Raw genomic sequence first — 72,089 nt, 5'->3', positions numbered from 1 at the left:
CGCCAGGAACTCCGAAGAGCCATCTGGGTCCGTCTCATTTTGAGACGAGCAAGAGGAAGAGCCAGCACACACGAGGCCATGAGGCCCAGAAGCCTCTGGAAGCACCAGGCGGACATGCTCTCCGACTGCGTAAACATCTGACACGTGGCCAACAGATCCGCCATTCTGTCCCGGTCAGATACACTCGGAAGTCTATCATGTTCCAACGAAAACCCAGGAAAGTCAGGTCCTGTGAGACCGTCATGGAGGATTTCCGCCAGTTCACCGACAGCCCAAGATGGAACAGGAGCTGAAGGAGAGACTGGAGGTTGCCCGCCGCTGCCAACGGGCAAGTGCTGCGTAGGAGCCAGTCGTCCAAATAGGGATACACATGGATACCCTGGAGATGAAGATGGGCCGCGATCACCGACATCATCTCCGTGAAGACACGCAGCGCCGAACTGAGGCCAAAAGGAAGCACCCGAAACTGGAAGTGCTCCTCTCCCAAAGTGAAACGGAGGTATCTCCTGTGTGCGTTCCAAATCAGGATATGCATGTACGCATCCTGAAGATCCACCACGCTGAGCCAATCGCCCGCCTGCAACGAGGAGCAAATATGGCCGGGCGTGATCATCTTGAATTTCTCTTGGGGTAAGGAAAGATTGACCTGGGAAAGGTCTAGGATGGTGCGCAGGCCAGCCTGGTTGGGTTTGGGCACTGTAAACAGCCGGGAGTAGAAGCCCTCCCCTCGCTCCCCAAGGGGAACGGGTTCCACAGCTCTGAGGAGCAGATGTTTCTGAACCTCGGCATTGAGGGAGGGTGAGCCCGACAGCTGAAAAGGAGGGTTGAGGGGTGGGGTAGGGGGTAAAGGTAAGCGGAAGCCCGCTCGAGCGATTGACAAGACCCATCTGTCTTCCGTGATGGTCTTCCACGCCTCCCAATGAGATGAAATGCTTCCTCCCACTGGGGTCTCGTGCGAGCGCGGAAAACCCTCAATTTGGCAGGTTTATCGGTGGCGGTGCCACCTGAACCTGATGAGGAGGCTGAGGAGCGGGAGAAATACCACGTACGCTGTTGTCTACAGCGGTTATTCCACACAGGAGTATCCACTCTGCGATTTTTTCAGTCGAGGAAGCCCCTAAAACCAGAGGAAGGTCGACCTTGTGACAACGGCCTTTCAGTCTTGAAGGGAGGCTTAACCAGAACAGACAATGATTTGGCCGTCTGAGTGCTGTCTTTGGTTTTGGTGAGCTCTACATCGGTAGAAGAGTGAAAAAGCTCCTTACCATCAAATGGAAGGTCAAGGACCTTGTCTTGCACCTCCTTTTGAGAACTTAGTGGCATGCAGCCATGCTTGCCGCGAGGTATCAACCCCTAGCATCAGACCGCGAGCCGAGGTGTCTACGTGATGAGCCGCAGCCTCCAGGAGATCCTGGGCCAAGACCCTGGCATCGGAAAGGCCTCCTCTGAAATCCTCCAGCTTCTCGACCGGAATATGCTCCTCAAACTCCGACAGACCTCTCCACATCCGCATGTTAGCTCCCGCCAAAATCAATTCTGCATTGGCCTGCCTGAGCTGCAAGGCCGAATTGGCAAAGATTTTCCTCCCTAGGGAGTCCAGGAGCTTGTCCTCCTTTCCCAAGACCTGAGTCGCCATCGCAGAGGAGGAAGCTGCAGGTCTGGATTGCAACGTGGCCACAGCCACCACTGTGGAGGAGGGAGGCGGACAAGACGACAAGGCTACTTCTTCCGAGGAATGTAGCCTGTACCTTGCGTCAATCTTTTTATTTTCAAAAAGTCCTGAGTGTGGCTTTTCCCAAACTCTTCGGACCTCGGCCAGAACATCCTTCTGCAAGAACAGGCCGGTACGCTCCAAAGGAGACAAGGTGAACGCCCCAGAAAGCACACCCTCCTGCGGGGCAGGTGCCTCGGGCACCGGAACATCCAAGAAGCTCATCATGTCCAGTACCCGGTCATGGAAAGCTCTGGTAGAGCGGGGCAGGTCCTCGTTGTCCTGATTGCCTTGAGGGTCATCTGACAGGTCCGGCTCTTGTTGAGCCGAGTCAGGTACTGCCTTGTCCACTGGGGACAATGGTGGCACAGGCGGAAGCGCAGGGGGAGGCACCACGGGCAAGGGAGGCGCGGGTGGAACCACCGACGGAACGGGTTGAGCCTGAGGCGCGGGTGGACAAATCTCCTTGAAAAGCCCCTTGAAATATTCCCTCATGGGGTCGGTGCACATAAGCGCTTGAAATATACCGAAAAAGGCGTCCTCAGGAGATTGTTTCGGAACTCTCACGAGGTGGACAAATCCAGGGACGCAACGGGGAAGGGTGCCACACAGGCCCCTCCGCCGACATATCCACATAAATCAAGGGAGCCGCCACCGCGGGCAACGAAACATTGTGCGGAAGAGGCATCCGGGCGTTCCAATCATAAACTGGCCGGTAAGGATGCGCACAAGGGACCTTAGGTTCACCCGAAGGACCGAACCCTACACCAGGGGCGGATGGCGTAGTTGTAGGGGTAGTACCTAAAATGGCCACCGTGGTCGTGGCGGGAACGGGTGCCCTTTTGTCCTCATCTGAGGGGAACTGCGGCACGTGAGGAAGTGAGGCAGGGGTCTCCGTCGATGGATCAGGGGTCTTAATTTTAGCCTTAACGTAAGGAACCTCGGCAGAGCCGGTACTATGAGGCCTGGAATGTTTCTGCGACATACCAACTGCCAACTGAGCCTTCGAAGGAAGAGCCTCGCCACTGCCGGTAAAAGAAGAAACTTTCTTCTTTGCCCCCTCAACAGATCTGGTGTTACCACAAGAGCGGGAACGGTGCGCTGTCACCGACAGGGCCTTGCCCGGCCCCTCAGAGCTGTTGGTAGCCTTAGCCTCTTTACTAGGGACCTCGGACCTAGGCCCGGTAGAAGCCTTATCGGCACGGGTCTCGAACATGTGTTCGGTAACCTCAAGCCCAGCCAAGACCTCGGGCGTACCCCGGTTTTGTTTTTGAGGGAAGCCGAAAGAACGGCCTCAGAGCAAGCTCCGGTACCCCACGACTCAGTAGAACTGGGTCTACACACAGCCCCCACAGGAGGGGCCTCGGAGTGTACTCCGGTGATCACAGGCCCCTTACGGAGACCCTCGGAGAAAACTGCGGTAGAATTATTAGGCCCGACAGGCACCTCAGGGCGAACCCCGGTAACAGAGCGATCAACGCCCCTCCCGGCTCGAGAGGAACCCGGGAAGGTATCCCCCGGCCGGGGTGCTCTGAAAATCAAAGAATTTACCGGGCGTTTTTTCTTCTCGTCGATGAACGCCTGAAAATGCGAAGGAGGAGTCCGTCCGAACACCTCCTCCCACCGCTCCAACCCACGTTGAAGAGCCCGGACCGAAAGGGAGTCACAGTAAAAACAGGAGTCCCAACGGTGTTCCGGACCCAAACACTCTAAACAAAGAGGATGGGGATCCGCCCTTGCATAGCGACGGTGACACAATGAACAGTCTGGAAAATCTAATTTAAAAAAAAAAACAGACTAGTAAACGAACCCTAGCGAGAGACTGAGAGGGAAAAACGGAAGAGAATCTTCCGAGGATGCAAGTGCGCCCGGCCCCGATCGTGCAGAGAAAAGGACTGATGGGCGATGCGCGGGGCGGAGCCAAGGTGGGCGGCGTTACGGCCACGTGCCGGAAAGAGAGGAGGGACACATTTTTGAAAAAAAAATGTGGATGTGTTTTACAAAAGTGCTCCGGAACCGTCCCACAGGACGGCGAGATGACCCATAAGTATGGAGGAAAGGGGACGGGACGTAGGAGTACACTGGATACATGCAGCACATCTGAAACGAGTACCTTTGCCTTTGTCCTAGGACAGATGGGTAAAGGAGGGGATTGGTAATTGTGAAAGCGAATACGTTTCTTAGCATGTACACTTCTGTGACGGAGAATACACTAACCCAAATTTTAAGCAGCCAGACGTTTTACCTTCACCCATCGCCGACACACTGTTTGAGGACCACTCTGTGCCTGGGGAGTCCAGACACAATCTTCGACCACGGAAATAGCTAGGGAAGGACTTCTGGAAGGTAGGAAAGTGTGGTATTATTAGCGCTGCACCCACAAGAAACAAACTATATTCCCTCCATACTCCCCAAAGGAACCTTGAGGTAGAAGGGGGCAGGGAAAAGAAGACTCAAAGCAAGATAGGCCACCTGGTCAGGTGCCATCCACGGATGAACTTATGAAGCCTATATTAGTAAGGCTTCTTAACAACACTGAGAGACTATGCCTCTGTTTGCGGTATGCAGAAGTGATGAAATGGGAGGTTTTACCACTGAAATGAACAAGTCCAAAGGATTGTGGTCGACTAGAGAAACATATGTAATTGTAAGTATTGTGGCATGTATCTTACTTATTTGAATGCCTGTTTTATGGTTTCTGGAGAGCTCACTATTGCCCACGGTCAGATCCACTACTATGTCTCCTTTCTATGTAATATAGACACACTTGGTCCCCTTGATCTTGAACACTGAGAGGGATATTTCAATAACATCTTCATAATAATAATGAATGATACTCATGCGATACTGAACAAAACCAGCTGTTGTGTATGTTCCCACCTTTCACAACATGATGAGAAAGGGTTTTATATCTTTTCCCATTGTCTTGCTATGCATCCTTTAGAGCCATGTTTTTGGTAGATGGAATGACAGTGCCACAGGTAACTTTGATGGGACAAATATAAATACTTTTGATAAGCAGGTGCTACTACCTTTGTGATGCTTGGTGTTTGCTAACAGGAGCACTACAAACACTGCCTCTACCAAATGCACAGACAGGAATTCTAGGACGTACCAATCACTGATATTTCGAATGGCACCAGTAGGGAATAGGGAAGCGACTCCTCCAGCATACACAATTAACAATAATCCTGCCATGGTACTCTTTTGTCTGAGTAAGGAAGGTTCCAGGTACATAGATACATATGATAAATGTATAAATACTGCAGTTTTGGTGAACGAGACAAGGCCCTTGCACATTGGAGGATTAATTTATTTTGTCTGTGGGAAGCAAGCATATCATGGTTATCCAAAGATTGCAAGGGAACATGTTACTTAGGGATATTGTTATCAGGAGTTTATCTGACATCAACCTCTGAAATATCGAAACACTGTCCCAGGAGGGATATTGAAGACGATACAGCTGGCTGAATATTAGGGGATTTGTCAAAAGCGATAAATCCAGTTTGGGGCCGGCAATAAACTCCAGAGTTATTAGAAGGCTGGCACAAGTATAAGAAAGAACGATTAATGAGACAACCGATATAATATTCAATATGACATTAGAACAGAGGGATAATCAGCTGGTTGCACTTCAAAATAGGATGGTACTGGAACCAATGCTAGCTGAAAGAGAAAGGGATTGTAAAATAGTGGGGTCATCTTGCTGCATTTATGTAGCAGACTCCTCCCCTACTGTGTTTCAGGCTATTAAGAGGCTATACACATTGGAGTCCGAAATTCATGTTAACGAAGGTAACTGGGACATCGGTACTTGGGATTTGTTTACTGCATGGGGTTGGAAAATACATTCTGTCCTTGCTATGATCGCTGTCGTGATGCTCTGCTGCTGTTGCTGCACACTATGCTTACCTAATTTAGGATCTATGCTATGCCAGTGCACTTACAACCTGAATGCTTGTCCCCTGGGAATGTAACAAATGCACTAATTATGCAAGATATGGAAATTTAGAAATGCATGAATATTGATGTACATACATATGATGATGTATAAAAAATGAGTTAGCTTAGGTTAAAAGGAGAGTTTGTGAAAATTAAGCTCCTCAATTTTTTGTTTCATGCACCTACTCCAGTTTGCAATCTCCTATTTGGACATGGAAGGAATATGTTCGCTGCACAGAAATGCTGAGCCACACAGAAATGCTGTTGCAAAGAACGATGAGCTCATTGTTTATACAGCCTTGAGTCTTGAACAGCCAGGACCCAGCATGATAAGATATACAGGGGTGCCTTCCCATGTGCAACTATTTAATTGTGTGGGTCTCACAAATGCATGTACTAATAAAATATGACACAGGAGATGTTCTGTATGTACCAGGAAAGAGTTACTCTAAATAAACTGTAAGATACACCGATGCACAGTAACCCTCGCTTATGTGAAAACAAAGATAATAGAGGTAGGAATATCTTCTTTCAGTAGAACGGTCTGTTCTCTTTTTAAGGTCAGAAAGTTAGAATGTACTAGTATGAAATCACTGATGAATGTATGTTTTAACAGAAAACCTTATACGTAGCAGGAAGCTGTACATTATCTATGACATGGCACTCGCAGCAGAACTCATGTAAACGGGGGGCATAAAAGACGCGATTTCCTTTCTGTAAATTGCTCACTTCTACACGACTATTGTTGTGCAGTACCTGGGTCTGCTTGAAACGGATAAACTCTGATGTTTATACTTGCCTCCGTGTCCGATGGTCTTATCTCATTTGCAGTCACCAGATTTGGATTTCTTGTTTTTGTCCATATGCATCCCTGATGAGCTGATAATGTAACCCATGAAATCGATCTGTCCCTGATGGATGATGCACTTTTCAGCTTTTGCCTATAATTGATTTTTCACCAGGCGAGTAAGTACTTCTGGACGTGGCATATGTGTTCTTCTGGGGAGGGAGAGAAGATGAGGATGTCACCCAGATATATCCAGACCAATATCCCAATCAAGGTCAGAGAATACTGAATCCATAAACCGCTGAAAAACGGCAGGGCATTACAGAGACCAAACGGAATTACACAGTACTCATATTGTGGAATTGATTAAATGAGGAGCCTGGATTGTTATCATTATAAGAATCATAAGACTCATTGTAGAGAACGATTACCCATTATAGACTCACTGTTAGAGAATCATTAGAATCACCATTACCCAATCATTACTCTTTGCTATGGAATCATTCCATTATTGCTATCCATTATTGCATTCTGTTTAGTTCTGATAGGTACATTGCTGAAGCAGACACTATCTACATTACTACCACTTTTGTATGCATTTGCAATTTGCTTATAGATTGACATGTTATGCATTGTCTGAGAGAAATAGGCCCTGTTATATGAAGGGTTTGTTTAGTTATGTTATGACAGAAAGATTTGCTTTTAGAATTATATGTTTGCATATAGTGCTTGCCATTAGGAGAGAAACATGCTAGACACTTTAGCATTTGCAATAGAATGACACTTGCACATATTTTAAAGTGCCATGATTGTGCTTTAGAGACACAGTATATTTGCACCATGATATGCTATGTATTTATGTTTGCATTAGAAGTAGCGCTTAGATTGAGAGAGAAACATATTGTTTGCAGGAGAGCAGAAGAGAACGAATTAGGCCTGGAAATAACACACACAGGCATATTTGAAATGACATGAAGAGCCATTTAGTATGATGACACATGTATGCTTTGTAGTTATATATTTAGAGTTGTTTGACACACATGTATGTATGTTGGGTGTGCACTTAGAATGAGTTTGCATTATGTTAGCGCTTGCATTGCGAGAAGAATAGTGTAAACGTTAGAAAGCATTAGGCTGGCATTTGAATCCATTCTGAAGGAGACACATTAGAAGCGCCACTGGGCTCAGCGCGAAGATTGTTATGAATTACACTGAGTACAGGAATTTGTAAACATTTGCTTGGCAGACAGACAGATAACATGAACCCTTGTACAAGAAGGGAGCCTAATCAGCTTGAGCTCTGAGCCGCGGAGACAACACGAGGGTTGGGGCCATGAAGGGAGCGACATGGAGAGATGAGAGAGAGGTGCTTTTCACACAAGGAGTTGCTTTGAAAACGGGGACTAAGAGAGCATTTTGTAATGCAGACAGAGCCAACAGTGGAAGTGAACGGAGAAATAAGGCATTAGATGGTGTTTTTCGCACCAGACACAGATGGCCATGAAAGAAGATATGAGGTCCAATGTCACTTTGACACTCTTTGACATAGGACATGCCGTGAAAGTACACGCAAGCAGTCTGGCAGGCATGGCCTGAATATAGAATTCTGAGACAGAAAGAGACATTCTTAGAATGTAACCATAGAAATGGGTGCGTCATTGGAGACTTTAACCATAAGGGGAGAGGGGACTGTCTGGAGAGTTGCGGCTAGTTGGAGCTAGTTGCTAGTTCGAGGTAGTTGCTGAGAGTCTGATGGAGGATGCAACTAGAAACTGATGGAGTTCATTCAAGCTAGCTGCTGATGGAGTTTGGATGGAGAATGCAATCCTGAGAATGAGAGAGGGAGCAGAATCCAATGGCGTTGAGAGAGAGCTTGGCAGAACTTGGCAGAAGCAGTCGTGTGACCAGATCTTAAGGGGCCTGCCACGGCTGACTGACTGATTGCAGAGAGTAGCGGGAAGAGAGCTGGAGACAGAGAGATGCACAAGCAAATGGGAAGTATGGATCACGGCTAGACAAACTGATTGATTACATTTTGAAGGGGTAACTTTGCTGATGGGTTGGAGAGGACATGACATCTGAAGGGGAGGTGCCCGTGCCAAATGTGTGGGGATGGAATGGTGTGCCATGGAGATTGGGGGGGGGGTGCATCCCTGTTCCCCCTCAGAATTATGCCCATGATTAGAATGTGACACCATCTAGTTGTTGGTCAGACACTCACACAAACAGTTTGAGTTTGGGAAAGGGGAGATCAGACAGGGATTGTCTTAAAGAGAGTGAGTGTGAAGCATGGTGTGGATTGGTGTGGATTGAAGAGAGGTTTTGATTCTGTATGAAGGAGAGGATTGTTGGATGTTTGACGCTTGCACGATAGGCTTGTTTCTTAGACTGCATTAGAAACACACGCTTGCATTAGACTGAATGAGAGAATTAAAGGCTTGCACCATAGGCTTGCATTAGGAACTTGAAAGGCTTATAGTTATTGCATGGTAGATTTGCACCAGAAGTATAAAAGGTGCAAATTCGATCTTGGCTAGAGTTTTAGCATTGTTTGAATTATGCTTTGGTGTGCCCAAATAAATGTATTCCATTGTTATAAATGAATCGATTCATGTGTTCTTTGTGTCTTGTTATTTGTGTCTACAGTAGTAAGGTAGGAGTATGTTGGTATTGTGTCTGTATTATTTGTTCTGTACAACATGGGTATGTTCCCAGAAGTAATCTAGGAGTAACACAGTGCACAAGGGGCCTGAGACATGGAGGTTGCGGGAAGGGGGGGGGGGGGTATAGGCGCCATATACACCTTCCCAAGGGGATTGTCAAAGATTGTCTGAGACGGGAGCATACTTGCCCAGGGGGGGTGCGAGACGATGATAGGGCTATATTTTGCAGACTAACAATATGGCCCCAAAGGTGTTTTAAACGGTCTTCCATTCAACACCCTCCTTAATGCACTGCAAATGATAAGCCCCTCTGAGATCCAATTTCGTGATCACAGAAGATGAATACAAGGATTCAACTATATTCCAGTGCATTGGTAAGGGGTATCGGTCTTTTATGGTAATGTCATTCAGGAGGCGGCAGTCTATACAGGGGCGCAGAGTCCCTTCTCTCTTGAGTACTAAAAATGGGATGCCCTGGCCCCAGATTTCGATGGAGTCATGTACCATTTCTGTAAACAATCCTCCAAGTAATTGCAGAGTTCTTCTCTTGTTCCGGTACCATCAAAGAATACACCCGACCATGTGGTATTGATTTACCCAGTTGTGAACACGGTAAGGATGCAGTGATCTATTTCCAGGCTCAGCAAAAACATAAGCAACACAGGTGTATTCTTCAGGGATTCCATGCAAGGTACATTATAAGATGGAATATGGTAGTGTCATTGATGACCCGATAACGACATCTACCAAGGGCACTGAAGACAGGAATTGCAATGTTCTGTTTCTCCAATTTATGTAGGGATTGTGACCAATAAGCCAGGGTAACCCCAAAACAATGTGATACGATGGTGATAGACTGATAGAGAGCACATAATCATTACATCTGATATCATATAAATGGCAGCTCTGTCAGTCCAGCTAAGTTTTTTGTGAGGGCAATGTGTATTCACATCGAAACACGTGTGTATAGGCGCGTTATAAATATAATATCATATCATTCATGGTAGCCTGTCCCCCTGCTATGCTCCCATTCAAACAATAGGCAAGAAACCAACCTTCTTTGATATCCTTGGAGGAAGGGCAATACCTGCTCTTAGGCATGACATCTCCTCTCCTACGAACACTGCTTCAAAGAGGCACTGACATACCAAAGGCCCCTCTATTTCCTGTGGAACAAGGCACTCTGGGTATGATACAAGAAGACAAGCGACCCATTACAGCATGCTTGCTTTTGTCAAATCCTCTGCAACCTTCACCATCATCAGCACAGAAGTCTTTGACCTAGTGCTTTTTTTGCACCTCTTTCAAACAACATGACCTCAACTTGACCCAACTCGTACTTCAACCTGAACCGCCGGAAGTCATCACATGACAAATCAACACAACCAAGCAGTAGCATTGCTTTGAGCTGACTCGATGGCCAACTCAAGCTGTTTGAACTCTTTGAACTGCATTGCTTAGAACGCTGCTTGTAACCGCAGAGAGCCCTGTCTAGAAACCGACTCGCACCCTCGATCGACGCGACTTGCTGCTTTTTGAACACAGTTCAGCCGCAAGGACAGCACAGAGAAGCCAGGTTTGATGCTGTCAGATCACCCAAGATCAAGAACAACTTACTGTTGAGAGGCCTTGTGCCCGTGGCCCACTGTCTGGAAACATGGTGACTTTTAAGCCACTTTTTGCAAGTAATGCATTGTCTATTTTCTTTTACAGGTGTGGGGTTTTGCTTGTGTTGTAGTTAGCTATTTGCATTCTTAATTGTTTAAAGTATTTATATTTTTATAGAACCTCGATTGGGCATTCTTTTATTTTGATGTCTTTACACTATTACTGTTTGGGTTGCTACTATGATGTCTTCCTACCCATCATGCGAGTATAACCTGCTTCCGGCCCACGTTACTACGAAAGACGAAGGAGGTATATCCGTCGGGCTATGTTTGTTTTACCTTTATGATTGCGATCATTGATGATTTAGTTGTAATGTGGGGCTGAGTATGCAGTTTAGCCATTACACATCGCTGTACTCCTACAGGGCAGTATTCCTTTCATCACAAGAAACACTACCCAATGACAAATGCCCAATAAAAAAGGCCTTGGTCCAGAGGAAATATTTATTCTGTTGAGCCTGAACTACTCTCTGGCCTGTATCCCTTCCTTGGAAATTTGAAGGTGATCCTACTGAAGTTTCCTTCCACTGTTAGGGCCATCTCAGTAGCTTTCATTGTGAAGACTAGCCCCTGAATGTTCACACCAGAGAGAATACAACCCGCTAGGGAAGGAAGGCCCAAATCGATATTGTAAGGATAACAAGTTTTAATCTCACACACAGATGAGAGCAACAGCAAAGAACTCTGCTTCTAAGAACGTTCTGCAAAAAAAGGGTACAAGCAGAGGCTTAAGAGGAGACACACTGTCATAGTGACGCAATAAATACAGTAAAACCCACGTGGATAGTTGGTGTGCGCCCATACAGGATCCGCCTGCTCCATAAGGGATGCCAGGTCATTGGGTCTAGCCCAGTGCGTCCGTGTTCCATCACCTGGGTGCTGCAGAGATCATCTTCTCACTGACGAAGGTCAAAGATCAAATTAACTACAAGAAGTTACACAACCACACTGCGCAATTGTAAGGTATTTTTATGAGCGAATAAACTGAAGATGAATATAGCCGACATGTGTTATGACCAACTGGTTTTCTTCCAGGCTAAGAATGTTCTAAATGCCCCCTCCTAGTAGTGAGGGAGGCTGGTACTACTTATAATTGCCGCTATTGCGCCCATCAAATCTGAAAATGCTCTAATTTTCATGCCACAAATGAAGAATACCACGCTATTGGATAAATGCTTTTGAGCCTAAACTAAACACCTTGTGCACTAATTGCCATTGGCATAGAGACGCTACTTTATCATTATACTGTGCACCTGGCAGGCTTTAGGACTGGCACAAAAGAGGTTCTGGGGCACTCTGACCTCCACACACACATTTCACTTACTCCCTTCCGCGCCATCCGGCTTCAAGGAATGCACCCTCATTTTGAACTATAATTTATCCCTCTCATCACCTTGCAATAACATGCACACCAGGCGCTAGTCTATGATTGCGGTCTTGCAGGGGACATATCTTGCATATAGAAAAACATCTTTGCAACACTGTTAGAACAATGAATGAGCTTTATGGCGGTTGGGGGTGCGGGTTGTCCTCACGGGAGCCCGGGCATGGCTGGAGATTTCCCTTGTCTCGCAATTAGGGCCCAGTGCATGAACTATTTCATTCGCCGCGCAGGCCTTGTCTCCAAACTATGGTTACTAACATCTACACCGAATTCACTAACATCTATACAAAATGGCAGCCTTGCTTGCGCCTTGGGCTACACTAGGTGGGTTGATTATATTGAGGTTGGGTCATACCAATGTCCTCCCTCCCCCTGGCTCATCATAGTGTTTCGAATGCCGCTCACCTTACTCTAAAGCGCCTCGGAGTCAACCCCTTGCCAACAATTGCTGGCACCCAAACAGATACTGCTTAAGAGAGGCGTTATCAACACATAGGTGGCATCTTGATAGTATAAAGCAATTGTGTTCTTTATTGGTCACATTATATGATTTGGCTAGTTACTGATGTGGGAAGGAGGACCAAATGAATGACATCCTCTTTGTTGTGTCCTTCTAGTGGGGCCCCTGAAAAAGCATCCTGGCCCCGTAACTCCACATCAGATCACTCAAGCAGTCAGGCAGTTATCATTTCTGGCAGAGAGCACTTCTTCGTTTTTTTTGATGGCCCACCAGACTCTGCGTGTGCTCAAACCTTGACATTCTAGATTCATGATGCAGAAAGTTGCTTTGCATCCTGTGCTTCACTGTTTTATTTCATTGGGTGCTCCACTAGTTACTGTCAGCTGCCCGTCTGTAAGAATGAACCTCTACCTTGAGATAAGTTACACCAACTGATGCTCTCTGGCTTCATATAGGAATTCTACATGGAAACCTCACTGCACTAATCTTACCCATCAAACCAGGGCTACAAACTACTGTCCCCCCCGCAAATCCCCCACTTCATGTTGCAAAAGCTCTTTCTTGATTTTTAGTAAATGGACACAGGAAATAGCACTCCATAATTTAGAACCCATTTAGCTAAAGTGAAGATTTTTTATTCTCTTTAGACAATGCAATAGTTGCGCGTGTGAATGCTCATAAATTGCAGGTCACAACAGATTCAAATGCTGGAAAGGCGAGCTATGCCTTTCACCCTTCTGGCTGATAAAAGGAGTTCCATTTTGCTGGGTGATAATAACACATAAAATGTCATTTCAGTTTGTGGCGCAGTCACATCTATACACACACAGACAATATCAATACTTAAATATTTGCATTAGTACAACAAGTGCTCGTTAACATCCCTGATGGACGCGGTGTACGTGGCAGTTAATCACCGAGTTTGTCGTTTGTGCTCTCATTAATATATTAAACTGAACTACAGTATGCCTAGTGCTTTACATAGGCACCGCGCTCCCTATTTTTAATCCCCGTGTGCACACATGACGTCCTCAATTAGGACGTATTGTCATGGGACGCAGGAAACCTATAGAATTTGCTGGTCTCTGGCTGGCCAGTAAGTGCCTTAGTCACAGCAAGTCAGAGGCTCTCCCCATTGTCTCTTTCGCCTGTGAGGCTTATAAAAAGATGCTGCGGGTTTATCAAGCCTGTGAGTACCACTGCCGCCTTCGAGGGGAAAGACAGGTCCGCCCTCGCTTCCACTGGGTCCCCTGGTGAGTATTGCTTTATCTAACGAGCCTTCCAGTTCCACAGTCTTCCTGCTTACTGTTCAAGTATTGCTGACAATCTGTTTTAATTCTTTTCGACTCAACATGCAATATGACTTTTGCCATTATTTCATTGTTTTTATTTTTCTATGTAACATTTTGAAATCCAGCAATTTTTGTTTGCATAATTATTTAATCGAGAACAATATTTGTTAGAAATTCTGAGCATCTGAGCCGACTGGGCGATTTGCCGAACTCCCGTTTCCTCCCTCGATTGCTTGTGGATCGCTTGCTGCCAAATTACCACACTCCCGTGTATTGAGTGAGCCCTTCCAATCTGTTCTTCTCATCGTTTACCCGTTTGACTCGTTAAAGAGCTTCCCGAACCTGGGACCGCACTCAATAACTAACAAATAAATAAATGCACGCACTATTTAAAGAACGCTAAACAATTTCAGCACTGGCATTTGCCTTTAAAAGGACACAAATCACCTTTGACAAATGATTTCTTATAAAAAGCGATATTCTTGTTTGACAATATTTTTTTCCAAATAAAAAAACAGGTCTTGACATCAAAAGATGCCCCTATCCCACAGAGCACTGCAGGTTGTCTCATTTCTAGGCGTCTTTGTCCTGGCCTGTTACTCAACGTCTCAAGAAATTGAAAAGTAAGTAAATATATTAATATTTTTAGTAAATAACCTAGATGAGATGCAAATTAGCATTGCCTGCACTGGTTCCCATGCTGTTCACTTTTGCACTCGACAACATAGAGATTTGCATATCCATACACAAGTAACTAGTACTTCTGACCTGCGTCCATCAACACCAAAGGTTGCTGCATCTGCCTTCCCACTATCGGCCAACACACCCTGTCCTCCTTTCTTAAAGAGCCCTGCCCAGCAATGCCAGCATAATTGGCAGAGGCCTCTATTTAAGACCACTTTACATTACATTACATTAGGCTGAACAAGGAAGGGCAGCTAGCAATGTATGTAGCACAGTAGGTTTTAGGCAAGCCGCCTACATGCAAAGGCCACACATGCGTGTTCCTAAAAGTTAATGAAGTGGTGTCCTGTTGCACTAACACACTCAGCGCATGGACCTGTAGTTGTGTGTTGCATGGCTGCATGGCATGCATGAGTGTTACTGGCCCATCTCGGCACTGTGGCGTGTGGCTGAGCGTGACAAATCTCATTTGTGATAGTGCCGCACACAGCTCATACAGGGGTGGTATGTTGGTATGTCCTTCCTTTGTGGCGTGATACAGTCACACGTCAATGCATTGGCATTTCGCTGACTGCAATGCTGTTATTTTATGTTGATTTATACAGCGCACCGCTACCGCCCAGGGGCAGTCTCCAGACGCTCCGGCTGTCGTGGTGATTCTCACCATGGTGTAACTCGCACTGCAGTGTGATGTTGCTGGTTGCCATACTCGCTCTTGTGTTGGTGGCACCAATTCAATGCAGCAACGATAATGTGTGAGCTTACTGTCATAATGCTCTCCTTTTTGTTACTGACACACTCCAATGCACAGACCTATGGCAGAGCATTGTGTAGACTTCATGGCCCTACTAAGAAACCCCAGTGCATTGGCCAGTGGTTAAGTGTTGTGAAGTCTGTTTGGTTCCTGGTGTTGCATTTTCCATCACACTAACCTCCCCCCATGTTGCGATGCATGCAGGCAGATCTCATTGCTCTGATCACTGGTCTAGTTTTGTGTGATGCTCGTTTAGGGTGTCACTGGCACATCTTCGGGAGCATCCCATTTCCCGGGGCCTTCTCTGCATAATTGTGCTTGTTTTTTGTTGGGGTGTCTAAGGAATTTAGGCGATCCTAGGTTCTGTTGCCTCCAAGTCGTTACACCATCACCATGAGACAAGCACACGTTATGGCCGCCATGTATGTCTATAGAGCCAGCATCATAGAGAAGCCCCATGGAATCTGCCTGGCTGTTACGGGTGTAGAAAACAGACAGAAACTATATGATATGATAATGCATTTATACCGCACCTGTACACAAGTGTTTCTAGGCGCCACAAGACAAGGGAGGGAAGACAAGATAAACAATCTTACTAGGCCTTGTGATATTCAGATCTTGCAAGTGCGACACCGAGAGGGGGAGGGTGTGGGGGAAGTGAAAGGGTAGGAGGTAATGCGGTCAGGGTAAGTCTCTGGGTAAGTGCCACCAAAGGCAGCGCGGCTCTGGATAAGTGCAAGTTGGCAGGGGAGCTGTATAGGTTACAGATTACAGCCCCTAAGTGCACAGTAGGCCAGGCGGCAGTGCAGGGTGGATTGGTCGTAGAGGAGCCTGGTACCCAATGACACCCTGAGGGTACCAAGAACCAGTCGGCGCATAAGACAGGAAGGTTAGCAGGGGAGCGAGAGAGAGAAGGCAGAGGAGAAAAGGAGGATCTTGAGCTGCTTTCGGAACTTCTGGTGGTCCTGCTCAAGCCTGAGAGGTTCAGGGAGGCCATTCCAGAGGGAGGCACCTGCAGAGGAGAGAGATCTACCCCCCACTCTCTGTCTGGAGAAGCGTCTGACCCTTAGAGAGTTGGAGGTAGCTGAGCAAAGGGCTCAAGAAGGAAGATATTTGGGCAGAAAGAGTTGGATGTAGTGCGGGCCCCAGGCCCCAGAAAGCCTTTGAATTCAATAAGGATTCAGGTCTCTAAGGAGATGCTAGCTTCTTTTCTGGATGGAGCTGGGATAAGAGGCGGAGCAAGCGTTATGCTCTGTCCATCATCTCTGTGCCTACAATCTCCAGGTACAAGTCGAGTGCTTGCCTCTGTCTGTGAATTACCTTATGGTCATTTTACCATAGTTTCTTAGTGGAGAGACATGTAGCGGAAGGCTGAGTTTTTCAGTCTGACACATCATAGCAGTGATCTGCCCAGGATCTTAAGGGGGCTGGGCGTTTACCACTTTTGGAGGACAACCGCAGCAAATAAAACAAATCTGGACCCAAAAGGAAAGAACTTGCCTAAAAAGAGCACGGTGCTTCATCCAGATTAGGTGCCAGTAGATCACAGTACAGCAAAGCATGAATAGAATGTTCATCAATAATGATAATGATTTGTTGTTCATATAGCTCTTACACCAAGGCGCTGTACATAGAACATATTTAAATACCTTTGCCATTCCAACCGAAATTAGTACTCATTTATTGAAGTCGGAAGGATGAGTTAGTCTTGCCGGGATTCTAACCTGCGACCTGCAGATCACACATAGATCGCAGCAGTGAGCACTCAGCCCACTGAGCTATCTTACCTTAATGATTGTACACAGAATGAGCTATTATGATGCCGTCAGTATTGTTACTTTTATATGCCCCTGTGATTACTGCAACAAGCAAGCACCTTTCTTTCAGGCATACTGGCGCGGTAAATCCATTTCAGCTCACTGGTTTGTTTCAGGGGTTACAGAAATAGATTTGTTTTAAAGCTGCCTTGAAATTGTTTGGGGGGAATTTGATCATATTTGCACGCTATAGTTTGGGGGAATTCAAAATGAAGTGATATATGCAGAATACTTCCCTTATGGATGTTTTCTTGCAGTTCAATACAGAAACCTTGGATGTCTTGAGAAACAGGCTGCAGCGGCATGGTTTGCACCGAATGAAGTACCAAAGGGGGTGTTTTTAGTTTGGACTACGTGGCACTTCAGCGCCACCTCTAAGCCAAAACTATTGCATTGTGCACTACAGGTAGGAGGAAGGTGACATGTGAGGAGGAGACGCTGCTAGTGGCTGTTTGGTTATATATCCACCTTTTGACTGTCTATGACCATGCTAACCCCTATGTCCATTCCCAACCACTACCAACCCTCACTGCCCAAAACACATTCCATTGGGATCCCTTTGAGCTTCCCCTATCAAGTAAAAAATCAAGCTTTAGCCAGCCAGCGTTTTTTAAGCAGTCTGCTTAGAGTTAATGGCTTAATTGCAGCTGTAAATGGCTACTGGTGTAAACAAAATGTCTTAACCAGGTGTGCCTTCAGCCAGTTGATTTATCTTGTTCCCTTGAACTGATGCTCTATTAAAGGCATCATATGCTAAAGCCCGCAGTTTTGGCTTAAGGTATTAGAGATGCATTTTCCATGTACTGAAAGCATATGCTGAGGTAATCACTCCATCTTCCGGCTGTTGCTATCTTATGGTCAAGTAGTACCTTTAGATCATTGCCTAGCAAATGTCTATCCCATACTTACACAAAAGCCCAAACTGTTGGCTGTGCCAATGCTTCTTTAACCTTACTTTGCTGCAAGCTCAGGTCACTCTCTGGGGTGGGACACCCCTCCCATCAGGTCACTCTCTGGGGTGGGACACCCCTCCCATGATTCCATTCCAATCGGGATTTCTTTGAACCCTTGTTATTCGTGTTTATGTCGGCTGTGCTGTCACTCATGCAGCATGTAACTGCATTCCAGTATGACATGCCTCTTCAGCATGTAGCTGCATTTCAGTATGACATGCCACAAGACTGAAGGCGAGCCATCACACGTTCATCAGAATTCTATTGCGGTATTGGCGCCATCAGGTGTTCTGCCGGAGTCTCCGCTCGATTGATAGTGGTTCAGAGACCCTATTTATTGGAAAATAAGCTGCACTCTGGGTGGCCTGGCGTCACTGTGGCAGTGCTGGCACCACCAGGACAACTTGTCCTGATGGAGCCAACGATGCTGCCCGTAGACATTTGCCCTAATAGTGCCAACAAGGCACCCGGGGATGCAATATTTAGTTTGATAACAGTGCGTTGCTTTTTTGGAAATCCCGGACTCACATACCCAATAATACTGAACAAACTACTCCCCTGCTACTGCATACAGGATGGAATTACCACCGCAAGCAGTTACTGCCGGGGTAATTACTATTTAGCTACAACGTGTGTAAAAAAATAAATGAATCACCAGCTGTGAAAAATGTCCATCCATCAATTCTTAATGATCACCTGAGTTTGCGCTGTCCACACGTGACTAATTTCCACACTACAAGAGCAGGTTAGGTGGTTTCTTTTTTAAGACTAGCTCAGAAGTTTTCTTAAATTGGGCAGTCATTTCAGCTTCCATGTTATGTGTGTAGTGGAATGGTACTATCTAGACGCTGAGGATGTTGAGATCATTTTTAAAGTGCAGTGGGCCTGATTTACAAAAGCGTTTTACAATGGCACAATGCCGTAGAAAAACGCTTTGGAAATCAGGCTCAGTGTCTTCCATGGCAATATCTTCTTGGCATTGGCGAAACACATCTATTTAAGAACTCCTGGATGCTATATATCATCCAAATAAATCATTTATCAACCCAGTAGATTTGACTTTGGACATATAGACGGTAAGACATTTTGTTAAGTTCCTCTACACTTGCAACTCCAGACCTATTTTCTTGTTCTTGTAGATTTTCTATTTAAGAGAATTCTCAATGCGTTCAATTCATAACAGTAGCGAGATTGCCAAGCACCCCGTTTGCTCTTCAGCCTAATTCGTATTTTAATTTCTCTGACCAGTACCTACCATTCCTGCCACAGAAATCGGACACCTCTTACTTTATCATTACCTATGCTATAACTCAAAGTTGTAAAATACAAGGACATTCCACATTTACTAGAAACACCATCACAGAGCTGACACACAAGTAAATGTTCATGTTGTCAACCATTCACTACCATTCCAAGATGGCACCTGTGAAAGTGCTGCTTTTGTTTAGATGCAATGGGTCAATAAGGGGAAACTTTCAGTGGCATGCCTTGCTGTTTGGTGTGGATTGAGATTGAGGGCCATGGTATTTATTATGTTTCGATACAGTGGTAATCACTAAAACCTAGGGCATCCTGTCCTTGCTTTCCTCTGCTTCTCCCTCTACCTCTCTCAGGCCCCTTTTGTCCGTCTCTCGCTCTCCTCTTCCTTTTTCCTCCTTCGCTCTGACAACACCTGACAATGTCTCTAGACAAGTCCGATCTATGAAAGTGCCGTCCAAACAGCTGCTCCCCTGCTCCTCCAGAACCATCAAGGACCACATTGCCACCCTCTCTTTCCAGCCTTGGCCGATTTCTGAAATCACTCTTTCGCCACTGGAACTTTCCCCTCTCTCCTCAATCACTCCCTTGTGCAACCCCTCCTAAAAAAGCTTTCTAGCAATCCTTCATGTCTGGCCAACTATGGCCCGATCTCCACCACTCCGTTCCTGGGCAAACTGTCCATAGAAAAGCTGTCCATCTCCCATTTTAGCCCCCTTACTAAATCTGTTGTCTGCCTCCATGACCATCAGTCTGGCAGAGCAGCCAGAGCCACGGAAACTCTTCTCCTGAACACCCATGAAGATCAGCTCTCTAACCTCGACTCCAGCTCTCCCCTCTGTCCTCATCCTCCTTGACCATCATCTGCTTTTGACACGGCCAATCAAGCAACCCTGATCAACAGACTGTGTGAACCTGGGCATCACGGATCAGGCCCTGGCGTGGCTGACCTCCTTCCTCCTGGACCATCCCTCCCAGGTCCAACGTGGGTCTTTTCTCTCCACCACCTCTCTCTCCACATGTGGTGTCCCCCAGGGCTCCTTTATCCTCTCACCTTGGCTCTTCAATGTGTATCTGGCCCCTATGGCCCACCTAATCTCCACTTTTCTTCTAAATGTCAGTGTTATGCGGATGACACTTAGCTCTCTTTCAGACTTCCCTCAGCCTCCTCGCTCCCCTCGCTCATTCCTGACTGCCTATCCGTGATTCAGAATTGGTGCGCCTCCAACGATTTGTGCCTTAATGCCAGTAAGACTGAGATTCTTCTCATTGGGACCCTTGCTCCTGCTTTCCCTCTCTCACTCTGGCTTCTACCCTCGTCTTCCTCTGAGGAATAAAACCTTTGCGTCATCTTCAACTCCACCCTCTCCGTCTCTCCTCACATCACGGACCTTGCCAACAAGGTTCACTCCCAGATGCACCTCCTCAGAGGTATTCTACCTTTCCTCACTTTCCCCCAGAAGCTCACTGTCTCCAGAGCCCTGTTTTGCTCCAGGCTGGACTACTGCAACAGCCTCTTCTCAATCTACCTACCTCTACTCTATGCCCCTTCAACTATTCCAGAAAAGGACTGCAAGACTTATCCTTGGCCTCAAGCCCAAGGATTGTATCTCTCAGCCCTGAAATCTCTCCACTGGCTCCCAGTGGCTGCAATGATCAAGTTCAAGACCCTCTGCATTGTTCACAAGGCTTTCTAAACTGGGGCCACCAATACATCCAACTCGCTCTTCTGAAGTACCTTCCTTCTATAGCCCTTCGCTCAGCTAGATCCAACTCCCTCAGGGTCAGGTACTTCTCCAGGCAGAGAATGGGGGGTAGATCTCTCTCCGCTGCAGGTGCCTCCCTCTGGAACAACCTCCCTGCCCCTGTCAGACATGAGTCGGACCACCTGAAGTTCCAGAGCAGCTGAAGACCCTCCCTTTCTTCTCTGCCTTCTTTATCTCGCTCCCTTGCTATCTTACCTGTTTGCTGCACTTTCCCTCAGAGTCTCACTGGCTAAGAGGCTCCTCCACAACCAGTCTTCCTTGCAGTGCCTCCTGTCCTACCACGCACTTAGGGGCTGTAACTGTAACCCCTACAACCCCCTGCCTCCTGCACTTACCTAGAGCCGCGCTGCCCTGGCTGCACTTACTCAGAGCATACTGTCCTGATCGCACTTCTTCTTTCCTCTCCTTCCTCTTGCACTTTTATGTCGCACTACACAATCCGAATCACACAAGGCCTCGTACGATTGTTTGTCTTGTCCTCCATATGTCTTCCCTCCCTTGTCTTGTGGTGCCTAAAAACACTTGTGTAAAGCTGTGTTATAAATGCCATATCATACCATATCAGTAATAAACAACGAAAATCACAGGGACTTGGCCACCCTACCTACCTTGTATTGGCTAAAATGCACACACGCATTCTAAACTCCTCTGACAAATCTTGCATACCTTGGATTTCGGTCGCCTGTGGGCGTTCAACAACAGCGCTTTGAGGCCATACCAATGGAAATAGGTGTTATACAAATGACAAATTACTATACATACCAGTAACACTACAAACAATAAAAAAATGCATGGAGCCGCGAGAGGAAACCATCAATATACTGAACAGCTTAACAAACAATGATAACAAAACGTGTATACGCAGCGCAAAAGTGTAAACCCGTCAATGTTTCAAGCAGCATGGAATCAAAAGACGCACTTAAAAGCAACACCTGACCATTCCCTCCCCAATTTACACAGTTGTAACAGTTTCTACAAAATGATCAACATTAGCAGAACTTTCTTCATTAGGCCCTTCTGGTTCATTCTGCAAGATCTCTAGAGAGCCAAATCTCTCTGTAACCTTTCCGAAAATAAAGGGGTAAAAATGATTCTTTGAAATGTAGCCTCTTTGCTGAAATAGAACACTATCAAAGTGCCAAGGAACGTGGAGCTCGGATCCGCACAGGATCACAGAGGGCGGGATTTTCACATAGATGTTTTTCTTAACTAATTGCAGCACAACTAGTCTGTGAACAATATACATGCATATTTTGCCATATTCAATTGGGTTAATAAAGACTAAAACGTTTTAAAAAGAAAGGGCGCACCCGGCTTTTATAGATATTTTCAGTTTAGCAAGAAACCCCTGCAAAAATATACTTGAACGAAAAACATTTTTGTGGATATTTCGATGTAGCACAAAAAGGGGGTGAAAATGCAGTAATGTAAAAGATGAAACCGAGAGAAAGAGCTTTATTCCCCAAAATGGAACTGGAAAGTGAAAAAATAAAAAAAAGTAATGTTAAAATTAAGGAGTATAGAGGGGTCGTGGTGCTCTTTTGTGCCATCACATTTTATGTGTTCATGATTCATGCTAATAACAATTAAAGAAATGAAAAAGTAATTCCATGAACCTTGACAAGTTCTGTGCAGATGAAAAAGAGCACGGCCACCAGAGGGCTTGCCTGGACCCATGATATGGCTGAATGAAAGTACATTATCAAGGTGATTCTTGCATCCTTTGAGGCGAGGACAACACAAAATGAGACAGACGATTCACTCAAAAAACATGGTACTTAATATTTGTTCGAAATAAAACTACACTGCACCCGAAAACGTGATTCAAAAGCGGCCTATCTGGAGAGCGAGTCTCCCTTCTTTCATGAAAGTTCTCACTTTCTAAAGTTTTACAGAATGGAAAAAATACAGCAAGGGGGTCGTGTCTTTGAGCTAGTTCTTGTATTCGTGTTAGGTTAGCCTCAAACAGATCAAGGAACTCCTGGTGCTCTCATTGGAAGTCAATCCCAAGAGGTACACCTTAGAGTAGACTCTGTAACCTAACTGCAGCAACCACATAGCTCAATACACTTAACTGCCTTCATTACGTATCCCGTGACTTCAACGACAGTAATTACTTTGAGGTAATTTACTTCAAAGTAATTACTCCAAAAATTACTTTGAATAATATAGGTATTTGTGGGTTAAGGAGTAAAAATGGGTAGTAATGAAGGGGAAGGGCACTATAAAAAACAATCGAAGTAAAATTTCGAAGTAATTACTGTCGGTGAAATGGCATGGAACTCTTCATTACACCTGTGGTGGCTGATTGTATATTAACAAGAAGACACAAAGCAAGTGTAACTACACAACAATGCATAATGTAGTAAGAGCATAAGTCTGGTAACATGGCTGGTGTTGGGTTCTCTCCAGAGCGCATGATAAAATGCAGAGTAGAGAGCATTCATCGATCCATCCTTTCAGGATTGTTCCGAGTACTCCCCTTCCCTCACAAGGCGCAACCCTTTGGAACTATTTGCCTTTGCCCCAGAGTCTTGAGACTGACTTCAGAAGGGAGCACAATCTATCTCTTCCCTTAGGGTTTTGGCGCATACTGACTAATTTCCTTCGTGTGGTCTCTGCTCCATCCCTTGCCCTTCTCCCCTGAAGCAACAGTCAAGTAGTCTGTGCGCTATATATGTAAGAAAAAAATAAGTATTATGAAGGCAAGAATATTAACTTGGCATCAACTGTTTATGCAGACGTAAGAACAATCGGGAATGTACTGGAATTATAATTTCTTCAAGGTTCTGTTGGGACACTCATGTAGCGCAAATGCTGCACATTTACTCTTCATTTCTAGAGATTGGATAGTTGGCATTTGTATAGCCTACAGTATGCTTCTCACAGGTCTTCAGTTTCCATGTAAAAGGAGAGCTGCCACGTGGAGAATGTGGTTTGTCCTCACTAGATCACAAGTAGGGTGGAGGGGGTGGCCTGTGGGGATAGGGCTGAGAACTAAAGGCAGGCTTAGAAAATGCTGCCAAACAAGCCCCATATTACACCAAGAGAGGGAAAGCAATGAGCTCAGGAAACAAGCCTAACCACCTAACAAGCATTGGCAATAATAAGTTTTATTTTTTTACTTTTGTTTAGGCATGGGTAGGTATTTGCCAGGCATTGTCCTAATGGTACTTTATGCCTATTTAATACCTATACATAATCCAACACTTTGGCTTTGTCAATGCTGGTTTTTAATAGGACTTCAGATAAGTATACATGTATTGCTTCTAATTAAAATGACTAAAAGCCACAACCCTCTGACACTGCAACTCACCACACTATCATAACACTAGCACACTCTACGCCAACAGAACACGTTTAAGACGTGCATGCATAAACACATACCCAGACAAACCCACCTTCAATACTAGACATGTATCCACCGGCCACTCGACAACACCATTACACTTAAACAATCCATGCAAACACCCTTGAGCACTAGCCCAAGCGCATAATTTGAATACCTCCTTCCCCACAAACCCCCCTCCCCCGAAGACAGCTAGGCAAAGTCTTGCCAGACAGCACACCTGCACACAGCACCCGTGTCCCTGCGACATGCACACAAAAACAAAGCAGCAACTGCTCCATTACTCATCTCCCTCTGCTCGTACAACCTCCAAAACCAAAGCTTCCCTTGCAGGTTCTGAAGTGCCAAGAATCCAGGAAAATGCCAGATGCTGCGCTAAATAGGACCCAATAACATGCCAACTCATAATACTGCATATTTCTACCTCCAGAAATAGGTGAAGGTAAAAGAAAGGTCACCGCAACACCAGCATGTTAAATTGCTTTTGTGCTTTAATTGCCACAACTCTTCAACTTGCAGGGCAAAAGTATGTGTGTTGACCCCAAAAGGAGTGAAAATGTGGGCAACTTTAAGTCTACATTCCCTCTCCTCGATGAATAATGTACTGACGGGTAACTACTAATCCTTCCGTGAATTTTTATTTCATACTACAGTAGCGATGTGTGCTACTGGTCCACTGTGGTCCTACAAACATTTCATATCGCCAATCGGGGGTGTAATGGATTGTAAAATGTACAACTATATTGAACGAGAAATTTCCAAAATATGGCATGGAGTACTGCAACTGCACAGCGGCTCAACCTTCCTTCATATTCTTTCCTTCCTCGTCTTCAAGGACACTGTACTTGACCGGGTTTCAGCCTAACTCTTTGGCCGCCCTCCACCACATAGGACTCCAGCAGCTCTTCCCTGACATCCCTCCATGTGGATGTGGAAGTTGCTCAAGGATTAGTCCTGGGTACACTTCTCTTCACCCTACACACGTCCTCCCCTGGCAAACGCATTTGCTTCTTTGGCTTTAACTATCTTCTCTTCTTTGATGATACTAAGATATTCTTCTCCTCCTTCACACCTGCAATCTCTGAGCGCATAATGCCTATGACAAATGTCATGGCTACGTCTCACTGAATCATTTGAAGCATGAGCATGAGACATGTGGGCACCCTGCTCCATATCTGATTATTTTTCCTAACCCCTATTCCTGAGAGGATTTTTACTAGTATTAGGTGGAATCTGTTGTCAACCATAGAAATATTGCATAGGCGTCGGCTGATAATGCTAGAAAATGCATATTGCTGTTTCTTTGTTAATAAGGATGAATTGGAAATGGCAAAGAATTTGTTAAACTATTATAATTCTCCGAGTGCTATTGGTAATAAGAATTTTAGACATTTATTTGTGGGGAACAATTTTACCAACTATGAACTTTTTTGGGATCTATGTCTGAGTAGTTACCAATTTCCCTGGCTGTTTTGTTTTTTTTTCTAAGTTTGAAACTTACTAACTTGGATAAAATTTAAAAGAATTATTTTGTAATATTAACATTGGTTGAGGAAATTAAAAGAAGGATTTTAGAATTTGAATGTTAATATTCGATGTCTATGTATTTGATCGTTTTGTGATGTTTGATTTATATTTTATAATTTGTGAGAGTTAAATAAATTGTACATGTTGTATTAACCATCGTCCACTGTCTCAAGCTCAACTACACCAAGACGGTCATCTTTGTCTCTGCCTCCAACGCCAACCCCATTCTTCCTTCTCCATTCTCTTGCCCCCTTGACTTCTTCACCCCTTCATCCATAGCGTGCAATCTGAGGGTTCTTATAGACATCATTTTTAAACTCTTCCAGTTTATTGGAGCCACCACAGCAAAACTCCACCTTGTAAGCATTACGCAAATCCCCCCACACCTCACCAACCAATCAACTAAACTACTTATCTCTACCTTTGTACCCAGCAAACTGGACTACTACATGAGCCTACTTCTTAGTCTATCCTACTACGATTTTGCTCCCCTCAACAATGTCCTCAACCTTGCGACACGTACCCATTCCAACCTTCCCAGAAATGCCTCCAAATCTACCAACATCACCATTCAGGTTGCACAATTGCCCCGTCTTTTAATGGCTTCATGGTCTAGGTTCTCATAAACAGTCCGATGATGGGACTAAAACCCCAATAACACAATATGAGCTGGACTAGACATCAATCACAGTCTACTGGCAGGACTCCAGCTTCCATAACAGTCCATTGTTTGAACAAAACCCTCATACATAAACGTCCATTGGAAAGCTAATCTCCCATAGTTGTCCACTACACTCCTTTTATTGAACTAAATGCCAATCGAAGTCCACTGGCATGGCTACAGCTCCCATCCCAATCCATTGATTGAAATAAACCCCCATAGCATTCATTGGTAGGGTTACATTCCATCAACACTCCAACACAGTCTGTTTATTGAGCTAAATGCAAATAACAGTCCACGTGTGGGGTTACAGCCCTTATAACAATCTATTGATCCTTCTTAACCCCAAAACAGTCCACGGCAGGAGTCCAGCTCTCATATTTATTGTTAAACCCTAACACATAACCGTCCATTGGTAGGGCTAAACTTCTTTAACAATGCAATACAGTCCCTTGATTGAATTAAATGCATACCACAGTCCACTGGTAGGGCTCCAGCTCCCATAAGAGTCCACTGATTGTACTAAAACCCATAACATTCCACTGATGGGGTACAGCTCTCATAACAGTCCCATGATTGAACTAAACTCCATGACCACCTATTGGTAGGGCTTAACCCCCCTAACAGTCCAACACAGTCTGTTGAATGAACTAAACGCCTACAACAATCCACTGGCACCAATGCAGCTGCTCCCATAACAATACATTCCTAACATTCCAGTGCAGTCCATTGATTGAACTAAACCTCCATAACAACACACTCGGAGGGCAACTCCCCTAATATTCCACTGGTATTTTTATTTGTATTTTTATTGTATTTATAAAAACGCTTTTCGCCAAAAGCACAAATACAAGAATAATAGAAATGCTACAAAGTGAGCAATACATTCCGGATAAAAAAAATCAGAAGAGGGGCGAAAGATAACATTTAATTGTTAGAGAGAGCAGAAAGAATATAGGCTTTAAGTTTAGACTGAAAACCCAGGAAGGGAAGGAGGGGAACGAATAGAAAGAGGAAGGGAGTTCGAATGTTAGAAGAACAATGGAACAAAAGCAAGAAGACGCACGCAGAGGTTTAGGAATGGTGAGAAGAAACCGATTCTGGGAACGGAGGGGCCTGGAATGGGAATAGAATGAGATAAGCGAAGAAAGATAAAGGGGAGGGAGACCATGGATACACTTAAAGACAATAGAAAGAAACTGATGAACAAGATGAGATACGAAAGGGAAAGGAAATATAGAAAGTAAAGGAGGTGTGGCCGAGGATTGAGAAGAGAGAAAGGGAGAACAACAGAATAGTGGTAGACAGAGCGAAGGGGAAAAAGATGGGAAGCAGGAAGGCCAAAGAGGAGAACTGAATAATAATCAATATGAGAGAAGCGCAAATAGGAAGGAAGGCACAGGTGCGACCAACGTGCCAATCTGGGCAAGAGTGACTAATACCAAAAGTCTAATTCCAAAGCATATTAATCTTTTTTAAAAAGGAGGTCTTGTGTCAGTATGAGTTTCCTGAATTCAAATAGAAAACACACTTGTATTACAGGGATCAGGCCTGTAGTAGAATTTGCTGCCAGGGTGCAAAGGGAGAATGGGCGATCAGGCATGCACCGCTGCTGTGCTTTGGCTTTTTCTAGGCCACAAATTACCACCAATTATTCTTTAATTGGAGCCTGGACACGTTGTCAACTCCCCATGCCATGCTTTAAAACAGGGCCATGGTTGCCAAAGAGCAGCGTCTCATTCTCTCACTGATGGAAACATCCTACATGAACAAAATAATGGATGTTGGACAGTTTCACTGCCAGGCATTTTACACATGGAAATAAAGGAACATTGTAAAGAACTGCAGTAAGAAAATAAAAAGTGGAGCATGTTAGTTTATGTCATTAGTATTTCTACCGCACTCCGAGGTTATTTGCATGGCCTTGAGGCGGTCTGGAGGATCTTAGAATGGCGGTTGGCTGTGGTTACATAGGTGCCTGCTGTAAAGACCGGAGGGGGGGTCTGCACTTCCGCTCTCTATATGGTAGAGGGGAGGCACAGAGACCCCTGCCAAGATTCTCTATTACGGTAGCAATGGACGAGCAATCAAGGCCTAGCTTCTCGGGAGGTGATGCAAGCTGGTTCTTAAGTACAGTGTAGTCCCCGAGCACCCACGAAGGAAAGTCCACACACTGTATCGGTTAAAACACAGTCTTTATATAATTAATATTCAAGGTCATATACAGGATCACGATAACTCCCTTTGTACTCTGAAAATCAACAATGGTAAATATGTACAATTCTAAAGTGGTACCACTAACATTATTAGATCTTATTCAAGTGCATACGGTCAGGATGACACACAGATCAAAATAAAGAGGAAACCAGCAGTAGAGAGAGGAAGGAAAGCAAGATGGTTGAGTAATTGGCAGAATACTGGCCCCGTACCACTAGACACACTTCTGTGTGGAGATCCCTCCACCTGGGCAACCTGCAGAAGAAAGATACAAGCCCAGTCCATATTTTGTTCACACTAGACTTTCCAATTGTTCTGCAACCCCGAAGTACCTTGGCGTTGTAGCGTTCCTCGTCGGGGAAATCGGCAACCCTTCTTGAGTGTCCTCCCTTTCAGGCAGGAGTCACGGGTCGTCGAACGTCCGACGGAGAACAGGTCGAGCTACGACGGTGAAGTGGCTGCGTCGTTCCTAGCGGTGCTCGTTGACGGGGAAGCGTAAACGTCCTGCCAGGAAGAGGCGTGTGGGGCACCTCAGTGTCGATAGTTCTGGACCAAAAAGAGTTGAAGAACTGTGGCCCAGCAAGGGCAACAAGTCATCAGCGTCTGTGTTCTTTGCGTGGCGGGAAACCCAACGGTGGATGCTCCTCGGCACAACAACGGTCAGGCCTTCTCCAGCAGGATACAGCGGCGACGATGCGGAAGAGAGCGTCCTTGGATCAATGAAGTTCTTAGGCAACGGGAGCACGGCGGCTCCAGTCGGCGACGGTGGTCGTCGATAGTGGCGGACAACAGTCTGGGCGCTTCTCCTTGGAGTTCCGCAGCAGTCCCCATATCGGGTCGGCAGCCTGTCGAAGGTTTGTCTACCAGGGAGCTTAGGCAAAGATCAGCTGTGCACGATGGTCCCTCGTAGCTAGAGAAGAGGGCGCCTTTCTGGGTCAGTTCTTGAAGCACAGCAGCTTTCAGATTGCGAAGGAGACCAACAGCAATTTTTCTCGTCCAGCAGGGCTTCAGGATCAAGCTTCAGTTACTCCAGTTACTCGTCGTAGTGGACTTCAGCTTCTGAACACGATTCCTAGCAGTGAGAGGTCCCCAGATATACTGTTGATCTCCCATTCATTCCGGTGGGTCACACTCAAGCATCCAATCACGACTACGGGCATTGATGCAGGCAGGCAGCCAATCAGGCACACGAGGTATTCAGGCTATTCACTTCTCTCCAGACACTCACAAAACGTTGTGTATTGGGACAAGTACCGAGCCATTGAACACTCCAAGCTACTTTCATACCGGTTTCGGGCAGGGCTGTCTCAACCATTGTGTCAAACACCAGATACTAGACAGCCACAACATAGAATGTATATTCGTCGAACACTCCATTCACCCAGGTCCCACTCACAGGCGTACCCACAACATACGGTCGTTGAAAAGGCTCCAGCCAGTCTGGTCGGCACTTCCCCACACTACCATATACGGAACTTCCACCCAACAGCCAGTCAGGGGGAAGGGACAGAAGCAGGGCTTCCCGGGACTTCGAGAAGATCAAGGTAACAGGTGATGGAAGGCAAGAGGCCATGGGGGCCATTTTGTCTCCATCAGGATTCTACCGATTCCCATGGCAGGGCCTGGGCATCCCAAAATGGAGGACGCTCAGGGCACCAGTCATTTCAGCACGTAGCTGCCACCAGCCCGTACCCTGCTCTGTGGGTCACACACAGGTGCCCAAAACATACACTAGGGGCCCTGGTTGTACCCCTACCCATGGGTACCATAAGGATATCCCACAGGTCTGTTCACCAAACCAAAGGAGAGAGAGCTGCACCACCAGGAGTCCCACATGAACTCCTGCGAGGAAAACATAACAGAACATGCAATAAAAAGCAGTAAAGGACAAGGATACGGAGGCCCTATACCTCCGATGCATTTCCAGCATTACACCCACATGAATCATTCCAATCTGTAGTTGCTTGCTTATCCAGTACTGTTTTATCTTTGCATTCTGGGACTTATCTGCCCGCAAACCATCTGGCTCGCCGCTGTGAAAGTCGAATTTAGAAGTGCATTTAATACACAAAAATTGAATCTAGAGGTAGACCTAATACCATCTCTGTGTGCAGTTGAATTAGAAGTGCACCTAATGGTACCTAATAGCTTAATATCATCTCTATGCCCAGTTGAATCTAGAAGTGCACCTTATAGTACCTAATAGCCTAATAGCACCTCTATGTACAGTCGAACCTAGAAGTGCACCTAATAGTCTAATATCATCTCTGCGCAAATTGAACTTGGAAGTGTGCCAAAGTGTGAATTTAGATCTACAATTAGATAGGCCTTCTAAATTCCATGTAAAGCGTGTACCAAGCATGAGTACACCCACTCCACCAGAGTGGGTCGGAAACGTCCACAGTGGACAGCCCCCACTCCCCGATCTGCCTTCCCTCCCGTCCGCCCCTGCCCAAATTACCCCACCCCCTTTCCCATTCCCTACCATTCCCCTCTCCAAACACCAAGCCAGAGTAGCACGAGGGCAAGCCAACCACCCTAAGACCACTCCTCCCCCGAACCTCACCACCGACCAGCCAATGTTAACCATGCCCCCTACCCTCACTATCATAACAGGCACACCCCGCCCTGCAATCATCCACCCCCCGCCTTGCCCACAAACACCCGCCACCTCCTCCCCCGACCGCACCCTTTCCCCTCCCTAAAAATTGCACGCCTAGCCCTAGCAAGAACCGAAGCTGCATCCCTGTCCCCCTCTGACACTCTCACCCTCTCTCACACTCCAATCGCAACAAAGAAACTAAAGAGGAAGCGTGCCTGGTCCCCCTCAATCTCTCAGCACTCTTCGCCTCCTCTGTCTCGACCCACCACCTCATTCCCGCAATCACTTCCTTCCCACGTGGCATCACCCTTACTAAAACCCCTCTCCCTCGATTTCTCACCAACTGCAACTGAAACTCCTAACCACCCACAGCCCACCCTCAAATACCCCGAACCAAACCCGATCATCCTAACACACATAGCCACCCAATCCCGCCCAAAGCCCGCAAAATGTCCTGCTCGCCCACTATTCCCATCGAGCATCACCCACCCTACCCCTCTCCCTCCACTCTCTCTGCCACCACCCCCTTCCGCTCCAGCTCCGAGACTAACCTCGCCTGCCGATGTGAACTGCATCCTATTTAATGCCCGATCCATAGCAAAAAACAGACACTGCATCTTTGACCTCCTTCCCTCTGACAAACCAGACCTAGTTTTCATCACTGAAACTTGGTTCTCTGACGACTTCGCCCCAATCGCTAATGAAGCCTGCCCCCCTGACTACTCCCTCATCCCACTGAACCGTCCATTCAGAGGAGGGGGAGTAGCATTCATCTTCAAGTCTCTCTTCCACGCCTCAATCATCGACAACCAACCTTCCATTCCTTCCTGCGAATCTCTCCTCGTTAAACTATCCCTCTCCCCGTCGCTCTCACACAGCTTCCTAATAATCTACAAGCCCCCAGGCTACGATAGACAATTCGCAAACTACCTCTGCGACTCTATCGCCACCCTTCAACTAAACCATCCCAACCTCACCCTTCTTGGAGACTTCAACATATGGCTTGACATCCCCACCAACCCTATGACACACTCTCTGGTTGACGGATTAGACGCAATTAACCTCCAACCTCACATAAATGGCCCGACTCACTATAAAGGACACACTCTCGATGCCATCTTTAGCTCCAACACCCTAATTCATTTAAAGCCCTCCACCCCTATCATCTGGTCCGATCACTTCATTCTCTCATTCACCATTCGCTCACCCGACCCCCTTCCTGTACTCGAACCTGAACCTCCGAATCTTCGCAAATGCTGGAAAAAACTAATAATCGTCCCAGACCTAGCCAAAGCACTCCTCCAGTCTCCAACACCTACCTGCCATTTTAGCAAACAACTAACCCCTGACGCCTTTGACTCATGGCTCAACGCATCTCTGATGCGGCTCACACCCCCTTGCAAACCATCAAACCGCCGTGGCCTCTTCACCAGATGGTTCACTCCTGAATTGAAGATCACTAAACAACTATATAAATACCTAGAACGCAAATGGCAGAAAGACAAAACCCACGAGAGCAGGGCCACCTTGGTCCGACATCTCTATCAGTACAAGGCCTAAATCTGGAAAGCAAAAAAAGGCCACTACAACTCACGAATCCTAAACTGCAAAAACCCAAGCAAAGAACTCCACAAAATCATCTCCGAATTCACCAATCCAGCTTGCACCACGACCATCCCGACCCCCTCACAATCTCTGTGCAACTCCCTCTCCCTCCACTTTTACACCATGGCTCTCGAAAGAACTAATACTCTAACCACCAAACTGGCTCTCTTACATCCACCAGGCAATTCTTCGCCCGTACCGGCCAGCCCACCAGCTGCGACCACTACCCAACCAACGTTCGAATCCTTTAGTCCAATATCACCAGAGCAATTTCTCAAACTTCTATCTGGCCGCAAACCATCTGGCTCGCCGCTGGACCCTTGCCCAGCCACAACCCTCAAAGAAACCTTCGTCGCCACCTGCGCAGGAGAACACGCAAGATCCATCATAAATGGCTCCCTTTCATCTGGTACCTTTCCCGACGCATTCAAAACAGTGCATGTCAAACCACTAATTAAAAAACCCTCGCTCGACCTTCTCAAGCCCAAAAACTACAGCCCCATCTCAAACACCAGGTTCCTTGCGAAACTCATTGACCGAACTGCCTACTCCCAACTAAATGCCTTTGTCGAAGCCAACAATCTCCTAGACCCCGCCCAATCAGGTTTCAGAGCCCTCCACGGAACTGAAACCACCCTAACCTCAATCTGAGATGACCTTAAAATGATGGCAGACTCCGCGGGATGCGCCGCCTTTGACACGATCAATCACTCAATCCTCCTAGACCGCCTCCACTCCCTAGGAATTTGTGGAACCGCTCTTAAATGGATAGCTTCATTCCTCAAAGATAGGTACCAAATAACAATACTCTCCACCTATACCTTCCAAGCCCGACCAGTCGACACGCGAGTCCCACAAGGAGCATGCCTATCTGCCCTCCTGTTCAATCTCTACTTGATCACCCTCCCACCAATAATTCGCTCTCACAACCTCCTGTGCTACAACTACGCCGACGACACTCAACTAATTCTAAAACTCCTGAACTCAAAACCCAACTCCCGACCTGACCTAGCCTCCTGCCTCCGTGACATAGAACTCTGGATGACCCAAAGCCACCTGTTAAACCCCTCAAAAACGGAAATCATGGTATGTGCAACTCCGAACTTCTTCCGCACCCACTACCATGGCCATCCGCCATGGGCGACTCACTGACCCCCTCCAAATCAGTGAAAAATCTTGGATGCACCCTTGACTCTGACCTAACACTCTCACGCCAAGTCAACAACGTCTCAAAGTCCTGCCACTACCACCTTAAAATCCTTAGGCGCATCTTTCTATATCTCTCCTTTACCAACAGACTCTCCGCGGTCCAATCAATCATTATATCAAGACTGGACTACGCAAACCCCCTATACCTCGGAATCCAAGCCTACCAATTGAATGAACTACAAAGGGCACAAAACGCGGCAGCCAAATTGCTACTTACGCTAGGCCCAAGAGACCACATCTACCCAGCCCTTAAGACGCTTCACTGGCTTCCAGTAGCCCGAAGGGTGACTTTCAAAACCTTATGCATCTCGCACCAAGCACTGATTAAAACCGGACCTCAATATCTGCAAGACAAGCTAAAACCCTATCAGCCCTCACGCACCCTAAGATCAAGCTCAGCCGGCCTCCTAGTCATACCAAAGACAAACTCAGTCAGGTTAGGCGGATCATCATTCTCAGCCTTGGCCCCCACGCTATGGAACTCACTCCCACCCCACACCCGCCTAACTGAGGATTTAACGTCTTTCCGCAAACTGCTGAAAACCTGGCTCTTCCCCTAAAAACCAACCTGTACCAATCTAACCCAAACAGACTAACAACTAGAAGGACAAACAGAACTAAACGAATAAAATAGATCAAAACAGTGAAATGGCTAATATGAGTAAATCATAACCCCTAATATAAACTAGAAGGACAAACAGAACTAAATGTATAACATAAATGAAAGCAGTGAAATGGTTAATAAGAGTAAATCATACGGAAACAGTAACGAGAGTAAACTGCTGAAATGGACTGAATACATGAGGAGTGAACGAAGTGAATGGCGTAGAGGAAATAGTCTGATGAATGCGCTGAATGGAAGAATGCATGAGTGGAAGAACAGATAACTATATAGTTCAAATGAGTGTGGAAATCGAATGAATAAGTAGATAGGATGAGTATACAGAATAGATGAACATGTTGAGCGTATGAATGTGCAGAGCGGCTCGGTATGTAGAGCGGACGAGCTTAAATAGAAGAATAGATAACTATATAGTTCGAATGTGTGTGGAAACCGAATGAATAAGTAGATTGGATGAGTATATAGATTAGATGAAGATGCTGAGCGATTAAGTGTGTAGAGCGGCAGGGTGTGTAGAGCGGTTCAGCATGTAGCGCGGATGAGTGTGTAAATACAGAGAAGCGAGTAGAATGCAGGAGTACGTAAAACAGATGAATGTGCAGAAAGGATGAGCGTAAACCAGATGAGTGTGTAGATCGGATGAGTATATGGGACGGATGAGTATGTAGAGCATGTGACAGCCCCAGGCAGCGTATCCGCAGGTTTCCGCAGGAGAAGCATGTAGTGTGCTTAGTTCTGGATAGCGGATGTATACGGAAGTGCAGAGAGTATGTAGATCGCTGCAGCAAATGAATGTACAGACCGGGCGAATGATTAGAGCAGATGAGTGGATGGAGCGGACGAGTGGATGGAGGGGACGAGTGGATGGAGGGGTTGAGTGGGTGGAGGGGTTGAGTGGGTAGAGGGGACGAGTGCGTAGAGGGGACGAGTGCATAGAGGGGATGAGTGCACAGTACGTGTGAAGACAAAGCAGATGAGGGCCTGGAACGAACGAGTGCCCAGAGTGAACGGACGTGTTGCGTAGAGCGAACGAGTACGTAGAACGAACAAGCACAGATTACATCCAGTATTGATGAGTGTGTAGAATAGATGAGTACGTAGAAGTGCTGAATACATAGAACATGGGGCAGACAGGAGTCCATGCGTGGGGCAGACAGGAGTGCATGCGTGGGGCAGACAAGAGTGCATGCGTGGGGCAGAGAAGAGTGCATGCGTGGGGCAGACTCGAGTACGCAGGGCAGACTGGAACGCGCATGGCGGACCGGAGCGCGCGAGGCAGGCTGGTATGCATGAGTGCGCTGAGCGAACCAGAGTGTATGGAGCAGGTTGGGATGCATTGAGTGAATAGAGTGCACGGAACGTACTGGAGCGTGACGAATATAGTATGGCTTAGAATGTAGAGAACGATTTAAAGAGCATATAACCCATCATATCACACCACCACGCTTACTCTCTCCTTTACATCACCACTCAACTAGAACACAGAGATACTATGACACCATTCGGTATAACTGTTCTCATACCAACATCCGCCGCTCTCTCCACGTCATTCTAAGTAAACACCGCTGGTTACACCCCCCAGCCAGGGGTTCTCCTCAGGCCTAACGCAGCCACATCCGGTCTGGATAAATCCTGCCAGAACGAACACATACTCCTGATCTCTCAACCACCACACCTACCGCTAAGAAGCAGCTATGCACGAATACTGCATGAGCTGCACACATACCAGGTGCTCACACCTACCTTTGACTCCCTCTACTCTCTCTACTGATCCGAACTTCGGTTCCCAAGGGCGTTCAACCAACCAGCGCCTTCAGACCATACCAATGGTATGTTAGGCGATATAAAAATGCAAAATAACATAACATAACATAACTTGTAGTTCACTTTTCTCATTATAAAACATGTACCGCAAGTCCCAGAATGCAAAGAAAAAAAGAACTGGATAAGCACCTAGATATTGGAATGGGTCATGTGGGTAACTATGAGGTTAGTGTTGAGAGAAGGTAAAAGCAAGATAGCTTCAATGTTGTGTTGATGTACGCAGACCAGAAGTACCATGAGCTCTGAGTGTGGGTCATTTTATAGGTGTTCTGTGTCAAGAGCATAGGGGCATTTGTGTCTAAAGGGGTGACTCGTGTGTGTAGGGCTAGCAAGCATGGGGCAGGGGTGTGGTATAAAGGTTGGTTGTAGAGGTGTGGTGCAGTGTACTTGCACAGATGAGTAGTATAGTGTGTAATGTACCTTTGCCCAGAGTATGCATGGCAGGGTGTGCTAACACGAATACGGAGGAAAGGGAAAGAAGTCTCACTGCACTGAGAGGTAATAATTGATTATACAACAAAAAGATGTATAAGCAGAGGGATATTAGGATATGTCTCTACCGTTGGGCCCCACCACTTTTTCAAATGTTCTTGCCTCTCGGCCAGGGGTTTAAGTGGGCCGGGGCTAGCCGAAGCAGTGTCCTGGTAGGCTTTAAAACATGTTCCCAAGCCGGGGCTCTACCGGGCTCCAACCCCTCATCCCCGCACTTTTGAATTCCCCGCCTCCCCTCCCAGACTAGTCTATGACCCTAGAGACACCAAACACCTCAGGCAGCCCTGAGCTGCATTTATTTGTTTATTTGTTTATTTATTGTGCATTTATACAGCAAGAAATTGTGTTTCAAAGCACCCACAGGGCAAAGGGTGGGAACATGGGACACAGGCAATAGAATACAATAATGATCAGGACAGAGGTGGTCCTACTAGGCCTTGTGAGCATCTGTATTGCTCTCCCCAGAATGCACGGAAAAAAACATAAATCACCAGTGCAATTATAGAGCCAATACTTTCAATGCAGAAAGACGCAATAACTCGCAACCACACACTCTTAGAAGATAATCAGCACTTATACGGCTATTTATTCAAAGTTTAAAAGCAACCAGTAATAACATAGAAATAACTCACAGCAGTAACATAAACATAAATCACAGAAGAAGCAAAGAATTCAAAAGGAAATACATCACCGTGAGCGTAACTGGATTCCTCATCTCGCCCAGAAGCGGCTGGAAGACCCCGGAAACAGCCAGGCCGAGAGCACCACAGCTCACAGGAGTGCCGGACGTAAGCGTCCTCCTCCGGCTGAAGTCTCACCTGACCACCTCTGGGTTTCCGCATATATACACACTCCGAAAAGGGGTGGCAGTTCTCGAACCTTCTGGAAATGGCACTTGCGCAGTTGATGAGCAGCCGTCGGTTGCCAGCTGGGTCAATCGACAGCCACCCTCAAGGAGCAGAGTGCCTCCCTCCTCTAAAAACACGCTCCACAGAGAACAGTAACAAACCATAACAAAGTTAGCTTTCCCAGCAGAAATGTCCTTGACCGCATATCAGGTTTGGAAAGCATGTTTTCCTCAGCACCGTGAATCTAACACTCAGCAAAATGTGTGCAGCTTTTCACTGCGGCATGAAGTAAATATCCATCATGGCTCCGAGCGCTCCCAGAATGCACTGCGCACCAGCGCCATTTTAGTTTAAGCATAACAGCATCTGGATAGTGCAAGTGCATAGAGAGGGGGTGGGGGTGGATAAGTGCTAAGGAGATACCCGGGGGGGTAGGTAAGGGCTAGGGAGTAGGTAAATTGCTAGGGAGAGGTCACATAGTAAAGAATGGTCATCTGCCAATACAAAGTGCAGTCCTTTGAGAGAACAGAGGCCAGTGGGTGCTCAAGGGAAAGTGCTAGGAACGGAGGGTCTGCAGGCGATTGGGAGGACAGTCATGACCCAGGAGGACACAAAGGCCAAGGCCACCCCTCGCGAGTGAGGGGTTTAGCACGGTAGAGGGAGGAGGAAGGAGGAGGTGAAGCGGAAAGTCTTAAGGTGCTTCCTGAATTTGAGGAGATCCAGCTCAAGATGGAGAGGGTGGGGAAGGGTGTTCCAGAGGAGAGAGACACCCAAGGAAAGAGATTGGCCTCCAGCTCGCTGCTTAGAGAAGCGTTTGACACACAGAGAGTTGGAGCCAAATGGAACGTAAGGATCTGGAGGGAGAGTATTTGGTGAGAGCAGAATGTAGATTGCGTGGTCCCTGGCCTCAGACAGTCTTATGGATGATGCAGGTGGATTTGAATTTGATCCTTGCAGCAACCGGGGAGCCAGTGGAGATATATTAGGGCTGAGAGATACCGTTGCTGGGCTTGAGGCCAAGGATAAGTCTTGCAACCCTATTCTGGATAAGCTGGAGGGGGCGGAGAGAGGAAGAGGGTAGATTAAAGAAGAGTCTGTTGAAGTAGTCCAGCCTAGAGAGTACCAAGGCTTTAGACACATTGAATTTCTGGGGAAAGATGAGGACAGGAAGGATGCCTCTGAGGAGGTGGAGTTGGATATGGGCCTTCTTGGCAAGGTCCGTGTTGTGAGGGAGGGAAGAAAGAGGAGTCAAAGATGACTCAGAGGTTTCTGTTTTCAGAAGAAGGAGGTGGGGGAGCCCATAGAAGGTAGCAAGAGAGAAGGGAGGCAGGTGGGAGCTGGAATCCCGATAGGAAGGATCTCAGTCTTGCTGGCATTCAGGCCGAGGTCGTTAAAAGCACACCAGGACTGGATAGCAGAAAGGCAGTCAGGAATGGTAGAGGAAGTAGCAAGAGGGTCAGAGGGAAGTTTGAAGAGTTGGGTGTCATCTGCATAACACTGGAAGGGGAAGCAAGTAGAAATAAGGTCGAGCGAGATAGACGTTAAAAAGCCAGGGTGATAGGTTGGAGCCCTGGGGGATGCCACAGGTAGAGATAGAAGTGGGGGAGAAGAAAGAGCCCAAGATCACCTGGGAGGGACGACCGGTGAGGAAGGAGATCAGCGAGTCCAGTTCCTGCTCCGAGATACCAAGGGATAAAGGCTACCTGCAAGGTCAGAGTTTCTAGTTAGAAAAAACGCAGGGGTCCCGACCTCTAAGGCAGGCCTTTAGCCACAAGGATATGTTTAGTAAAGAGTTGCTTGAGAGGTTTGGCGCCTTGCACAAAGAAACAAAAGGGGAGGTGCTGCACGTCTTTTGGTGCGCCCTCTCTTTTGCTTCTTAATCACTTGCTCAGACCCATTCAGAGCCGGTGATTAACAAAACAACAGGAGAGGGCACACCAATGCACCACACCCCTCCTGCTTGGCTGTGTCTATGCACCCCCCATGCCTCTATACCTCAAAATCCCATCTTCTCGAACTTATGCCACAATCCCTCGTTAGAACCCCCCAGACCCTCTTCAAAACTTCACCCCACTTAAAAGACTGTTATCAGGTAATGTGAAATCTGGTCAGAACCCTTGCTGCATGGTAAGGTGGTGCAGTGGGTTAAGGGAGGCTCCAGCTGCAGAGATCAAGCCACAGCTTGTATGATTCAGAGTTCTTTTCTGGCAGAGCACACTGATCCTTTCAAACGCCTGAGGTTGATTAAATGAATTGCACGGTGGTGGGTAACAGAAACAGCTGCAGTTAGCAATGATTGAGTAACCAAGCAGAGTTGTATTGCTGTATAAAAAACAAGTAATTATTTAGGTATAGTCAACAACTGGTTGTCATTGACACCGTTACCAAGTCTTGGAATTGGAGTTAACAGCAATTTGGATTCTGGGAGTTGTAGTTTTGCTATTTTCGATATAATTGGCTATTTACAAGGCCTAGCGGATCTGGATAGAGGTGACTGATGGCATGGAGTAAGTTGAAACAAAGCTGTGTTTCATTTCACTTGCTCAGCATGCTGTGGACCTGGCTGTCTATATAATTTTAGAGGGGGTCGATGCATTGGCTGGCATTGAAAGCTGGCTGCACAATGCTGGTTCACATGCTGCCTCCCACAGTGCACCGGAGGGATATAAAATCCTCAGGGTGGACTGTACCCCTTCTAAAGGGGGTGAGTATGCCTTTATTTACAGCAGTGAAATTTAAAATGATACACGCCACACCCACACCCATAGTGAAAATATCGGTTTTGGGGCCCTTCCACCTATGGGTTGGCCCCCCACTGGTTCCCAAAGGATGTCCAGGGGGCCCCAGGCTCTTTAGGATATAAGCAAATTGTCTACTGCCTATATTTTTACTATTAAAAGCAGTCATCTAAATCCTTTTTTTATATTATATATAGTCATCTTAATCCCTTTTTAAAGAGTCTGGGGCCACACGGACATCCTTCGGGCCCCCCTAGGAGGACAAGCCCCCCAGTTTGAAGACCAATGATTTACATGAACATATTGCACATGCATGTTGTTTCCACTTCTGTATTAGATAATTGTGAGCATGCTGTAATCAAACTGAGTTTAGATCATAATACCTCGTTTGGCTTTCTTATTTTGTATAGGCCACTGCAAAAGATGTCTCACTTTGAAGAACAAGCCGTAGCTTTACACACTGATATACTTAAACATGCATCTCACATGCTCATTCTCGACAACTTTAAGTTATGGGGTTCCAATGATCTAGTCACATATGCCACATCGTTAATTCTTTCTCTCAAAGCAAGGAGTTTCACACAACATGTGAACTATTTTACGCATAAAGAGGGCAATATTCTGTATTGGGCACTCAAGCATAATATCTCCATTTCTTCACTTCTGGTTACTCCATGTCCTTCGTCAGACCATTTTTTGTGTCTTTTGATTTACAACTCGCTTCCAAGCATAAGAGCATGGATGTGAATCCCAAAATTTGCCAGATGTCGAGCAACCTAAAAAAAGTGACACCACAGAGGCCTTCATGGCTATTATGAAACCTATTATGACCTAAAATAACTGGTTGATCAATTTCAGCATTGTTCATCTGTGGCTGTTAAAACAGCTGGCACCTGAGAAGATCACGCTAAAAAATGGAGGTAAAAAAGAAACACCTGGTTCTCTGGTGAGATTATTAAGTATATGCAGACAAAGAGGGCATGTGAATGGATCTGGCACAGTAACCAGAGTTCTGAAAATAAATCTAGTTACAAAACTGCAGCCGTTGATATAAACAAACCATTTTGCTTGCAAAACAGTCTTTCAGGATTGAAAATACTAAATCTAGCTCAAAGGCACTTTTTTCGATTCTTAGAACTAGAGGGAAATGAGGCACTGAAGTCAGGGATTGTCAAAAATGACTCTTGGTGTCAAACTATAAAACGCATTGATGGGTAAAATCGTAACTCATCAACTGGCCATTAAAAAAGAGACAACAACATATTTTCTTTACAACCTCGTCGTTAAATCTGGTCCGACTTGCTCTAGTAAAGATTCACCCAGCATCTCCTTCAGGCAAGTCTCTGAAGCTGAGGTCTTTAATACTGTTAAGGAAATTAAGCTAACATCACGTGCTGCAAATATCAAGGAATCCTTAGACACACTGATTCCGTTCATCACCAAATTTGACCTTAAAGAGCTTGGATTATGCCATTGCTAAAAAAAAGACTCCTTGCATCCTGCGGTTGCAGGCAACTATCGTCCAATTACTAATGTTCCATTACTGGTAGAAATTCTCGATCAAATAGCGTATATTCAACTCCAGGAATTTCTAGAGTCTAATAACCTACTCGGTCGGCGTCAATCTGGCTTTCGTGCCAAGCATGCACAGAGATGGCGCTTTTAGATCTCAAATACACAAAACCCAAGGTGGGAACCTCAACAATCACTGGCACCTTGAGGTGAGAACATACAGTGAAACATAAGGTGGCACCAGGAGAAGGAGACTATTCTGAAGAAGGAAGGCAGAAAGCTAGAAAAATCAAATCATTATTTCATTTTATTTTGATTTGAATATGTAAAAAATCATTAAACATTTTAATCAGTTACGTTAAAAAAGCATCCTAAATATCACACATCCATACATTCATTCAATCTAAATACATTCCTAAAACATTCAATTATTTTAAGATATTGAAGAGGAATATACAATTAATTTCACCTATACAAGTAATTTCCAATTAATTTCACCTATACAATTAATAATAGTTCATTCCAGACTAAGTACTTTGTCTGGAATGAACTGATTAAAATGTTTAATGATTCTTCAGAATAGTCTCCTTCTCCTGGCACCACCTTATGTTTCATTGCTTTTAGATCTCAAAGCCAACTTTTTGGAAATTATTGAGAATAGACATCCCTTTCAATTGGATATCTCGGCAGCCTTTGACTTAGTGGATCATCTCAGTGTAGGCTTGCAAGGTTGCCTATTTGTCTAATAATGCATCATCTTGGATTGAGTCCTTCCTCAGTAATCGCACTGCCTGGGTCTTTGTGGATTACTTTAAGGTCACTCCAGTCCCGTTGCTCTGTGGTGTGCCTCGAGGCCCTTGTCTTTCCTCTACATTATAGAACATCTACACCTGCCCTATGTTCGATCTTTTGGATTAATTGGGTGCCGGTTATACCAACTACGCTGGCTACACTCAGATCATCTTCGAAGTCATGGGTGACTATGCTAGGGATTCTGATGCTATGCTAGTTGTGTGTCTGGACTCACAATTAACTATGCAGAAGCACAACCTCGACCTGAGGTCCACCTATTTGTATGTAGTCAAATTTTTGTGACAAATCAGACCTTATTTGTCTGATAAAAATATATCCTTACTTGCCTGTACTCTTGTAAACTCCATACTGGACTATTGCAATAGTATGCACGCAGGCACGCCTGCCAACAACTAGCAAAAGTGCCAGACCATCCAAAACAGGGCCATAAGGGCCATTCAGGGTATTGGCAGGAGAGATCATGTCACTGCTTCTAAAGTTGCACTCCACTGGTTACCAGTCAAACAGAAAATTGCACATAAGATTCTTACCATGACCCACACATGTAGGTCTGGGAATGCACCTCAGTATCTCTGTGCTCGTCTGAAGGCTGCTCCTAGCAGAAGATTACTCCTTTTCAATGGAGACAATAAACATTTGCAGCCACGCATCAAACTTCAGAAGTATGGGGGCACGATGTTTGATGCATGGACTCCTTGTGTCTGGAATGGGCTGCCATTATCTCGTGTTTGATTGGTTTTAAAAGAGCCGCACAAACACGTTCGTTTAATCAGAGGGATTAATTCTTTTTTTCATCTTGACCTCTGGTCTTTTGCTTGAATTTCCAGTTTTTCTGGTGACTATTGGTGTATCAAAGGTTTTTTTTAGCTCCTAAGATGCGTTATGTGTGTGCCCTGAGGCCTATGGGCATGTGGCGAGTTACACAAATGAAATAATGATAATATTAATAAGTTCACTCCCATTATGAAACATGCCTTGTCTGTTTCCAAAATGCATCGCTTGACATCCACTGGTTAACCCTCCCTGACAGTTTCCATTTACTCCCAGAAATACACAATGCCAGTTTCTGTAAAGCCCAGCAATACCCATTGCCATTGATATTGATATTTTATTTCTATCGCGCTCGTACACAAGTGTTTCAGAGCGCAACAAGGCAAGGGAGGGAAACAGGGGAGAATAAAACAGCGATCTTACTAGGCCCAGTGTCATTGAGAACGCGCAAGTGCATGGAATTGTAAAGCACAAGGCTAGCCCTCATGTTGCACAGATCGTACAGCAGAGCTATTACTCAAGGAACACTTAGAGCAAAGATGTTGCTTATGTTACATCGATTACATATTCTCAGGCATCACACCACATAGCTATACGATCGCTTTAAAGTCTTGAAAAAGTATAAATCTATATCATGAAATGATCCCATACGTGCCATGAAGTAACGAGCACAACAGCAAGAAAGGGTGCACTGGTAATCATAAAATGATCTGTAATAGATTCCGCAAAATAACCTGAATTGTTTCCTAAGTATCACCTTGAACTATTTTGGAAGCATAGCGTAAACTATCAATTTGTAATTTTCACTTAATACATATAGTAATTTTTGTCTCAAACATTAGCTTGTTATTTGTAACAAAGAGACTGAATTTGGTCTCAAACACCAGTTTAGCCTTTTTTCAGTAAATAAATACACTTATTTTGTTCTAAAATATCAGCCTGTAATTGTAATTAAATGTGCATTGTTTCCTGAATATCAGCTTTTAAATATGTTAAATACATTCATTTTTAGTTTTGGCTATTAGGTAGCGCTGGAAACCAAAACCATTGTCATTAAAATAAGAGCTTTAACATGAGAGCTTGAAAAAGGGGCTTTGGATGCAGGTTTCTAATGCTTTTCAATGCAGGTTTACATATGAGGATGGATATTATGTAGTTTGTTATATATCGAACAAATGATCAGGGCAAACCCGGGTAGGCAAAGACCAAATATTTAATGATTTTTGAAACAACAAAAATAATGTTAAATACAGGTTTACAATTGCCACAGCTGAGTGTAAACAGGCATTCCCAACAAAAACAGTACAAATTAATATATATACAAAGCAGACATCCTATCAGTAAAACCCCTTCCACAATACACAAGGTATTATATTGACATAGGTCATAATCATAAATTTAGTGACCAGTGTTCAAGATTAGCACTGTGTTGTAGTAAAATGTCGACACGATTGTGTTTCTGTGTTTCAGCGAACCTGGATGACTGTATAACAGCCTTCATCAGGACGGTGAATTGTGGTGTAGGCTCTGTTAAGAGTTTTCTTTGGTGATGTTAGGCAATATTTGATGCAGTAACCCTGTGGGAGACTAGACCAGCCTTGTCCTCTTGGTAATAGGTAACTCACCTATTGGTATAAGTTTGTACTACACAAGTTGGTAGAGTGACTGAGCAGCCAGACTTATCTCAAGAGGGGTAAATGTGAGCTATAGAGATATAACACTGAGATTCGCAATTACAAGTTTCCAAATAACACATACACTCAAGGTTGTCTAGTGAATTAATTATTATTTTATTTACCGGTCAGATTTAAATAAGCCTTCTTTACAAAGGGCAATATGCAACAATAAAAATACACTTCATAACACTTCCTCAGATTTACCATAATGTTAAGTTGCGTATCCCGAGGACGGGGCGTACCTGTATCACCAGAAGTCTTGCGTGCTGAGGTAGCCAGGTCGTGGTAGAGGTAGACTCGTAGCTGATGAAGTCTTCGCAACTGAAGAGTAGTAACGTAAAGAACCAACCCCGGATCCGTCCTGTAATACAGGATTGAACTGGGGCCCGCTCCTGACGCCACGGATGACGCTTCCCAAGATTAACGTGGCGTCAGAACAGTGCAAGCACTGACTGGGAAGGTCGTAGATGTTGTTGGCAGGTATCGGCAAAGTATCCCAAGCAGTTATCCAGGATGGTATAAGGTAGCTTATACCGGCAAGCTGAGAGTCCAAGGAATCAATGCCGGTAAGCAAAGAGTCTAAGATACAGGTGCAGGTAAGCCGGGGTCCAAGGTAACAAGACGGGGAGCTGGAGAGGCAGTCCAGGGCCACAGGAGACTCAGCAGGAGGCGGGCAATACAGGCAAGGATGGAAGCAGGGAGGACCCCCAGGAAGGAGACAGGAGTACACAAGAGGACAGGAAGGGGAAGGAAAGGCCAGAGAGGGGAGTTGGGGCAAGAAAGGACAAGGCCCAGGCACTGGATCAGGACCAACGGATCACGGAACCAGGGAGCGTGGCGGAAGGGAACCAACCGCGTTGAGACGCGATGGGAATACCAATTCGGATTGCTTAAATAGCGGTCCTGTGTGAGAACGAGGCTTGAATCGCGCGGCAATGCGCATGCGCGAGTAGGCGTCGCCGCGCGAACGAGGTTTGGAACGCAAACCCGTTCGAACCGATGCGCGAACGACAACCGTGCCCCACACGGGCCAGGACAGAGCAAATCCGCCGGGAAACTGTGCCCGGAGCGACGCGTCTTCCCCACAATCTAAGACGTGGGTACAAACGCCAGGAACCAGTACGCCCCCCAGGGCCCCGCCGCCCAGCACAGGTAGGTGTCCTAACACATAAGCAATTAGATACCCTTTTGGGATGCCTCACACACTTGCTACACCCTGAGATGACTTCAATTACTAGGACAATGTTTGGCATTAATATATCACTTTTTACCCTCAATGCAATTCTGAGGTTGTGGAAAAGGTTAGGGAAGGAAAAGGTTAACAGGTTCTCAGAGCAGGTGAATACTTTACAATCTCCCAATGAAGTCTAGATTAGATATTTCCCAGCAATACAAGTTAAATGTATGTACCACCCATGAGGGACAGTTAGAACCAACGTCAATGGGTTAGAAGAGTCTGCAGGGAGCCAGGACAGCCAAAGTCAATTTCAGCAATGTCTATGGAGCTCAGGCACTTCTTTAGATAGCACAAAGGTCTTGTACAAAGTTTAGAGTTTGTAGTAAAAAGAATCACTGTTGGGCCACAAGCTGTAAGGCTTGTGAAGGGCAAAGCTGCAATCAACTCTGCAAAAAGCAGCTACTGCAGGTCTCCAGTGAGAACAAGCAAGCTACAGTCCAAAGAAGTAAGTACCCCTTAGTCAAGACAGTACCTTAGGTTTGAAGAAGAGGAGCCAGCTGGCTTCTGTTCTGGTTGCAGTCTTGCAGATCCTGGGTTCCGGGGCCTCAGTCGTGGGGACAAGAGGGAGGACGCCTGGAGGACTCTTGCGCTGCAGTTTGAAGCGGCTACAGTCTCTTTCCAATTCAGCAGCACTTTGCGGTTTCAGCTACCAGTATCACAAGGGTCTGCAATATCCTCTTCTTCTGAAGAGAACTCCGTCTCCCGTCCTTCCCTTTCCTCCTCACCTTTAATCTTACATTGAGAGTCTGCCTTCTTCCTTCCTTTCTGGCTGAGCTTCTCCTTTTTTTGTGCAGATACGGACGGCCACGGAAGGACGCCACTGTGCCACCAAAATCAGTGGACGGTGGTCGATCCTCCGGGACCGCCGGGAATGGGGAAAAAGCCAGAGGCACAAAAAACCCCAAGAAGGATGGGCAGCACCCAAGGATGGTAAGCAGGGCACGGACAAGTCGAGGGCAGAGAAATACACACGAAAACAAAAACAACAGCTCCGGATGTACTTAGAAGAGGAACCAAGAAAACAAGAGAGAAACAGGAAGCAGCAAAAAATGGAGAAAAAACTAAGCGGAGCAAGGTAAGGTAGCAGAGTAAGAGGGAAGGAGCAGGGGAAGAGACAAGAGAGAGAAAAGCCGCACGGGAAGCGGCGGCGAGGAGCGGAAGGGTGCAACACAAGAAACCAACAAGAGCGAGAGAAAACAGGTAAGCTGGCGGTATGCGCAAGGAGAAATGATGCGGAGCGGTGCAACGAAGGAGGAAACCTAGAAAGTTGCAACACGTCCGTCACCCGGAAGTAGCTGACTATAAACAACCGGTGACGGATGCGAGCAAAAGAGCTAGACCGGCAAGAGACGCTGAAGGAAGACGTGATGGAACAATTAATGGCAGCCCCCTTTCCAGCAATTCCATACACGCCACTTGCCCCAGGGCATGACAACCGGTCACTAGCACAACTGCAGTTCTTGGACACTTGTTGGGCTTACCTTGCTTCTGGAGTCCAGCACTCTGGTGAGGTTGACTCGGGCTTGGGTCGTCCTGCTTCAGGAGGGTCCTCAGGCGAGGCACTTGATTCTGGTTTTCCTGACTCTTGGCACTCGGTTCCAGCAGCAGCAAAGAAGTACAGGAAGCAGGGAGAGGTTTTCCAGCAAAGTTCGTCTTGGGGTCAGTTGGTCCAACCAACCCAAGGGAAGAAGTCGTCCATTCCGGGCTTCTCTAGTCGATACGAAATTGGAGCTTCAGCACTGCAGCAGGGCTACACCGGGCAGTTTAACGCTCCAATGGGTGCATTACTGCAGCCGAGGATTCAGCCTGCGGTAAAAATGCACAATAGTAGGAAAATTAAACCACTGCCACCAGCCATTAAATGTCATGAAGGTAACATAAAAAATGTTATATGAGTAAGTAGGAAAAGGGGCTACTAAGTAACCCCCCAGTACTTCCACATAAGATGGGGTGTACTGGACCTACATAGGAAAAACAGGTAAGTAAAGCCAATTCCACTTTACTACTCTTGGGAACAATAGTTCACCGAAGAGAAGGTATTTATACCTTATGAGAAATCCAAAGGACTTCTCTGTGACACTACACTGAAGGTGATGTGCGTCACAATACAAAATGTATATGCCTATGGAGTTTGTCAGACTCCAAAAACAAAGAAACACAGAGTCCAAATCAGATCAAAAATACACGAGAGAGTGAGAAAAAGGTCTTGTTCACTCCAAAGTCGTAAAGCCCAGCAAAAGGGCAGGGGGTCTCTAAGGTTGAAGGGAATTAGAACAGAAATTAGAATTCTCCCTAACAGTTGATGATCGTGCCTGATTGAATGCAGCATGTGGAATATGTGCTTTCAGGCAGTGTGTGAATGCGTTCCGTAGCAGGAATACGACCGCTCCTGGTGACAGTGCATTGCAAGCACTCCACTACAAAGTCCATTTTGAGTGGACTGGGACCAGATAAGTTCATGTTCCACACACTACCCGAAAGCGCATATTCCACATGCTACTCTCAGCCAGGCACAATCATCACCACAGGAAACTCTAGACAGAGCCTACACCACAATTCCCTGTCCTGATGAAGGCTGTTATATTTACTGCCATCCACCTTCGCCGAAAGGCTGTCGACACAGTCATGTCGACTTTTTACTACAACACAGTGCTAATCTTGAACACTGGTCACTAAGTTTATGATTTTGACCTATGTCAATATTCTTATATTGACATAGGTCAAATGTGTAATGTTTAAGGGGTTGTATTGATAGGATGTCTGCTTTGTATATGTATTCATTTGTACTGTTGTATATTAGTTAATGACTGTTTTTTGTTGGGAATGCCTTTTGTTCACTCACCTGTGCCAATTGAAAACCTGTTTTTAACATTATTTTTTGTTGTTTAAAATAAATCAGTAAATATTTGATCTTAGCATATCCAGGCTCGCCCTGATAATTTGGTCGATATATAAAAGTCTGTTGTGACCTGGAGGGAACAGGGAATAGCCAGGTGCCCCTCTAGTTGTTCATATTATGTAGTCTTGCCATGTGTCCCACCCATTTAACGCCCATCGCCACGTGAAATCTATAGGATTTTCCTCCCATTCCCACCCATCTCCTACCACAACACACCTCTTTTTGCACTCTTTAGCTGATGTTATTTAAACGCTATTTGACTTGATTGATGCTTTTAAAAATATGTATTGCATCTTTTCAGTTTTGTTATATATTGTAATGCATTTTGTATTAAAAATAAACAAATTACTTTTAGAGTTACGTTTGGTTTTAAAATGGCTATCAAATTTTCATGGCCTTATTTACGGGTGTTTGGTCTAGCCTTTTCTGATGAAAGCAGTAGATGATTGTAGCGCAGTATACTAGTGATGTGATTGGCTCTGGAGTACGGCTGTGCATGAAGCTAGCACGACTGTTGCTGCCAAGAGCTGGAAACAAGTGTTATTGTGCCTGCTTTTACATTACTTTCAGTAAGTGTGAAGTGTTTTCCTGTGTACTGCCAGCAGCGATTCATGTTGAGTACTGTACAGCTCTGTAAGGGAGCTTATACGGCGGCTCATTGCGTTACGTATCTCGTTCCATGATTATGTGCCTCAGTGTCTGGGGGGCATGGGGTTCTCTTTCTGTTACAGTTCTGTGAAGTGAAGGCACGCACACAAATGCTCACGCCAGAAAAAATGCAACCCACTAGGGAAAATAGGCCAAGAGATTCTTGCAAGGATAACAAGTTTTAATCACACAAAAAATAGGTAGGCCAGCAAAGTACTCTGCTGCTCAAGAACGTTCTGCCCAAAAATAGTACAAGCAGAAGGTTATAAGGAAACGCATCATCACTAATGAAGTCACATATACAGTAAAAACCTGCATGGCTGGTTGGTGAGACCCTATACATGGGCGGCCTGCTCCATAGGGCATACCAGGCTGCTATTGGCCTCAGCCCCAGCCATCCATCTTCCATCATGCGGGGTCAGCTGGGCTCATCATCTCCAGGGAACCAAGGCCAAGTTTGCCATTATTAACTATGTAAGACAATGCTACTCTGTAATTGTGGCGTGTACCTGGAAACTCGGGGACTGGCACAGGGTAAGGCTTAAGATCATGCTGACCCACACATTCTTTACTCAGTCCATATCGCACTCTCCAAACCCAAGATTTCCTCCCTCGCTTTGGACTATAATTTATTCCACCCTGTACCTCGTGTTACAAAGGGTGTCATTATGAAATAAATTGGAATGGGTGTGTCCGCTTAGATCTTTTATGACCACTGGGTTTATGGTTGGTGGTCTGAGGTCACATACCATCCCAGATTCAGGGATCTTGGACTGGGGCAGTTGTGGGCGTCATACCTCCTGGGGATGAGGGGGCGGGGGGGTTGAAGGTCTGCTTTTGGCCTGGCTGCGATAAATGTGCATTGCGAGGCGCCTGGCAACGTCTTGCAGCCTTCATCGAATAACACGTATTCACAACAGTTATGGAACAAAGGAAAGTTTCTATGGGAGTTAGCAGCGTGGGTCTCTATCATCAGCGCTTGGGCCTGTTTAGGTTTCTTCGTTGGGTCTGTGTTTATTACGCAGCCATGCAGGGACGGGTGTTTCTAACATAACTACAAAAATGGCACTTCCTTATATGTTACCACTAAGTCTACGCATTTATATTTAATATTGTGTCTGTGCAGGGTTTCCTAGCATGCCCCTCTCCCCCTGGTCCATTGCAAGTGTAGTTATGGGATTCGCTTTACTCTAAAGCGCCTAGGGGGGTAGCAGAGGTTAATTTCCTTCCCAACAGAAGACCTTGTATTGGGAGGAGGTGGGGGTGGGCATGTACTGCCCGTGGACACACCTTGTTATTTGATTGGATGTGCAGTATGTTGCCGGCTGATGGCCTGCAATTGTTTCTCTTTATCTCTTTACTGTCCCTCTCTATTTGAATGGCTTGTCCCCTACCTACCTCAGCCCCCTTCTCCCCGGTTCCGTTCCCCCACTTCGGTGCGTCTTTCTAGGGGGGGTATATCACCAGATCGGGTTGCTTGATTTATTGTGCAAGTTCCGTTTTTGTGTTGGTTTTGCTGTTTTATACTATATTTTCTGAGATTATTTCTTCAACTAATGCATAGTGACACCAGTAGCAGGTAACAGCAACGTACATACATTAATAAATCGTTTTTTTAGTGTTGGTGGCAAGAGTAACTTCACTCTTTCACTTGCTTAGCCTATCCTTGTTTCAAGTAGGCGGGCCTCAGTTCTGGTCTGTTTCTTTGTCCTGTGGTGCTTGTTTCTTACTCTGCAAGGCTAACGTCCCTCCTTCCTGCGTAGCCCACCAAAGGAAGGAAGAGAGAAGAGTGGAGCCACTCCCTGGCCCCACCACCAATGACCTCAGGCTGTTTGCCTCTGCTGGAAGCTTTCCTTTGGGTCTTGTGTGCCCCTGTATCTTCTTCTTGCCTGCATCCACTCTTTCCTGTATCTTTTCTTTTGTGCCCATTTCTATCTTTTGACAACATACAAGGAGGAGGCACACAAGCTACGATTCTTGCCCCCTTCTCAAACTGTGGGCTCCCCACTTGTCCCCCCTTCCAGGGCCATGCGCCACCCCCTTATCTCCTGACCGCACTACTCCCACCTTGGGCTCACTCCTACCACATCCTGGAACCTCCATCTCCCTGTTGTGAAGTAAACGTAGCTATGGGCTGCAATTGTGGCAGGTGTGTGGTTAGGGGAATGCTAGAGTGGGGGAAGTACAGTGGTTGGTGGCTATAAAGTGATGGTTGCGAGAGGTCAGCGGGTGATCTAGATTGGGACAGCTGTTTGGGGGTAGCCAAGATTAAACTTTCACATTGCTTTTGTTATCAGTAGCTTCATTGTGCGTACAGTTTTAGGTCATTAGCGCTGTGATGGGACATTTCCAACTCAAAACACTATACACTCCCAGTTATATAGCATATTTGTCTCTGTTTACAAGGCCATTAAAGTGAGTAAAATAATAAAGCACCTATTTAAACAAAAAAAGTTTTCTTATATGCAGATAAGTAAATGTTAACATTGTGCATGAAAGCAAGCTACAAGGTCACAATGTCCATTCCGTGTGATCTTATTCCACATTTTGTTAGTGTGTCTTAAAAAGTAGTGTGAAACGGGGGCCTTTTTGGGTGAGCGTTGTTTTGCATCCTGGGACATGCAGTTTTCCATTCAAGATTCCGAATATAAAGGTACACTATTCTTTTGGTTTACAATGTTTAAGTATTTACATATTTTCAGGTTGCTCTAATATCCAATTTGTGTATTTTGCAAGAAAACCATATTAAACAGTATTATTATAATCCTTCAAAGCACAAACTTAAATACGTGTACTAAGTAGCTCGCAGAATATACACGATCGTGCTAAAATTGCAGAATAGGTTAAAATACTGTGTTCCTTCCTTTACCAAAGTGTGTGATCCAGGACGAATAACCTAATCTCACTGTAATTTAACTTCAAAAAGTGGAGTCCTTACGAATGATTCCATCTACTCCTTACAAAGGGGCAGAGTTGAATTATTTTAGGGAAAAAAGGGTGGCTTCTCGTGCTCCTCTGTTAATGGTGCCTGAGGCCATCACCAAGAATCACGTTGTTGCACTGTTCCTTATTCAGTCCCATATGACTTAATTTGATAGGCAGCAGAATAGTCTCACTAGCCAGTCATTGCACCAGAAACTCTACTGTGAAGGACTGATTGCAGTAGAGCCAACGTTTGTTTCCTGCCCTCTTGATGGCAGTCACTGAAGTAAAGTTGCTTGGGCCATCCAGAGTACTGCCCCAAAAGAATGAGTGAATTCTTTGCTGTGCCATTGAGTCTTGTATCTGTCCTTTCATGGTGTATTTGAGATTTATATCTGCAAGAAGCGAGTTATGTAACTAATTTAGGAGTGAGGCAAGGTTGCTTCTTTGCAGTGTTCAGGTGTGCATATGTGAAAAGATAAGACTCTCTGTCGTGTGTACGTTTTGTGACTGATCGGGAGCAGTGGTGGATGTGCGCTCCAAGTTGCTAATGTGCATATTTTTGGGAGCTTGTCTGTGGTGCCTGACGGTAGCATTTAAGGAGTGCAAAGAGTTGTGTTGGTGTGTCTGTGGTGGGTTAGTGTGGTGTTTAGGGAAATGTAGTGTAGCGTATATGCCCCATTAGTCAGCGGATGGTCAAGACTAACTGTGGATTCTGGGACTTGTGGTCCTGAGTTTATAATGGTGGAAATCATGGATTAAAAGTTCCAGAATACACATTTTAAAACTGGGACTTGATAAGAATCGCCCAACTGGAATGGGTCATGTTGGCATATATAGTGTAGACCTGTTTCTTCAGGTGGTGTAGGTTTAGTTGTGTAACCAGAGTTATGTTGGTGAGAGAAAGAAAGCATGCATGAAGAAATGGCAGAATCTGTGATCCTGGCAAGGGCACAAGATGCCTACATTGCAATGTCAGCATTCCAGAAAACCATGTCAAAAGACACTGCAAAGATTTGAAGAGCACTAACCATCCATAGCTTGTTTTCTCTTGACTTTCCTACTGGCTCATTATTTGATTCTAGTTACTGCTGTGGTATTTTTAGGTAGCAGGAACCAGTGCTAGAAATGGAAAAACAGAATTTCAAGCATTCCTTATCCCAGAGTAGCTGCTTACTGTTGAGAAGTGCTGGTAGTATGGGCTTCCTGCTGAAAAGTGCTGATATTAGGTCTTCAAAATAAAAGAAGTGCAGGTACTCGGGACTGTCAAGTACCTACCCGTTTAAAGCTTTGGGCTGAACCCATTTCGTTTCCTGGCCTGCTCCCCATCACACACATGTCTTTTTCCACTGCCAATTGAATACAATTTGTTATAACACCATCTCTCGCTCTCCTCACACTCTTCTTTCTCTTCACACTTACTCTCTCGTCACACTTATGCCTCACGTATTCTCTCTCACTCTGTCAACCTCTCACTAACCCCCTTTCATGGATCTTCATCAGACCACTCTGGCGCCTTTCCTTGCACCCCTACTTTTTATACTATCCTTCTCTCACCCTCCCGCTCTTACTGTCCTGCTTTCAGCCTCTTGCTCACCTTTTCTAGTGCAATTTCTCATCCTCCTCACACTCTTCCCTCTACCAACACACTCCTCACACTCACGCCTTGCTCCCAGTTTCTCCTCTCTTCCCTCTCACTAGCTAGCACCCCCACATTCTCACCCTCTCCGTATCAGCTTTGCATGCACCCTCATCACAATGTCTCTGACCTTTCCTTGCAACCCTACCTTTTCTCTAAACCATCCTCACATGCATGCTCTCATCCCATCCCACTATCTGCCTCTCTCGCTCACAACGCGCTTGCCCCTGCATCCTCCCTGGCATTCTTGCACTATTCCCCTTGCGACTGATGCCCATTAATGCAAACTGCAATGGACATTAGCAAATGCCAAAACTGTTGGCTTTGCCAATGCTTGTTTCACAAAGTAACAGTGTGTCAGTTTCATGAAACTGTTTTATTTTTCCACTTTCGGGCCACGCTTCCATCTCCCAGGCCCTATCCACTGGCAGGGAGGGAACTGTGTTGTGGATGGGAAGAAACTTAGTGCATGGCTTGACTGCTATATATCTAAATGTACAACTTCAAACCCCAGTACTGCTATCATATACCTATCTTCTTTCACAAATACCCATAAATATCCTCATAGGGCCATAAACAGCTCCAACTGCCAAGGTGCTGCCTCATATGCCCAATTACTGCCTGATTTAACCAGGCACCACCATGTACTTATTATCACCCTCGTGCATGCCTTCTACCTCAAACTCCCAATTAAAGTCCCTCTTGTAAGGCAGGATCATCATATGCCCTAACAACCTACTATGCCCAGCCAACATAATCATGTGCTCAGGTACCCTCATCATATGCCTAGAAACAGGCATGCATACCAATGCAGAAACACATGCCACTGAAGAGCCTTCAATAGGCCAAGGGGATAGCTCAGGGGCAAGGCATGTGCCTGGAAGCAAGACACCGCATAGCAACACAGGCTCCAATGCTAGTCCTATGCTTAGAGACTGGTCTCTGGTATTAAGTGCGCTATAAGAGATGTGTTAATCAATGAATTCCCAGGTACAGCCTCATCTGTTAAGCACTGGCTCATATTACCAGTATACTCACCGTCAGCTCTTAAGGCACTTTACACCAGTATTATTTTCATTCTCCATGCACTGTTACCGTAGGTGAACTCAGATATCTATCCTTAATTTCCATACATTTCCAAGAAAGAGCTATCATTTGTCATGCCGCTGCCGATATCATGAAGGCTTCTGAAACCTGCCAAATGTCTTCCAGTCTCTGTCTTAGAATATATGCTCACAATCCATCGTGTGGAATGGTATTAAAGTGGCTAGACTCAAGACTATACTAGCGCCTTCAAACAAGGCTTAGGACAAAGGCGTCTTTGCTAATGATAAGCTCAGAACTTAGACCGAAGGGGCGGACACTGAACTGGAACACTTTACCACCACTGGATAACCACAGTGTAAGGTTTGGAATTGCTTGTACCTGTCATGTGCATCCAATAATGTCATTCATTCCACTGTGCCATAGGTTTTGCCCTTACTCTGCTGAGTTTTTTCAGGGTGGGCACCACATATGCCTTAAAGAATGAAGACGTTTCAGGCTGACCTTATAATTCAGACGGTTGGTCTCCAGAATTAGGCACAAGATTTCAGGTGAAGCCATACTATAATTCTGCTGACTGGTAAGGGAAAGAGTGTCTGCTTGGTTCCTGTCAGGCACATTGGATCTTTATTTTATTTATTAATTTATTTGAGTTTATAAAGCGCACAGCGGCCCTTAGGTATATGGCGCTTTTACAGAAGATTTTCTTGAAAATACATTACAAATAACTACAAAGGTTCAATGCAGTTCAACCAGATCAACCCTCTGATCAATTGAATTGAATTGATTGTTTATTTGTATAGCGCCTATACACAGTGTGTTTCAAAGCACTTCAAGGAGGGAGGGAACAAGGGAGAAAACACATACATTCTTACAAGTCCTTGAAACAGATCAGAATGTAAAAAATAACTATCAATCATAACAGATAGTACAAGTGCATGGAACAAAGGGAGAACAAAACTAGCAGTAACATTACTATGCCTGACGACAATTGTTGCAGTGCATGAGTGACAAGAAGAGTGGGGAGGAGGGGAGGTGTGGGGTAGAGGAATGGCAGGGGTAAGGAGAGGAACAAACAAGTGACTATCGCAAGTAGGTTGACGACTGTTCAAGATAGTGCAGGGGGGGAGTGGGAGGATAAGACAAGAAGGGAAAAGGGGGACAGACAAGCTATTATCAGTGGTCACAGGGAACAGATGATAAGAGTAAGTGCTGAGAAAAAAAGTTGAGGAGGAGGGTTGGGGGGGGGCAAGAAGGTTGCAAAGACAGGCGGCTACGGATTACTATGCCTAACGGCAACAGGGGGTGTTGCCAGAATTTGACAGAGGAGGGAGAAAAGGGAAGGAGGGGAAGAAGGGGTGAGGGAGATGGACGAGAAAAGGAGGGACAGGGCGTAAGGCAAGAAGTGGAGTCAGGGGGCACAAAGACACACTGGCGGTGGTCAGGACAACATGAGGACACTGGCAGGGGTCAGGGGGTATATACACACTGGCGGGGGTCAGGGGGACATGAGGACACTGGTGGGGGTCCGGTGTACATAGACACAATGGGGGGGTCGGGGGGCACAAAGACACAATGGCTGGGGTCAGGGGGCACAAAGACACGCTGGCAGAGGTCGGGGGGACACAGGGTACATAGACACACTGGCGGGGGTCGGGGGGCACAAAGACACAATGGCGGGGTCGGGGGCACAAAAACACCCTGGCGGCAGTAGGGGGCACACAAGGACACGCTGGCAGGGGTCGCAGGGACATGAGGACATACTGGCAGGGGTCGGGGGGACATGAGGACACTGGCGGGGTCAGGGGACACAAAAACACAATGGCGGGATCGGGGGCACAAAGACATACTGGCAGGGGTCGGGGGGACATGAGGCCACTGGCAGGGGTCAGGGGGTACATAGACACAATGGCAGGGGTCGGGGTGACATGAGGACACACTGGCGGGGGTAGGAGGGAACAAAGACAATGGCGGGGTCGGGGGCACAAAGACGCAATGGAAGGGGTCAGGGGCACAAAGACATGCTGGCGGGGGTCGGGGGGACATGAGGACACGTTGGCAGGGGTTGCAGGGACATGAGGACATACTGGCAGGGGTCGGGGGACATGAGCACAATGGCAGGGTCAGGGGGCAGAAAAACACAATGCCGGGATCGGGGGCACAAAGACATACTGGCAGGGGTCGGGAGGACATGAGGACACTGGCGGGGTTCAGGGGGTACATAGACACAATGGCAGGGGTCGGGGTGACATGAGGACACACTTGCGGGGGTAGGAGGGAACAAAGACAATGGCGGGGGTCAGGGGCACAAAGATACAATGGCGGGGGCCAGGGGCACAACGACATGCTGGCGGGGGTTGGGGGGACATGAGGATACACTGGCAGGGGTCGACGGGACATGAGGACACACTGGCTGGGTACGGGGTGACATGAGGACACGCTGGCGGGGTCAGGGTGACATGACACACTAGCAGGGTTTGGGGGGTGATGAGAAGGCATAGTCACGGTTCCTGGAGAGGGGAGGCTAGTGGCGTACCGTGGTGGACAGGGGTAGACAGGGCCTTAGGAGTAGGCCTTGTGAGGAGGGCCGACCAAGCCTGCTGGCCTCATTGGCCCAGATGAAGTGGGCCAGGACCAATCCCAGGCCCCAGCAGAAAGTGAGAAGGCACTCTGGTGCTTGGACAAAGGGCCATCTTGGAAGGGCCTAGCCTCGTGTAGCAAGAAGAGGTCAACACATCATGCACCACACAGCAGACCACGCATCTACTAAAATAAGTAAACAAAATTGCGTGTAGCAGATTGTAAAAGTCACGAAAATAATTTTGCAGCAAATGATTTAGTCTGCCAAGGCGGCATCATGCGCCGGTCCGTCCAGCCCAGGAGGGGCTTACCAGCAGTTGTAGAATGCAAGATTGCATTGCAGGGTCTCCGGATGGAAGAGTGGAGGCATCCGTGTCTCCCCTTCGGTCGCAAAATACCTGCTTAGTCAAAGCATACTTGCTAAATTTTAGCTGATTGCTCCATTTTCCTTGGACAAGGAACAAAGCAGGTGCAATCTGTTCAAATCAACGGAACAGAGATGGGTGTCATAGTTGCTGTCACTGCTGACCTGCACTGTGTGAAAGCATTATGGACATTATTTCAATACAACAGATCCTGGTATTCTCTTTCACTGAATTGTGTAATGATACCACGATCTGCCACCACCATGTACACATACATTTCAGAATCCCGGTGGCAGACCCCGACCATAAAGATGCGCATTCGGTCGACCTCTTTCAACCAGATTTGCCTCTTGTTTCAAAATGAGGTTGTAAATGTAAGATTATTTATTCATTCATTTGGGTGATTTATTTTTACATTCATGTCTCCATCTTAAGTTTTGAATACAAGTAGAGTGGTGGCATTCTCAAGAAAATAATGCTCTTTCCATATTTAGAGGACTGCAAAGGAGTTTGTGCTTTCCATAAGTATAGCAAGAATGGAAAACCGGCATTTTAACTTTTAAACTAATTTTAAATTAATGTAATCAAATGCAACAAATAAATGCAAATCTAGGGACAAAGTTCAACTGGAATGGGTTTTCTAATCCATATTCTTTCTTCCTTTACAGCAAAAGAGCAGTGACAGAACACCAGTTCTTACATGACAAAGGCCGGACAATTCAGGGACTGAAGCGGCTGATGTGGCTGCACAATGCCATGGGCGGTGTGCACACAGCTAGCGGACGAGATCTCCCTCGTGCCATCGTATGGGACGTTCAAAAGGCCAAAGATGCCCCACTATCCCCCGACACATATACCGGCCCAGTTGCTGAGGAACCTCAAGACCTGCTGAAGCAGCTGTTGGTCAAACAGGCCCAGGAAGAGCCGGCCTTTAAGAGACTGAAGAAGAATGATTTGCCGCAGTGTGGGAAGTATCGAGAGTATCGTCGGAGTCTGCAGTAGTCCCGGTGACAGATTTTAGGTCACAAAGAGTGATACACATAGAGATACCACCAAACTATTCTCCACTCCAGACTGTAAATACATGAGCATTTATTTATTTGACTGCTTTGTTGTTCCCATGACCAACACACCGATTTTAATATGATTTTGAGGTCCGAGGTTCCAAATAAAAAGTCTAAAATATTGACTAGGTAAAAATGCAGAGAAAGAATGGCCTTTAAAAATAGACTTGACGCCACAGAACTCAGGGGAAATGAGGGGGAGAGAAAGTTTGCTGAATATTAACGGGGGAGGAGGTGGGTCAGCGGGGACTGCTCTAACTACTGTAATATCCACTGCCAATAGGTAGAAAAACGTTTTTGGCCAATTTGAACAGGTTGTTAAAATACATGTATTTTAAATGAAACAAAGAGGGAGTAGATAATTTGACATTTTAGGCAGTTTATTTAATAGTTGGTTGAAATGTACGCACTCTTGTATATTATGTTGGTCTTTATTCCTGAGCTGAGATATTTTGACTTGGAAGTAAAATAACGTCACAAAGTAGATATTAAAAGCAAGCCAATCTACAACGGTATTAAAGGCACTAAAGACGCAGAGAATTTAACTTTTCTTCTTAGATTTTAGCGACTATTTTAGGACACGTGTACTGGACGGACAACTCTTGTTTACAGCTGTTGCTAGTACTGTGGCAACTACAAGACTTAAATGATCTCTCCTCCGTGAACATTTTCAGAGTCTCCTTTAGTCTCCTGTGAGTATCAAGAGCACAGTATTCTTTCGACATGTACCTCAATTTTAATTGTCAGAATCAGGTCTTAAAGATGACCCTAGGCAAAGAAAACTGAAAGGTTTCATTCAGAGTGGCACTAGAAGCTGCAATCTGATCTGCTTCCTAGGGCCTGATTTACAAACATGTTTTAACAATGGAAAGTCCCACTGAAAACATTTTTGTGAATCAGGCCCTCCGTATTCAATGGAAATCCACCTGGATTTGGATGGACCCCGGGGCTGCATGCAGTACTCTATACACCCCATAGTAATTTACATAGGTGTAGCATTAACATTCTAGCAGTCCGGCATAGCAACCATATCCAGGTGTTAATTGCATAGAAAAATCTGCCATAGTTTGCCAAATAAGAGGGCCCAGCCGTCTCTGAAGGATGTCAGCCATGAAGAGTTGACCTCATCTGATCTTTCTGCCTACCCCAGACCTCTAATTCATCTGTCTTACTGTTTATGTAAATCTTTGATGACAGTAGACACAATTCAATCACAAAGGATGTTAATCCATTCGAAAGAATGTTCAGATTATGTAGAGTGGCAAATGAATCAGCAATAGGGTGCACCTTAAGAGCAACTAGAGGACTGCCCTCTATCATCAGCTGGGGCAATACTGAACTTTAATAGTCTCAGAAAATAGGATTAATCAAATCTGAATAACATTAGTTGGATTCTAAGCACAGCAAGTCCCTCCCTTGCACTGATTATCTTGAACCCTGTGTGATTAAGCCCACGGTACTGAGTCATTTCTAAAAAACTGATGGAACCATGCAAATGTACAGCACACATCTGGGATGACCACAGAGAAATCATGGCTAAGCCAGGTATGTGAATGACCCTAAAAAAGAGGTAGTAGCAAGTGAGGTGAGTGAACAATGACCACTGTCTATGAATTGATAAGTAACATTGATTTGCTCTGCATGAAACGATGCATATGCATGACTTTAATTATGAAGATAATAGTACTGTACACAGCTAATATTATAGATTACATAGATGGTATAAATAGACTTTACAATAGTATAGGCAGATAAGGGGTGTTTCTGCCACGTTTACTCCCTACAAATAGGCAATTTTCCCAAAAAAGAAGATTAGGGAGCAAACATACTCCCAACAAAAAATAGGAAACAACCCCCTAGGAGTCTATCCATCTGCTGTCACCCACACAGATAAATAGATGAATTTGGACGTACACTTAGAACAATATGAAACAAACTCTACTATTATTACTGCCTCATTTGAAGAGGTACAAACGTATCTTTTAGTGTTCATTAATAACGAGGTGCAAAAAACATTTCTTTTACAGTTGAAACCTATATTCACTTGCTTATAAAATACTCCCATTCAAAATGGAACTTATATTTTTACTCCCTGAAAATCATTTTACTCCTAACTGTACAAAATAGGGAGTAACACACTCCCACTTTGAAATCTTATCTAGAGCATTGAGTGTAGGATATGAACGGATTGGTTTTGAATGAAGAATTTGTTCTTGAGTAGAGACCAGTACTCAACAGTGGCTGAAGATGCGTTGTGGCGCATTAGCACTTTTTTTCGAATTGACATTTGGTGGACCCCTTATGCTCACCTGGGAAAACCTGTCTCAGGCAGTTGTGTGCTGCATAGGTTATAAAGGAGGCTAAAGTAACTCAAATGGGTGATTTCTGTGGGTTTATTAATGAGGCTGCATAATATGAACCCCACCTTGAACTTTATTAATCGCCAAGAATATTCAATGCCCAACAACAATAAGTTGAAAGCAGCATAACACACGTCTGTGATTAATGGGCCTCATTAGGAATATGGCGGTAAGGCAACAACAGCGCCAGTATCGCTACCGGCACCGTTGCTACCATACCACCATACTAGGACTTCTGCTCGCAGGTGCCCTAGCTGCCACCTGGTCTGACCAGGTGGCTGTACCGGCACCTACAAGCAGAAAATGATGGTAGCAACGGTACCTTTATGAACGGTACCGCTGCTACCATCCTCCCCATTCCCAGTGAGCCCTATGGGGGGTCAAATGGGAATGGGGACGTACCGGCTCTGGCACCCACGCAAGGGGAATTACCGGGTCCGCTGAGGTCGGAATGGCCCAGTAATTCCCCTTTCGTGGGTGCCAGAGCTATTTTTTTCGGGGTAGCCATGCTGGTAAAACCGGCAAGGCTACCTCCAACCTCGTAATGAGGCCCAATACCTTTTAAAGAGGTCTGTTTTTGACCAGCTAGTACACTGAAAGTGACACATCCCTTAGTTTATGAAGGCGGATGCTTCCTTTGGGAATATGTACAGATCATCAGACTTATCTTCTGGCTTAATGCTGGGTCAAATTCTTAGATAAAGCAATGGAGTGAGGCGTGAGGAGGCGCAGATTATCATGAGACAGGTGTTTCAGCCTCTGCACAGCCGGACAAAGAAGGGAGCCAGTACGGTGCTGAAACTACAAATTGCTATTTGAAAAAAAGCTATACAATTTTCTTTGTCAGAGTCACAGCCGTGACCCTGGGCCTGCCGGTACTCAAGTGAGCCGCATTTTAAAATGATCTTCCATATTAATACTCCCAGACTTTGAAGCAAAATACTGCCTGTACTTGGAACAGCGCACACATTGGGCCTCATTATAAGTTTGCCGGTCCGGTAACTACAGCACAATCTTGCAAGCAGAACATGTCGGATGCACCCGGCGCCATTCAGAATGGTGTCGTACATCCGACCTCCCCATTCCCATTGAGCCCTATGGGGCTCAAATGGGAATGAGGAGCATTTCATTCCGTGTCCGCGAATGGGCAATTACCGGGTCCGGCAGGGCCTTAATGACCAAGTAATTGCCCATTTGCGGCGCCGGAGATCTTTGCAAGTTTGGCGGCAGCCTGCCGGTTTTACCAGCAAGGCTACCGCCAAACTTATAATGAGGCCCATTGTTAGATAATCGGGCTCCAGAAGAGTAGCGCTATAGGAAAAGTGAAGCTCTGTTTTAATAAAGCAGAGGTTCTCAGTTATGGAAGCACAAGCATACAAGGGAGCAAAAGAGATGATTTTGGATTGATCAGTGGAAAAATAAAATATTAAGTTTGGGGTGATTCAGCTAAAAGCACGTGTCTTTTCTGAAGTTAGAAATCTACAAATGTTTTGACTTAAAATGTTTTCACTGACTCGTCGTCCAAGGCTGCACTAATTTAAGGCACTTTATTCCAAACACTATAGCCTTCACTATAATAAGGGGACTACATCCACCTATATTTCATGTGCATCTGCTTTATCACATGCCAAATTAAAAGTAATGAGGTATGCACATGTTGTACTATATGTAAATACAGGGTGCAGTAAATATAAAGAGTGCACAATTACATTGTGAAGTACCTCCTAAAATTCCTCTAGGTTTTACTGCCACCAAATCGGTGGTGGTTAAAATTAAAACAGTGTAAAAATAAGTGTTTGGAATGAAATCTGCATGGGGACCCGCAAAGAGTGTGATAAAGGTAATAGCTGAGAAGGAACAAGTTACTTACCTGTAACTATTGTTCTCCAGCTTGGGTCTGGCATGGAGTCACACGCTCATGAATATTCTCCGTTGTCAGGCTGGGAATCCTCGGTAAAAAAAAAACAGTTTCACTTTCACTTAAAAAGTGTATTTTTCCTTTAAACCAATCACTGTCCTCTGGGTCATACTGCCCTCATCCAATAACAGCCCTCTCCCTAAGCCCCGCCTCTGGCAGCCATCTTCAGATTTGGTAAACAGTAAGGTGGCAGTATGACCATGAACAGCCGCAGAGGGGTTGGAGGGAGGGTTTGAAAGTGAATCCATGCCAGACCCATGCTGGAGAACAATAGTTACAGATAAGTAACTTGTTCCTTCTCCAGCATGGGATATGGCATGAATCTGCATGCTCATGAATAACGAAGACATAGCAGTACAACAATACACAACCATGGGAGGTGGTAAGGCTCAACAAGCAATTAACTCTTACATCCGGCACAGGCTCACCTCAAGCGAACAGGTTGCATAGCACTGCTTGTTCGACTATGGACTCCTCCTTGTAATCCCTGTGAACGCAGTAGAACCTTGTGAAGGTGTGCGCGGCCCTCCACGTAGCCACCCTGCAGATGTCCAGCAGGGGCACACCAGGCAGGAACGCCGTCATCGCAGCGATCAATCTGGTGGAGTGGGCTCTCGGAAGGCCAGGCAGTGGTTGATTCGCCAACCGATGACAATGCATGATGCACCCGGAGAGCCACCTTTGAGGAACTCCTTGATGAGGCAGTGAGTCCACAGTGAAGATCTTCCCAGAGATCTGGTGTACTGGGAGATAGCCGCCAAATGCACCTTGATGGAAGCGTGTGCAGGCTGGCCTTGGCCAAGGAGAGCAAGTATGGAAGAATTTGCAGGGCTGTGACCCTCAGTGGGGTAATCTTCTGCGACCGGCACCACGTAACGAACTGCTTCCACTTGTGACCGTAGCACTTCAAAGTCGACGACGCCATGGCCTTGGCGAGGATCTCTCTGCAGCCTGCAGGCAACTCGTATCCACCAAACTGTAGGGCTGCAGGAGCCAAGCCTTCAAGTTCAGCAACCCTGGGTCGGGATACAGCATTGCACTTCTTTCTGTGGTGAGAAGATCCGGAACTACAGGAAGCTTGACTGAGGGTGCCGCTGACAGGCTGAGAAGGTCTGGATACCAAACCTGCCTCGGCCACGCCGGGGCGATGAATATCATCCTGCTTTGGCACTGTCTGATTGTGTTGATGACTCGAAGCAGGAGAGGCAACACAGGAAATGCATACAGGAACAGGCCTTCCCACGGTAAGGAGAACGCATCCCCCCAAGCTCCTTGGTTGGTGCAATCAGCTGACAAACTTCGGCCATTTGGATTTTGCTGCCGTCACAAGCAGCTCGATCTGGGGGCTGTCCCACTTGGCAAAGATGCGGTCCACTTGGTCCTGCCGAAGCTCCCACTCATGCCAGGAGCGCAACTCCTTGCTGAGGGAGTCTGCAATCGTGGCCTTGACTCCCGCTAGGTGAAGAGGAACGAGGAACATCTCTTGTCCGATGGCCCAGTGCCACAAGTCCTGCGCTACCTTGGAGAGCACTGGGGATGGACTGTCCCCCGTTTCCTGATGTAGAACATTGTGGTGATGTTATCCGTGAAGATCCTCACCACCTTGCCCTTCAGAGACGGAAGGAACAACTTGAGGGCCGAGAACACTGCCCATTGCTCTAGGATGTTGATATGGAGATCCTTCTCCTCCGGCAGCCACAGGCCTCTGGCATGCAGACGTCCTGTGTGGTCTCCCCGGCCTTCCAGGGAAGCATTTGTGGTGAGAGTCTACAGTGTAAGGAACTCATGGTGGCAACATTAAGACAGACAAAAGTGATCACAGTTCATGTTGTGTGATGGCTTCAACCCTGGGTCCCCCTCTTCTGGGTGCCGACCCCTCACGTATCGTATTCATGAAACAATTGAACAGCTCCTTTCTCAATGAACTTTGGGTGCTGACCTATCACCCCTGGATCTCCCTCGACAGACCAGGGGGACAATTCACTTCCCCAGAACTTTCAATTCCTCTTACTTTCACAAGTCTTAATGTCTTTTTCAACAGTACTTCAGGCTCCGTCTGTGATTGTCGGCTTCCCTCTTCAGGGTTCACTCTCGCCAACATTTGCAGACAGTTTACTCAGTCAACTCACTGTTCATAGGGACTTCAGACTTCACCCCTTTCCATTAACATCCCTCTGCCGGGTTCACTCTTACCAACCTTTTACCAAAGAGTTCACTATGGGATTTTCGACTTTGTCCCATCTGATCAGCATCCCTCCTCTGGGTTCATTCTTCTGCAACACTCTGTTCAAGTGCTCACTTCATCAAGCAGGATTAATTTCCCTTTCTTTCACAATCATCTGTAGGTCAAAGACTTTCGACGTTACAGAGGATTTTACAAGACCGCTCTATGACCACTTTGACCTCTTTTTGCCTCTTCTCAAGGGCTTCTGGTTCTGTTAGTTTCTACTATCGGGTAATTGCCCAGAGTTTCCTGCCTGAGCACCCACGTAGTGCAGGCCTCCTCTGTTGCTAGCTTCCCCCTCGTTCCTCAATCGTATCCTTAAAAATTCTAATTAGCCGTTGGCTACCTTTGGTTCAACACTTATTGATTCTCCCCTCGACACACTGGCTGTGATGAACCACTTTGCCTTTCTTTATCCTAGGAGTCAAGATTGACAGTTCTAAAATAAGTCTGTCTTTCGTGTTGTGCGAAGGTTTTCGTGTTGGAAAGGGGGAAAGTTAGAGTGTTCACGTATCAAACGTGCTATAGAGAGGAAAAGGTGTTATATGGAATTATGGTCCTCTTGCTAGGGGTTTGGGTGAGTTCGGAAAGGTGAGATTTGTAGGGTGTGTGGAACAAACAGGAATGACCAGGATTATTCTCGGAAAACAAACAGGGGGGTTTGTGGGAAAGATAGTGTTTTATCTCAGCAGGTTGGGAATGCAGGAAATGATAATCAGATTGCCAGGATTTTGTTAAGGTAGATTGGGTGTTCGGAAAATAATAATCATAGGGACATGGAGAAGAATGATTAGGAGAATTCTGGTGGAAAACAGGATAACAATGACTGTGGGAGTTGAGAGCTTTGAGGGTAACAGGGTTCCTAGTTGGTCTACTGGAGCTGTCAGTGTGGCAGAATTTTATTAAGGGAGCTTCTTTGGTTGGAAGGGAGGCGGATGCAGAATAACCCTAAATAACACCAGGGACGTTGTCCCTGGTAGAATACTGATTCTCTCCGGGGGTATTCCTCCAGACATAACCCCGGACTTCCCTACCCAGGTGATCCACACCCGCTCGTCTGCCCCCGGGGTTGGGATCTGAGAGCGCCAGCCCTTCCCTGGCCACCTGAATAAGGGTTTCTTGAGGTCTACCTGGAAGAATGCCCTCAGGGTTCTTACACCTGGTATGGAGGGTTTTGAAACCCTGTGCCCCGAGCGATGTTGGAGCGGACACCCCACCACCTTATCACCTGACCGAACTCCTTGTCAAGTGTGGTCTTGTCCGTGAAGCTTCCCAACACCTGTATTCAGCGAGCATCCAGGCACATGCAGAGCCAGATGAGGTAGATGCAGGATGACATCGACAACAGCTGCTGCACCTTCCCTTGAATCGCTGCTAACCTCTCCTCCGAGGGTGACACCAGGCAGTACACCGTTTTGGGTCTGGCTCCTAGGAACAGTGTGTTGTGCAATGGTGTCAAGCAGGACTTTGGATAGTTGATGGAGAATCCCAGATCTGTCAGCAGCTGGACGGTCGCCTCTGTGTGTCCGACGGCCAACTCTTGTGAGCGGGCCCGGATGAGCCACTCGTCGAGGTACGGGTATACCTGTATACCAAGTAGACGCAGATAGGCTGCCACTGGTGCCAGGCACTTCGTGAACACTCTGGGGGCCAACTTCAAGCAGAAAGGTAGGGCCTTGAACTGGTAGTGCTGTCCCTGCACTACGAAGCGTAGAAACATTCAGAGTTTCCTGTAAGTGGGGAAGTGGAAGTAAGCGTCCTCCAGGTCCAGCAACGTCAAGAAGTTTCCTTTTACCAGTTGGCCGAGCACGTGTTGCAACGTGACGATCCTGAATTTTTGGGACTTGAAGTATTTGTTCAGACGACATAGGTATAGAATGGGCCTCCAGTCGCCTGTCTTCTTTCTGACCAAAATGTATCTGGAATAGACTCCGGAGCCCCAGAGTCGCTGAGGAACTAGCTCTTTTGCCCCTTTTCCCAGAATGGCCCATACCTCCTCCGGGTGCTGAGGGATGTACTGCTCCTGATGGGCCACTGGAGGGATCCACGGGCAACTGCGCAGAAACTCCAGAGTATAATCTAGGGGCGAGAGCATCCAGCACCCATCTGTCGGTGGTGATCTTTTTCCACTAGCTGACGAACCTCATTAGCCGGCCTGCCACCGGGGTGCACAGGTGGAGGCCCGATGTCCTGGTCGGTTCAGGCTTGCTTTGGCGCCGGCGTCCTGCCCTGCGGACGACAGCGAGGCTATCCTCCGCCACCGTAGGCCTGGGAAAGGCCTCTGTAGGCCTCCTGAGTCATGGATCTGGAAAGCTGACGGCATGATGTGGAGAAACCTTTGGAAGACCTACTCGACTTTTCTCTGGAGGAGCCAAAAGAAGAGCGTTCTGCTGGAGGGTGCCCAGGGAGCAGGCTGTCTCTATATCCACCTTGATGGGTTGTAGGGACTCATTAGCAACCTTCCCGAAAAGGTTATCTCTGTCAAAAGGCATATCCAGTACCCTCGCTTGGACCTCTTGGCGGATATTTGTGGCCTTCATCCAGCCTTGGCGACGAAGGCAGACAGCGTTCCCCATCTGCCGGTGCCCTGTGTCGGCAACGTCCAGTGCCACTGTGATGGCGTAATCTGACACTACCTCCCCTTCCTGGAAGAGAGTGATTGCCTCCATCTTCTTGTCATCGGGGAGGAACTCCAAAATCGGGCCCAGCTTTTACCAAAGCTCCCTATCATACATGGCTAGGATTGCCAGTGCGTTGGCCGCCTTGATGGTGGACATTGCAGTGTAAATCACTTTCCTTCCCATGGCATCCATCTTCTTCCTCTCGCTGTCCGGAGGGACTGAAGACGACGAGGACAGGTTAGCCGACCGTCTCCTCGTGGCCACCAAAAACACCGAATCCGGTGATGGTTGCAGCCTCATACCCTTTGGTGTGGATTCCGGCACCCAGTACTTCTTGTCCAGCCAATCCAGTTTGGCTGGAACCGTGCAAGGGTTCTTCAAGAGGGCCAAGCCCTCCTCCAACACGTCATCTAGAAGGGGCACTGCCATGATTGTCTTCCTCTTGGCCTCGCACCTCTGGTACAAGAAACCATCCTTACTGGTTTCTTCGGGCACAAGCTGGAATAGCTTGCAGGCTCTGGCGATTATGGGATGAAATGACCCCACCTCATCCGGTAAGGACGCTGCCCGCTGCAACGATATCCTCGTCGTCGTCATCCATCGTGGCCGTATCCATACCGATACCCGTGTCTGGGTCTGCTGGAGGAGAGAGGGCCCGACGCGGAGGTGGAGGCTGAAATGGGAGCATCGGATGATGTGTCCTCTTCTTCGCTGGCAGTTCATCAGGGGATTGGGGGACCATTGGAACTGGGCCCTGAGGTACACTCCTCCTAATCTCCGACACCAAGGGAGGGTAGACAGGATGTCCAGAGACACATACCTCGGCTGAGCTGGCGTGATCGGAATACTAGGCCCGCGCTGGCGTCGTCCTCATCTTCCACGTATAAGGACACCAGGTCCTTGTCATCCGTGGACAAAACTTCCATGGTTAGGGCCACGGACTGGGACTGATCTGGGTCCTCCTGCCCCCCCCACCCCCTATTTCAACCCTGAGGGGCTGTGACTGGGTTCTGAGAAACCAAGGCATATCTCACATTCTCCTTCTTTGTGGTCTGGATGCAGGCAGTAGAGGATTTGCAGGTGCTTGTCTTCAACAAACACATTCCGTAGCCCGCACTTGGTGCAGGACTTGAAGAGGGATCTTCCCTCCTCCTTCTCCTCCATCATGGTCGGAGGGCGTGAAGTAGGGCCGATGGCCTTCTGGAATCTTCGACAATCTTCGAGCTGAAATTCATTGACAATGGATCCTCGCTGTCGGCAGATCGAGAAGAGATCACACAGGCTCTTTTGGGACAAAAATAGAACCTTTTTCAGTCAAAAGCACGAACAAACATAGAATTAGCTCGCAGAGCAAACCCAAGGACTCCCAACCCCAACACTGGAGCATGTGGTTAAAATCTGAATATGGCTGCCGGAGGAGGGGCTTAGGGAGAGGACTGTCATTGGATGGGGGCAATATGACCCAGAGCACAGTGATTGGTTTAAAGAAGAAGAACAAGTTACTTACCCCGGTAACGTTTTTAGACTGGATGTTCCTCCCACGTATTCCTCATCGCCCCACCCATCCTACCCCGCTGTACAATGTATGTGCTTACTCTCCGCGCTTCCTGAGAGCTTATGGTCTGGGGTACGCCTAGTCAACTCTTCAATTGATGACAACGAAAAAACAGAACTGAAGTCAACGGGCCCGGCTCGAGCTATTTATGCTGCGATGACGTCGACACACGACGGCAGCCCTTGAGGAACGTCAACGCCACGAAATCGAGCACAGCACCCTCTGGTGGAAATAATTTTGCAGAAGCAGCAAAGCTGAGTGATACGAATATCAAAGATGAGGAATACGTGGCAGGCCACAATCCATTTGAAATACAGTTTGTAAGTGAAAGTGAAACTGTTTTTCTTTTACTGAGGATTCCCAGCCTGATGAAAGGGAATATTCATGAGCATGTGAATCCATGCCAGACCCCATGCTGGAGAAGCCCACCTAGACACCTCCTTTACTATATAATGCAGGAAGGGTCATTATTGGCCCTACAATGGAGTTTTCGCTTAGGTCATTTGCCTCTTTTATAACCAATTCAGGTGTAACCCGCAAAGATAGGGGTGGAAATAGCTTTATTTCCCATTAGTAAAACATCACTTTCAAATTTCCTGAAATATATCATGCAAAATTTCAGAAAATCCAAATAATGCACTGCCCAATGGTAATTACTGCATGTCAAAATCTGCTACAAACCCCCCACCCCCACAATAGTTATAATGGGAGAATATGTATCCTGTTTATTCCCAGTTTGTTTGAGCTCAAGCCCTAAAGTTTAAAATGAGAGCTTCACAATTCCTCCATAGGATTTCCCCCAGAGACATAACATCCAAGCAACACCACAGATTCTCTCCCTAGATTTGTGCAATACCCTACAAGCTAATGCTGCAATATAAATAAACGATTTTTAGACGCCCACGCCTCTTAAGTGTTTTTCAATGTTTCAGATCACTGAGAAGAAATCTAGATTGTACTTGCACTCTTTCAAACCCCCAAAGAAAATAAAAGATATAGACTCACTCCCCCGCATTGCATTCATTGTATTATTAAAAAAACTTGGTGATCGAAAAACGTGCAATAGGTTGGCAAATGAATGTATTGGAACTTGCTTAGCAATGGCACAAAAATTTTCTCAGTTGTGGCATTGACTCTCAAGCACCTGGTTTATTGGTTCACAAGTAAATTTGAGCAAACACATTGCCCCCAACCCATTGAGCATCCAAAAAGTGTAAAGTCAGATGTTCAGACAGAGTATTCCTACTTAAGCCCAGGGAGGTTAACAATTTCTTGTAAGATGATCATGGTTTGCTTGGAGGAATCGGAGAAAGATGCAATTTACATCTACATGAGGAATTTGGCAAGTGTGAATGGTCAGAATGAGTCCAAGAACGGTGCACTGGGAAGGACTTGCTGAATACAAACGGA

At 46.2% G+C, this 72,089-nt stretch overlaps 1 protein-coding gene across 1 annotated transcript; it reads left to right on the top strand.

Moving 5' to 3' along the window:
* Positions 1 to 13,803: 13,803 nt before the first annotated feature.
* LOC138521041 (parathyroid hormone 4-like) lies at positions 13,804 to 60,030 on the top strand. The gene is made up of 3 exons (XM_069633555.1): positions 13,804 to 13,867; positions 14,425 to 14,529; positions 59,606 to 60,030. The coding sequence occupies exons 2-3, from the start codon at positions 14,441 to 14,443 to the stop codon at positions 59,937 to 59,939; spliced, it is 423 nt and encodes a 140-aa protein (XP_069489656.1). The 5' UTR covers positions 13,804 to 13,867; positions 14,425 to 14,440; the 3' UTR covers positions 59,940 to 60,030.
* Positions 60,031 to 72,089: the final 12,059 nt, after the last annotated feature.

Source organism: Ambystoma mexicanum, chromosome 13 (assembly GCF_040938575.1).
Source record: "Ambystoma mexicanum isolate Mex_15411 chromosome 13, UKY_AmexF1_1, whole genome shotgun sequence".
NCBI classification, from domain to species: Eukaryota; Metazoa; Chordata; class Amphibia; order Caudata; family Ambystomatidae; genus Ambystoma; species Ambystoma mexicanum.
This window is presented reverse-complemented; position numbering and strand designations above follow the sequence as displayed.

Bases quoted from the DNA above. Each gene is read 5' to 3' on its own strand.
- LOC138521041 (XM_069633555.1), top strand. From the start codon at position 14,441: ATGCCCCTATCCCACAGAGCACTGCAGGTTGTCTCATTTCTAGGCGTC. The intron at 14,530-59,605 runs GTAAGTAAATAT...CTTCCTTTACAG, and splicing joins ACGTCTCAAGAAATTGAAAA to CAAAAGAGCAGTGACAGAAC.